Below are 72089 nucleotides of genomic sequence, written 5' to 3' on the forward strand. Positions count from 1 at the left end.
ATCTCTACAGTTCACAAACTAGAGGCCATGACAAATGGCTAGGATTCGAACCTGCGACCATAGCAGCTGCGTGGTTCCAGACTGAAACGCCTAGAACCGCTTGACCACTGAAAAAGGCCATGACCATCATGGTCAAGTTCAGTGGTGCTAACACCACACTGGTATCGCTTTACTACTCACCTAAGAACATAGTAACACGCAATATCGGCGCAGTTCTTAGCATATCACTGTGGGTAATCGCCAATGAAGATTTAAATGCAAAACACCCCGACTGGAATTCGCGAATACGTACCTTCAAATGCGAGAAAGTATGCAAACATGCACTAGGCCAAAACTATATTATACTAGGGCCAGATGTCCCTACATACATGCCCGCACATGCCCGACTCAGGTCTGATGATTGAAAACGATCTTGACTCAGACCACATGCCTGTAACACTTTATACAGAAAAAAAATTACTGCAGGACACTGAACCAAGCAGAATAATGAATTACAAGCACGAGAACTGAACTCTGTTCAAGGAAACGCTTGATAGTCGTAGTCTAGACACTCACGAAGTTAACAGCACACAACAAATGGATGAGGCAGTGGAGGTTCTCATTACTGTTGTCCAAGACGCAATGTCGGACGCCATTTCACACCAACACCTTAACAACACTCGACAGCCCTGCCCCAGGAGATCCTAGGCCTTATCTCAATGACTAACCACCTCAGCAGATACTGACAGTACACCAGGTGTACGTTCAATAAGCTGCATGTTAACAGACTCCAGGAACTAATACGGGAGAAAATACAAACATTTAGAAACGAACAGTGGGGGAAAAAACTCACAGGGCTAGATGTCACACATCCTGGTTCAAATGGTTCAAAGGGCTCTGAGCACTATGCGACTTAACTTCTGTGGTCATCAGTCACCTAGAACTTAGAACTAAGTAAACCTAACTAACCTAAGGACATCACACACATCCATGCCCGAGGCAGGATTCGAACCTGCGACCGGAGCGGTCGCTCGGCTCCAGACTGTAGCGCCTAGAACCGCACGGCCACTCCGGCCGGCCATACATCCTCACAAGTGGAATCTAGCCAGACATATTACCAGGGAGAAATACTACATACCTACTTTACAAGACCCAGACAGCACTGCATACTTGGCGAAGGAGAAGGCAGAGCTTATGGCCCCAACACTTGCAGTGTTTTTCAGGCTGATTCTGGTTCCATCAGATGCAGTATTTACACTTGAAACGGACCAGGAGATTACACGACTTGTAGCCAGGCCCACATGCAATGAGATCACACATACTAGCACAAACCAAATCACATGGGCTATCAAGCACTCCAATGCTAGGAAACCCCTGGTCCTGATGGCACTCAAAACCGTGTTCTCCAGGAGTTAATGGATAGAGCTTTAGGATACCTTACACACACATAATGAATGACATCTTATAACACCAACACGTCCCTGACTTTTAGAAGGTGGCTAAGGTCCTGATGTTTAGGAAGCCAGGGAAAGACCACACCCTCCCACAAAATTACCTACCCATCAGTCTGCTGTGCTCACTTAGAGCATGTAATACTAAAATGCTTCACTTCGTGAATGACACCCTAAGGCCAGAACAATTTGGCGTTAGGAATCACCACTCTACAACACAACAACTCCTCTGCATAGTTGAACACACAATACACAGCTATAACACGAACAAAAGCACAGGGGCTTGTCTCCTGGACATCAAAAAAGCTTTCGACCATCAGTGGCCCAATGGTCTCATATGCAAACTAAGCAATGCTGGTTTCCCTGGCAGGCTCGTACACTCATATCTCAGCAACAGATGTTTCACCACTGAATACAATTGAAATGACATGGGATTCAAGCTGGAGTATCCCTGGGAAACATACAGGGGCCCATCTTGTCTGCCTCTAGTATAATGATCCCCCAGCAACACAAAACATGCTGTTAGCCATCTATGTGGATGGCACAGCCATCCTTGCAACAAGACTGAAAACTGTCGAACATAAATTCGCAATTACAGACAACACTCAGAACGGTTGAGTAAACTTTGACAAATGTGAAGCAGTTCTGTTCACACACAGACTGAAACTATAGCGCAAACATCAGCATTGTAGACTGGTAATACTACATGCACGCCCAGTACGTTTCCAAGAGAAAGTTAGATTCCCTGGTGTCTTCCTGGACTGGGGTGGGCGGGACACACACACACACACACACACACACACACACAGAATACATAGCCAACAGAGTGGATGTGAGGTTCAAACAAATTTACCCAATGCTGAACAGGGAAAGTACACTAAATAGAAGAGTATCAACATCCATATACATGACACCCATCAGACCTCAGATGACGTATTCAGCTCTTGTCTGGGGATATGCCACTCCTACACACCGGCAGATCCTACAAAAGAAAGTGCTACCATGTCATTAGTAAAGCTCCACACTACACTCGCACCACAGATCTTCACAATGACTACCGCCTTGAAACCCTCAAGAAAAAATTTAAAAAACTCACCGCATGACTGTACAGGAACTCGAGACACTCGAACAATCCTCTCATCCTTACTCTGAGGAACTACGATCACAATCATAGATGGAAGCATAAGTGACCAAAGACACTGCTAGCTAGTGCTAACCACCTATGACGATCTAACACTTACAAGCGACAACATCAGTGAGCCCCTGCACATCAGCAATACTGACTGGACATGCCAGCTGCTATCACAGTCGACCAACAGGCAACAGCATGGATGCCAATAAACTCGCGCACTAATGCATAAACAAGTAGTAATGACAAACAATCCGGTAATGGCCTATCGGACACTAACAGATGATCAACTGAACTGTTACACGTATGCTGATGCTGGGTGAGATGACAACTCCAGTGCTCAGCTGCAACTGCCGAGTGACAACGCCTCACAACGTCAAGGGTATCTGCCTGCATGATACTCACAACTAACTTACCTAACCTTTGCATGATCTGTCGCAGGTAGCAAGCAGTCCGCTACTGCTACTGGTACTCGGCACGACTATCACAGAGGTTTTTTTCCTTTGGCTCTTGCCTTGGAATTTTTTCCGCTCTACCCTCCAAACCACTAACCTTCATTCAGTTTTCGACCAAATCTATATCCAGATGAGCGTGTATTAAAGATTAATCATAAACAGACGTACGAAAACATCGCAGTATCTACATCCAGTGAAGACCTCACTTAGTGAACACTAACCACTATGCATAAATGGCGGTAGACCTTTCGTGCTGCTCATCATGCCTGTGTGGGAGCGCGCGGCCTCATATCTTCTGGACTGGGTGTTGAGTAGCCCAAGTCTATCTGGAATGTAGGGTTTACCCAGAAGGGCATTTCCTACCACTGCTGTGGATTGTAAGTGGTGGTGGACATCTTGTTTGATGGTGTTAGTCTTGGAGAGAAGTAGGTGGTGGTGAAGCTTCTATGTTGACCTGTCTATTCGATCAAGGCAACGGGCCGCCTATAGTGGTTGTGATTGTCATTTGGTCGTCCTAGCTTTTGGACGAGTGGGTTGTCGGAAGTGCGGGTGGTGTTGTAAAACCGGCGCACAGCTTCTTGAAATCGCTCCTTTACTAGGGGCTCTTCTGCAGCTTCGTGAAGGAGACGGTGAGGAAAGTCGTTTGGTACATGGTAGACGCGTCGCAAAATCTTGTTTTGTAGTTGTTGGAGCTTCTGTATGTGCGAGGGAGCAGCGTTGCCCCAGACCTCACACGCGTAGTCCATGACTGGACAGATGCAGGTGCGGTATAGGTGCAGACCATTGTTGACTGGGAGCAAGGAGGTTCCATTGAGCATGGGCTATAATGCCCCGGCCCTCTGAGACGTCTTCTGGCGGACAGTGACGATGTGAGCCTTCCAGGTAAGCTGGCGATCGAGGAGGACTCCAAGGTAGGTGGCAGTAATTGTCCAGGTCATGGACTGGTTACAAAGAACCAGTGGTTGCGCATCAGGTGGGTGACGGCGGGTAAGTATCATCCCCTGCGTTTTGGTGGCCTTGAAGCCGATCCTCCAGTCGGCAGCCCAATGCTCGAGGTCTTGCAGTGCTGTTTGTAAACGTAGGAGGACAGCTTCAATGTTCCGATGTCGCGAGAAGAGTGCCGTGTCATCTGCATAGATGGCGCAACCTACTCTCGGGGAAACTGGCAGGTCAGAGGTGTAGACGTTGTACAGGATTGGGCCAAGAACACTCCCTTGTGGTACTCTGGCAAGGACTTGGCGAACAGAAGAAGTCGTAGTACCAACCCGGATGACAAAAGTAAGCACCTCGAGGTAGCTGGCAAGGAGGCGTACGAAGCACGATGGGATGCAAGGTGGAACAGCTTGTAGTGAAGGCCTTGGTGCCATACGGTGTCAAAAGCCATTGACACATCAAGCAGGACAAGGCCGCAAAACTCCCGGTTGTTGAAGGTCAGTGTTGCCTCCTCGACGACGCGGAGTAACTGCTGAGTAGTAGAGTGATGCTGACGAAATCCGAACTGCTCCCGTGGAATGATGTTGTCCTGATGAAGCAGCCGGCCGAATCTGGAGAGTAGGATTCTCTCAAACACGTTGCTCAACGTCGGGAGGAGGCTGATGGGGCGATAATTCGCTGGTAAGCTCCTGTTTCTGCCCGGCTTCGGGACCGCCACAACGACAGTCTTCTTCCAAGCTTCAGGAAACCTCATTTGCTCAAAGATGGCGTTGAAGAGAGCTACTACATACAAGATGGCTAGCCTGGGCAGCATGTGGAGGACTCTCCCATCAACATTGTAATGTCCTGGGGCCTTCTCCTGGGGCAACCATCTAATGTGTTCAGTGACCTCCCGTCCAGACGTCGATACAATGGTGACATCACCATGGCCTCCATCGAAGAAGGCAGCAAGTCTGGTCTCGACAGTTTGGACGTTCGCCAGTTTCACTGGTTCCACAAGTGGCCGGAAGTTTGCCTCGAAAGTCGTTGCCAGGGCCTCTGCTTTAGCTGCAGGCGTGAAAGCAGGTCCATCCGTGGTAGTGAGTGGCGGCAGTTGTGGGCGATGCCGAGTGAGGGAACAGACAGTCTCCCACGTATCAGCCCCAGGATCAACTGAGGCAAGCTTCTGCTCCCATTGGCATATACGATGGGCAGCAAGTGCAGCCTTGATGGTGCGGCGTAGGTGGTTGATTTGACGCTTCACCTGATGCTGCGGTGTTTCATGCCAAACGCTGTTTAGGCGATTTCATTCCCAGATGAGATCCTGGATGTCCACAGGGAGAGCTGGGGCTGCCACAGTGGAGGTCCTTGGAGGCAGCGTGGAGTTAACGACAGCTGTGGTAAGAGCCGTGTTCAGAGTGTCGAGAGCAGCATTGACGTCTGTGTCTAACGATGGTGGCTCTTCTGGGAGGTGATCCATAACAAGCTGCTGGAAACGTGGCCAGTTGGTCTTCCTGGTGTCAAGCTTGACTGCATGAGGAAGTGGATCGAAGTGGAGTTGGAAGAGCACTGGCAGGTGGTCGGAGTTCATGGTATGGAGTACTTCTGGTGTGACAAACCAGTTTACGCCTTTGACAAGACAAATGTCCGGGACATCTGGAGCGTTGCCATTTGGAGGATAGTGCGTTGGCTCGTCAGGTCCATAGAGGAAAGCTCGTGCCCTCTCGGCAGCGTGATAAAGACGCCTCCCACTGATGTTCCGCCGTGTCCGCGAATTCCAGATACGGCGCCTTGCGTTCATGTCTCCGGCGAGGAAGAGCTTGTCTCCAACGCGGAGAAGAGTGTCAGCGTCGTGAACGGTGAGGTGGCCTCGTGGCGATATATATATATATATATATATATATATATATATATATATATATAAAGGGGCGGGGGGGGGGGGGGGTAAGTGCAAACTACCGCATAATCGCAGGCAATACTTGATCTCTTAAACTTCTGTCTTTGTAGCCTCGAGTGGCGGCTGACAATGGAAAACCAGCTGAACATGTAAACAAGCTAAACATGTAAACACTACAGCGAAAAACGGTTTCCAAAATTCGGTACTCGTCTGCTGGAAATTGTGTCCTACGTAAACGTAGCAATCGTCAAGAAAATGATGAAAGTAATGTTTCCAGCCAGAGCAGGTGAGGAAGTTCTGTGATTGAACTACTTTGATAGCAATGGCATCTGAGTGCGGCGGTACGAGTGAGGCGGAGAAAGAAGTATTTGAAAAAATTGCAAATAATGACGCAGACGGCTTAAAAAGCCTTCTATTACAATACAAAATGAAACCTGACGTATTTGATGAAAATGGTATGACGCCACTTCAACATGCTGCATACAAAGGAAACAAGGAAATGGTGCAAATGTTATTGGATCAGGTAAGTGTCAACACAGTGCAGACGCGATTTTGAATCAGCTGTCAGTCTTAATCGAATATTTAGAGCAGAGCAGGTGGCAGAATTTTTGTTTCTGTTTTCGCAATCAAACTAATCGTTTAGGTGCTATCAATCAAAATTTAAAAATTTTAGATTTTTGTCATGTTTTCTTTATTAACAAATTTTCAGGGGGCCGACGTAAATTCTGGAAAACATGAGCATGGCTACACTGCGTTACACTTTGCGGCGTTGTCAGGGAACGCAGAGTTATGTCGCTTATTGCTCATGGCGGGGGCCAAGAGTCATGCAACCAATACAGTTGGAAGAACAGCTTCGCAAATGGCCGCATTTGTTGGTAACGGACTTTGATTGTTCAGACAACTGATCTCATTAGGTTAACATTGTATTATTTTTAGTAATAGACGCCATGCTATGCTTCGTCTGGTATCTTTATGTCGGTGTTTGCCGAACTTAACAGCAGTTATTTCTAGCGTGGCAGTTTTGTAGGTAATTTGTTCAAAGTTTGTTTAAGTAACCGTGGTGTAGTGCAAATATCATAATGTGTGACGAAACTTGAAACTGCTATAACTTTACAACAAATAGCAATGTCCCCCCGCCCCCCTTCTCGCCCTCCCTCCCTCCCTCGCCCCACACACACAAAAAAAAAAAAAAAGAAATCTCACTGCTTCCAATTTGTCATGCATAAAAGTCTGCATCTGTAGTTAAGAGGAATGACCAGTTGAACAGGAAAATAGTGGGCTACATATTGTCATTCAAGATTTTGCAGCCAAGTGTATTTTGTTACTGTACAGAAAAAAGGTAGTTTCATTTATATATCTCTAGGCTAAACGTCTGCATAAATAAACTTTAAGAAAAATATTGAACATTGTATGTTTGTTTTCATCTTTAAAATTCAAATTCATGGAATGCAGGAAGGAAGACGGTTTTGAAGAGAAGCTTTTATTACACCTGGCTTATTTGTGCAATAGCTACCATCATTTTTACTGACAGTCTTGTGTTGCCCTAATCAAAAGTTTTTACAGTATGATTCCTTGAATGGCTTTAATTACTCATTTAGGGATTGTGTTGAACAGCTGGGAAGAAGCCACTAATTTTGCTTTTTCAGTTTCTGCTTTACTTGCCAGTGCATGCATATTGTTTCTGTGTGTGCAGCATGCAATTGTAAATTCTTTGTTAATATATTTTACTGGGAATATTATCTCATATATTGTTGACAGATATTGTAATCTTCTGTTGAAGTGAAGTGCATGTTGCAGTGAAAGACCATCTTTTATTTCTAAACACCTTTATATTAATATTACCTCTTCTAAATAATAAAGTTTGATCATCTTCCTGATAACAGAAGCCGGTTTGAAGAGCTTATTACTCATTGAATCACTAGTAGAGGTGAGTCACTTGTACAGTGAGCTGGAATGTCTACAACTCAAGGGCAGTGCAGCTCTGAAGGCACTGACCTCATTTTTGGCAGGATGAAGTTGCACTGTCTGGCCATCCTGATTTGGATTCCCCACGGTTTACCTGGATCACTAAGGCAAATGCTGGGATGGTTCCTTAGACAAGACTACAGTTGACAACCTGCCCTAACCCCCATAGGATACCTGCCCTATCCTCGTCAAGTATCTTATGTATGATGTGTGTTGTATATTTTGTCCTATTGATTTGCACTTATTACCTTGGCAAATCATATATCATTGTGCGATGATCCTTGGATGAAAAATAAATAAAATATATGAAGCACTTACAGGGAATAGTTGCAAGTCCCAGTCCCAAGCATGGAGGAGATTTGGTGGGTTACTCGTTACATTTTGGCGTAGGGAAGCAAACTGTGTAATTTGACACAACTAGAGTTGCAATTGTTATTGGAATAAATCAGAGAAATTACTCCACTAACGAAGAATGTCCAAGGACCATCATCCACAGCTATCAGTATGACAGTTCTTCCAGTGATCAGCTGTGGTGAGGTTTATCACGTTTTTCAGATGTTCATGCTGCGAGATTCTCTTATCTGACTCATTTTGCTTTCGACTGCACTTGATTAGATTAGCAACTGTTAGCAACTGTTCAATGGAGAAAAGTCCTCTTCCCCGTTTAATGGCCAAGTCAATTCATTGTCTAAAAGATGCATGGTTTGTATTGTCACAGAAGATGGTTGTCTGTATAGTGTTATGATAGGCAATGAAACTTAACCCAACATATACTTCAGAATAAAAGTAGAGAGAGAGAAGAGCAAAGGAAAACAGGGAGATGTTACCATACACACCTGAGGGAAATTTATCAGCTGACCACCAAAGAATAATGGCAATTTTGTTTTACTCCATATGAAAACATTTGCCTTGATGAAACAGTATCAATGCCAGTGTTTTCTGTCACACTTCGAGGCAATGCCCTGAACTGCTGAAAACAAATGACAAGAAAGGCATTTGCTAGAAATTTGTTTACTGTGTGATTATATCAATCCACAATCTGCACTTGGCTCTGAGGGAAAATTTTGGAGCGTACAGCATATGATACACATCCTCCTAGAGATGCTTTCACTTATTTAAAAAGTTGAAAGAACACTTGGATGGAGATAATTTCACAGATCACATTGAGGTTCAAGAGACATCAAGAAAATTATTTAGAGACCAGGAAAAAAACTTGTAAGGCATTAGAGGGAGGGAATGAGAAGTGCAGTGGCACTGATAGTGATTATGTAAAGTAGCAACTAATTAATAGTGCAATTTAACTATAGCACATCAGATATATTTCATTTAGTTCATATCTTGTTGCTTGTTTCACCTCAGTAATGACATCAGTTCGTAAGGCTCCTTGGGAGACAATCTTTCTCTCAAAGGAGAGAGCTAGATGCTCTGTGGTTAACTTTCTCTGGTTGAAAACCACGAAATATTCTAGATATAATAAAGAAATAATAAATCACTGTACCAGCACGAACCAAATTAGCCACTGGAAATTTATGTCAAAGTATTCAGGACACTTGCATCACATTCTTTCATGCCAATAATGCACCCTCTTTCAACTCACTGATTAAACAGTACAATTCACACATACATCTGCGAGGCACCCTGCACATATGTTCAAGTCACCCTGCTCCATTGCCTACAGTATAATGTGACAATTATAGTCGCTGGCACATTTATCGGTAGGTGGTGTTGCGCCGCAATATTGATTTTGACCTTGAATCCACGAGCCAACATGGTTCAAGAGCTAATCATTTCTGCAGAACAGATTAATATACATGTCCTGTAAGTATAAACATCCTCTCTCTATTCATTCAGGGTGTTCTGTTTTTTTTTTTTTTTTTTTTTTTTTTTTTTTTTGAAAATGAGTGTACTGTGTTGTCTGACAGATGCATCTGGAAGGTTTGTTCCTGGTGCAGGCATGCAAAAGGTCAAAGTTGAGGTAGTGGATTCTATGAATACATAGTTTTACAAACAAAGAAATCATGAGGTCTTTATTATTTTAAAAATAATAATAATAATAATAATGTGACTGGACCCCAGTCATGAAAAATTCTTTTTTTTGTTAGGGAATAAGTAGAATCAAACAGACCATTCATTCTTGGTGAGAAGCCCTCATGACTCTCATTAGATGATCTATACTTGTGCTGTCTGTTGGGAGCATTTGTCATTTACATAATTATCTATCTGTCAGGCAGGAAGAGTGAAGTCAGGTAAGTATTGTCGGGAGGGGGAGAGAAGAAGTCGAGGTTCAAAAATGGTACTATCAGGCAGAGATAAGCAGTTACAGTAGCTTTCTCATATCTCTTTACATCTATATCCCTGATGATGATAAGGCTATTCTGGTTGATTGGGGCTGGGGAAGGGTTGCGATGTGTGATGCAGGAAATTGCTACACTGTAAAACGATGGTGAAAATGGGAGAAGCAGTTGAGAGCTCTGGTTGGAATGTGTAAGAATTTAAGAGCATAGTGCTGAGGATTAGATACTAGTGTAATTGGAAAAGTTAAAGATCTTTGAGAAAGGGTTTGGCATCCAGATTTAGAGATTTTTGTGGCATTGGCAAGGATGCTAAGGATTGGGAGGGATTTTGGAAAGAGATTCATATGAGACTGAAGCAAAGGAAACTTCTCCAGTCTGGCAGAAGTATAATGAGGAAGAAATGATAATGGTGAGATTGGCCAAAGAAAAAAAAAAGTGCTAGAAGAGAGGTATCTAAAATGAAAAGTTGTAATCTCAGATTGATGCTGTGTTTCTTGACTTCAAGAGTATCTTCAGCATAGTTTCACATCATCACCTACTAAACAAAAAACATGCATGCAGAATAGCTTAACAGATACAAGATTGGATTGAAGGCTACTTGACAAACAGCTTTATACATTGTTCTTAATTGAGAGCAACAGCAGCTAACTGACAATCAGATTCAGATTTGTGACTGGATTTGGGGCTTCCTTGAAGACAGAAATCAATAGACATACATGTAGACTTCCCCAGCATATACTGTTGATGAAATTTTCTTGGGCTTTGGTCTGCTTGGCTGTGTTGAAACTCTGTGATGTTTTGTTGACTGTCAGATCCTCTTCTTGGCATAGTGTCGAGATGGCACAGGCATCCCATATAGAGCTGTGGCCATATCTTCCCACTCTTTCCTCCCCTGGTGTGGGGTTTGACAACCTGTGGTAGGGGTTGTGGATCATTGGGATCGCTGTTTGACCGTCAGTGCATTCAGTCTTGCCCAGACTCATGAGACATCAATTGATGGGTGCGTTTTTGCATACATCTGCTAGAGCGGGTTTCCTTGCCAAACTTAGGTGGTAGCCCTCCTCCCTGATGATAAGATTGTAATGGAACCTTATTTCAGTTGATTCTTTGAGGATGCTCCCTCAAAAGCCTCTAGCTTGGCACACCATTTTCGTTTTCTCAAATTCTAACTTCGTTGTGTTCTGCCACACAGGTCTGCCCAATGAAAGTGTTCCAAGCAGCACTATATTTCCCCGATGCACTGGTGGTCACACTCGCAAGGGGTGATATATATAATGGATATTTGCAGTTTTATTTTGTTCTTTAGCGAACCAAGCATATTTTTGTTATTCGTGGTGGATGGAAGATGGGCTGGATGTTGTTTTTCTGAGAATTCTCACAATTTTGGTTGAGGGAGGCACAATACTGGTGACGAAGGCAAGTTCCTCTGCCTCTTCCTTGCAGATGATTCTATCATTCGTTTTCTTCAATACACATCTAATCTGTGCTTTACTGTACCCATTTTGTTGAAACACATCTACAAGGTGTTGTCCTCTCAGGGAGCTCACTGCTCTTTTGCATGTGTGTTCATGGCAAGTTATTGCAGCACCTCCAACCTTTCCTGTGATGTAGTCTGTCATCTCTTGACTACCTATCCTTCTCTTGCTCTCTTTCTCATGGTGACAGGTTTTCATGTCGACCCAGATATTTCCTTTCTTGGAATATTCTGTCATTCATTGGTTGAAGTAATTTTTGATGTCATCCTGGGTCTGACCTACATTTTTCAAATTTGTCAGTTGTGTCCAACCAGGGAAGAACACTTTAAATAGTGTCTACTACATGCAGTGTTAAAGTTTGTCTGCGCACAATATCTGCATAGGTTCTTATTTATACTTCAAAATCTACACGGTAGTCATTTGAGAGGATGAGGTTGTAATGTGCCCTTTCCATTGAGTACCCTGACGACACAGAAATCACACTGATGATGCCCGAGCTGCTAGCTCCCCATGCATATCAAGTAATAGAGGCCCTCTACCTGGGGCATCAGGACTCTCAGCAATGGCCATCATGCCAGATGGCCTTTGCTGTATCTGAGTGGTACTCATGGGGAGAACCCTTGATCAGAGTAAGTGGCCTCAGGATGGACATTTTGCACATGAAACATACTAAATTACACCAAGACAATGGTCATTCTTATATGGTTGTCACATCAAACAGAAATTGAAAGTTCATTTTGTTTAGTTACAATCCTACCTCTTTCCCTACCCTGGCTACCTCATGGGAAGAGAGACAAGACATCTAGGAGCTGAACAATTTATTCAATACTTAGTGTTATCCAAACTGATGGGGATACTTTTACAATGGCAAAGCCATTATTTTTTGCAGAGCATATTGAAGGTAATTTTGGAGAAATTAAATCATCAAGAAAAACGCGCAGTGGATCAGTATTAATTAAAGTTTCTTCAGCTGCACAGTTTGCAGCTCTTCAGGCATGTGAACGTGTGGTGACATATCAGTGATCATTGCTCCACTCAAGAATCTGAGTATGATGTAAGAAATCATCTTCCACAAAGACCTTATGCTCCAAACTGACAAGGAGCTGCCTGCTGATCTTGAGTGGTGAGGCAAATGTTTTGTGCAACGTGTCCAGAAAGGTTCCAAGAAAGAAAAGAAAATAGATCCAGGCACCTTTAACTTAGCATTTGAAGGGAGCATCCTCTTGGAAATAATTAGTCTTGGTATGCAGGTGTAATGTGAAACCTTATGTCCCACCGCCAATGAGATGCTTTTGATGCTTGTGAACAACTATCTTTGCATGTCAGTTGCATGCAGCATCATCCTCTACATTCACCAGTTTATCCAGTCCTGAAGAAAAATAAAATAAAAGAATATAAATCTGTTGACCACCTATCATATACTGAGTGAGGCATGTAAAAAATGTGAACTCCTGCATCCTATTGGTATGATGTCCAATTATGTGAAAGTCACAGCCGTCACTCCCTCTGCCTCAGTTTTTTTTTTTTTTTTTTTTTTTTATTTATGTAAGCCAGTTCTCCCACCGCCACTTTCGGTTCCTGCAGCACCACTTTCAGCAACAACTTCCCACACCTGGCTGGAGGAGCAGCATCCTCCTCCAGCGTACTACCAGTGACGGGGCTCTCTCTTGCGACCCCTCTCCCATGAAACTGACAGATCAGAGGTCCAATGCCAGCAAATGGTTGAAGGAACCACAACCACCACAGCCTATGGGTCAGTGAGCTGCCCGCTCTCCATATGTCCTGAAGCTCATCACAGATAGTCCCTCGCAAGAATTCTGACCACCAAAGGCTGTGGGTGGGGGAGGAGGAGGATAATGAAGACAAAGCCACTCCGGTGACTCTGGAGGTGCCAGATACCCTCCATGCTGTCATACTTGGAACCAGTGCTCATTGATGTTCTACTGCCGTTACTAACAGGTATTGATCCTGTGGCTGACCAGCCCTCCTGGCCCCTTCATGCCTAACATGGACATCCATAATGTGATCATTCAATGGAAATATAGTGGGTACTACTGTCACCTGGCAGAACTATGTTACTGCCACCTGGCGGAACTACACCACCATATTTCCTCCTCTTCGGCAATATATGTTGTTCTGCAAGAAACTCGCTTCAGGACAACCAGCCCCCAACAATCAATGGCTATTTTGCAATCTGTTGGAACTGTGCTGAACCTGAGAGGGCATCTGAATGGGTCTGTATATTTGTTTGCTCATATGTGGTCAGTGAATGGACTCCCCTTCATACCACATTGGAAGCAATAGCAATGTGAGTTCAGATGACCTCGGCAACCACCATTTGCAACATTTACATACCTCCAGACAGGCCACTAACTTGATTTGACTGCTGTAATCCATCAGCTTTCCCTCCCTTTTCCTCTGCTTGAGGATTTCACTGTACCCCACCCCTTGTGGGGCAGTACTACTTCATCTTGTAGGAACCCTCTACTTGACTATCTTCTTACCCCCATGATCTTTCTCTCCTCAGTGATGGTACACCTATACATTTTAGTGCCACCCACAGCACATTTTCAGCTATCAATCTTAATGATCTCATCTGCTGGTCTGGTGGTTTCACTGCATTGCCCACTACTTTCCGGTTGATCCTGTCACTTTCTTGATATTGCAAACTGGACCAACTACCACACTGGGTGCTTCAAAGAGCCAACTGACAGTTGTATGCCTCTCTCTGATGTTACCATTGCTCCCTCTTTCTCAGATTGCGTTAACAAGAATGTGCAAGACATGTCAGATGCTATTGCCCTTCCAGAGCTGCTATTTTCCTTTCTATAGGTCCCCTCCACTGCGGCCAGTGGTAAGGTGGACCTAAGACCCTGCAAAAGCTGCTCAGTATCATTGAAGAGCCCTGCAACATTCAAATGACATCCTTTACATACCGAACTTATCACTTTTAAGTGACTTTGTGCTAAGACTTGCTGTGTAACTAAACACAGTAAGAAAGAATGGCAGGAGTGCATGTTTCCTCCCTGGGAACATATACCTCTTCAACCCAGATGTGGGCCAAGCTTCCTAGTTGTCAGGGCTGTCAATGATCAATGACTGTTCCAGGTCTTGTCCTTCAGGATGCTCTTTGTACAAATGTGTGAGTTCCTGCTGAACACCTTGCGATCCAGTTTGCGACAACATTGGCATCATCTGCTTATCTGGCTACTTTTCTACTGCAGAAACGACAAATTGGAGACATCCCCATGTATGTTTCTGCCTCGTCTCATGATACAGCCCCAGGCCTTGATACAATTCATAATCAGATTATCCAACACATGAATGTTACTCAAAGGCTACATCCAACAGCTACTGGCTGATGAGCCTCACCAATGTGTCCTGCAAACTGTTTGAAAGATGGTTACCCACAGTTTATGCTGGGTTCTCAAGTCTTGAGGCCCCCCCTCCCCTCCCTCCAATCAAGGTTTCTGGGAGAGACGGGCCATTTTCTGTTCCAGTTAAGAACAGAAATCTGACAGGCGTTTTATAAATGCCAACAACTTTTTGCAGTCTCTCGTCTCTCCCCCTCCTTACATAAACCAAACACCTTTTACTTACCCTCCATAACTGGGGGCTTTCAAGCCTCCCTACCTATTTTTATTCATCCCAATGTTTGTGCTAAATGCGAGTTAATACCAAGAAAATAGGCTCTGTCCTGAGTGTCACTCTCTTCTCCATTGTCACCAGAGACTTAGCGACCTCTGTCGAGCCGCTGGTCCCACCTGAATTGTGTGTCGATAACTTTTGCACTTGGTACAGCTGCCAGTCACTAGCCTCAGCTGAACACCAGCTCCAAGGTGCCATCCGATGGACCCTTTCCCAAGATTTCTAATTATCTCCTGCAAAAACCATGGGTCATATGTTTCTGTCATCGTGCCACAGTCCATCCTGACCCAGAACTCTACTTGGGTAACTAGAGCTTGAAAGTTGTATAAAACATTCTCGGATTTCATGCCGCATCAGTTCAGGGTAAATCCTCGAACTCCATAGTCTTCTTAAAAACTTCTGCTGTGGTGGCTTTATATAGCCCAGACAGCTTCTGATTGGTCGGTAATTACATCATGCAGTCGCAGATGGTGTCAGCTTCTGCTTTCATGGTGCTGCCATGCCCGCTGTAGTGTAAACATTGTAACGAATATCTCTGGCTCTTCCTACAGAGAGCTCACCTCCATGCACAGCTAAGATCATATCTGCTGTCACGGTTGAAGATTTCACACAAATTCTTATTTCTATAGCCTCTTTAATTAGAGAATCCCAATATTTAGGAGCCTGGTATCAAAGCTTTTGTTTTGTTAAACACTACTTTATGTTTGTGAGGCTGTACTCAGCAAGTGCAGATTTCTCCAGTTCTCGATTTTTAATATATCATTGATGTTCTGCGCAGTGGTTGGAAACTGTGCAGACTGACTGACCAATGTAATTGCTACCACAGTCACAAGGATGCTGTAAATCCCAGGGATCCTGAGGCCAAGACTGTCCTTAGCAGTGTGTAGCATCTTCTTTATCTTCTTAGGAGGTCAGAAAATAGATATGATACCTTGTCTTCCCAGGACTCTGGCTGTTTTGCTAGATGGAGCACCGCAGAGTAGAAGGTGTGCAACCAGTGGCTCATCATGTGAATGTTTAACAGTTTCACATTTCCTTTTCTTGGAGAATGCTGACTTCATATCATCTGAACTGTAGCTGTTCTTTTGGAACACGTACTTCAGATGATTAATTTCAGAATCCAAGTGGTCCTTGCCAAAAACAGGTTTTGCTCTGGATACCAGTGTTTTTAAAGCTGTTCTCTTCTGGACTGGGTGGTGAAAACTTTGGGTGTTGAGATATAAATCAGTCTGTGTTGGCTTGCAGTATGCTCTTGTAACTTGGATGTTGTTGGAGAGTCTCATTGCTGTCTCTTTTTGATAGAAAGCTGACTTGGTTGCATTAAATGTGTCAGCTGAAGACTAGCTTAACACTCTCTGCTTCCTTGCCCACACTTTGTCCGGTGCAGATTGTGCTGCTCTTCTCCGTATTTACTGGACCCTGGTCTCATCCCAGCTGGACTATGGTTGCCACATTTATGGCTCAGCAGCACCTTTGGCTTTGAAATTGTTAGACCTGATCCACCATGTTGGATTTCAACAGGCCACTCGATCCTTCCAGAATAGTCCCATAGGCAGTCTCCTCGCTGAAGCGAGGATACCACCCCTCAAGTGAGATTACCATTTGGAAGGCATCTCACAGCCTTCTACCAGAATATCTGCCTATCATCCCTAGAAGTGTACCCCGTGTTTTCTTGTGCATGCCTTCTTGGTTGGTGCCCAAGCCCCAATTTAGGACCAATTTATTTCAGTGTCGTAAAGTCTCTGTCGCCCCATGGCCGTTCGGTGTCTGTCACATCCAGTTCTTCAGGAGTTTCAGGGTGCTACCATCTTGTGCACTGACTCCTCTAAAACTGTGGAAAGACGGGATATGCCTTTCAACACCCTCCTGTTCAGGTAAACACTTTGTTGTCAGGAACATGTAGTGTTTTTATGTTGGTGCTGATAGCTGTTAACAGAGCCCTTAACTTTGTTAAATGAGCCTTTCTTGACTGCATAGTGACTCAGTGAACAGTCTTTAGGCCAGTGACAAATGTTACTCTTGTCATTCTGTGGTCTCCACAGTTCATGACTTTCTCACTGAACTTAGTCATTCTGACTGCTCAGCTGTCTTTCTCTCTGTCTCAGGTCATTTTGGTATCCCAGGGAATGAACTGGCTGACCATTTGGCTAGAAGAGTGTTTACTCAAACACCCCCCCCCCCCCCCCAATTCAATTTGCTCATCCAAGTCGCAGATTTGTGGTTGCAAATAAGACCTCTGCTCACTCATGATCAAATAATTACTGCCTGGCTCTGCCCACTCTAACAAATTCGGTACTATTGAGGAGACTACTACTGCATGGTATTCTTCCTTCCATTCCTCCTGGGAGGAATCCATCATCCTATGTCAGCTCTGCATGGGTCACACCATGCTAACCCATAGCTCTGTTTTACGTAATGAGCTACTCACATATAGTTGTGGAGCCTTTCAGATAGCAGTCTCATAGCCTGGTGTTTCGCCCCTTCTTCTGGCCCTCCACAATAGGCATGGCCTTCTGAATTCTTGTGTCTCAAATACTGGCAGACGATTCCTGGATGGTGTAATTAGTTCTCCATGAAAGTGGCTTTTATTTTCAGATACAAGGTTTTAAGCAACCTTTGGAGCAGGGGCAGGATGATTGGGGTTGTGGCATCTCCCACTGCATTCAGAGTCAGGGGGCCTCTGACCCAACCTCCTTGACCAACTCCCTCTTTCATTCCCCTCTTATTCTGTTTTATTTGCATTTAGATGCGGTTTGTCAACTTTTCTGCTGCACCTTGTTATCTGTTTTAATGGTTGCACTCTCATGTGAATAGTGGGGACTCTTCAACACCTTGACTTTGCTGGAGCAAGAGTGTGATGTTTGGGGGTAGCCGAACTCTGTTTACATGCTGAAGCACAGGGACAACCACCTGCTGCCTTACCTATTTCTGTCCTCTTGTGTTTATTATTGACAGTCCAACTGAAATCCATTAAATTTAAAAATCCTTCTTGATTTTATTGTTCTCAGTGTATTGACTTGAAGAAATTCTCTGCTGTGGAACTGTCTTCGCCCTTCATTGGGCAAGTGAGGGTCAGATGTGGTGAGGGGTGTTTTTCACCATTGGATAAACTCTGCTCTTACCTATATACCTGCCTGATCCATATGCTTCTCCGTAAATACTTTCTCACGTCTGGTATTAGTATTGCCTTCTGTGCCTCAGTCTTACTGCACCTATGGACTTCCATCATGAGAACACGTACTTTGTGGAAGTCACTAATACCAGATGAAGTACCCCTGGTTTAGTAGAAATGAAGTACTAACAAAATTTCAGAAAGGTTTTTCAACAGAAAGTGCTATACATTCTTTCACTGATCAAATACTAAATGCTGTGAATAAACGAACTTCACCCATTGGGATATTTTGTGCTCTCTTGAAGGCTTTTGACTGTTTGAATCATGAAATTCGTCTAGATAAGCTAAAGTATTGCGGTAAGAATGGGACAGTGCATAAATGGTTTAGTTTATACTTAAATGGAAGAATGCAGAAGCCAAAATTAACAGTAAAGGTAGTCTGCAAAAATCAGCAGAGTCCTCTAATTGGGGAGGTATCAAGAATGGTGTCCCAAAGGATTCTGTCTTGGCTCCCTTGTGGTACATACAATTCTGTACAGTAAATGGCACAACACCATTAATACGAGGGCTATCCACAAAGTACATTACGTTTTGGAATTAAAAATAAAGTATTGGAATTTTTTTTTATTATATACAGATGAAAGCCACACTTAAATACTAATTTTCTACATAGTTGCCATTTAAATTAAGGCACTTATCATAGCGATGGACGAGCTTGGAAATTCCTTCGTCGTAAAATTCGGCCACCTGCGCCTTCAACCACGTGGTTACCTCTTTTGGGACAGAAAAGGTGTGATTTTTGTGGATTTCCTGGAAAGAGGCACTACAGTAAACTCTCAAAGGTACTGCCAAACTCTGCACAACCTCAGAAGAGCAATACAAAACAAGCGCAGGGGAAAGTTGGGCTCAAAGATCTTGCTGATTCTCGACAACGCCCGGGCCCACACGGCAAATGCCACTCGTGAAGTTCTCGAATCTTTTAAGTAGGAGTTGTTTCCTCATCTGCCGTACAGTCCCGACCTGGCACCGAGTGACTTCCACTTATTCTCAGCAGTGAAGAAGTGGTTGGCTATGCAGCGTTTTATGACGACGCACAGCTTCAAGAAGAGGTAACCACGTGGTTGAAGGCACAGGCGGCCGAATTTTACGACGAAGGAATTTCCAAGCTCGTCCATCGCTACATAAGTGCCTTAATTTAAATGGCAACTATGTAGCAAAGTAGTATTTAAGTGTGGCTTTCATCTGTATGTAATAAAAAAATTCCAATACTTTATTTATTTTTAATTCGAAAACGTAATGTACTTTGTGGATAGCCCTCATACATATAGACTTTGAATAGAAGTCTGTTGCTAAGGCAGAATATTCAAAATTTCTGGGTGTGTGCATTGATGAGAGATTGAATTGGAAGAAACACATTGATGATCTGCTGAAATAGTTAGGTTCAGCAACTTATACTGTTAGGGTTATTACAAATTGTGGTGATAAACATAACAGTAAATTAACTTATTGTGACTATTTTCATTCACTGCTTTCATAGGGCATCATCGGTTGGGGTAATTCATCATTAGGAGAAAAAGTATTCATTGCACAAAAGTGTGTAATCAGAATAATAGCTGGAGCCCACTCAAGATTACCTCGCAGACATTTATTTAATGAAGTCAGGACATTCACAGTACCTTCGCAATACATATATTCACTTACGAAATTTGCTATTAATAACTCATCCCAACTCAAAAATAATAGCAAAGTGCATAGCTACAACACTAGAAGAAAGGATGACCTTCACTATTCTGGGTTAAATCTGACTTCACAGAAAGGGATGAATTATGCTGCCACTAAAACCTTTGGTGATTTGCCAAATAGTATTAAAAAGTCTGGCAGATAGCCAACTAACATTTAAAATCAAATTAAAAGGAATTTTTGAATGACAACTCCTACTCAGTAAATGAATCTTTAGATAAGAAGATAAAAAATTTGATTTTATTGTGTAAAGGAAACTTATGTTAAACTGGCATATTCCGCATCATTACAAAATGGCACATTCATTAATGGAACAAGTATTAATGTAATGTGATGTAATGTAATCTCTGCCCTGTTCCCACTCAAAAAAAGGTGTCACCCACATAATGGAAGAAGTGTTAAGGTTTAAGCTGTGCAGTTTTTAGTGTCGTCTCCACAAAGTGATCCATATACACTGACGGAAAAAAAAAAAAAAAAAAAAAAAAATTGCAATGCCAAAACATAATTAATTTGGAGTAATGAAATTTTGGGAATACGCATCTGTAGGTAACATATATAAGTGATTAACATTGCAGTATCATGAGTTAATGTAACTGTAAGATAAGCTATTGCAAGTGTGGAATGCTGGTACATTAATAACTGGTGTAACGACCAGAATGTTGAATGCAAGCATGCAAACATGCATACTTTGTATTTGCGCAGGTGCTGGGTGTCAGTTCGTGGGATGAAATTCCATGCCTATTGCATGTGGTCGGTCTATACAGGGACGGTTAATGCTGGTCGTGAATGATGCTGGAGTTGTCTTCCAATGATATCCCTTATGTGCTTGATTGGAGATGCATCTGATGATCAAGCAGGCCAAGGCAACATGTTGACACTGTGTAGAGCATGTTGGGCAACAACAGTAGTATGTGGATGAGTGTTATCCTGTTGAAAACACCACCTGGAATGCTGTGTGTGAATGAATGGCAGCACAACAGATCGAACCACCAGACTGATGTACAAATTTGCAATTAGGGTGCGATAACTGCAGAGTGCTCCTGCTGTCATACAAAATCACACCCCAGACCATCACTCCAGTTGTAGCTGTAGTGTGTCTAGCACACAGACAGGTTTGTTGCAGGCCTTTTGCTGGCCTCCAAACCAACACACGGTCATCACTGGCACTGAAGCAGAACTAGCTTTCATCAGAAAACACAACAGAACTCCACCTCCCCCCCCCCCCCCACCCGCCCAGTGAGCTCTCGCTTACACCACTGAAGTCGCAAATGCCAGTGGTTTTGGGGCAGTGGAGTGCACTCTACAGGGAAGTTGGCTTGAATCTATCCTTGAAGTAACCAATTTCTAATGTCTCCCCCCCGCCCCTCCCCGCTGTGTTGCCAACTGCTTAGCTGCTGTAGATGCAATACGATGCGCCAGAGCTGTATGCCAAGCACGATGGTATTACCTCTTGTGTGTGCCATGTGACTGTCTGGAGCCCAGTCTTCTTGCAGCTGTACATTCCCGTGACCACCGTTGCCAACAGTTGTGCTCAATGGCTACATTCCTGCCAAGTATTTCTGTAATATTGTAGAAGGAACTTCCAGCTTCCCGTAGCACTATTACATACTCTTGTTCAAACTCAGTTAAGTGTGACAATGGCATCTTTGTTGTCTGAAAGACATTCTTGAGTAACATCTATACACCATGTCCAATCTCAAAGACAAGTAATGCTCACGACTGTCATAGCATGTATTTAAAGCAAATATGATTTGCGTCTTCATAGTGCCACTTTTGTGGGACAGATGTGAAATTTGAATAGGCATCATCTTTCCAATGTAAGCAAACACCTACTATGTTTGGTTTATGTCACACAACTTCTTCGTGTTGCGATTTCTTTTTCTGGCAGTGTAGAAACTGGCAATTGCAGGGGAAAGTGGTGAACGCATGGCTGGCTCTTCATAGAACTACCCACCACATTTGAAGCAGGTTGTGGTGAGTATGTGTTCAAGCAGCTTCCCTGTTCAACATGACCTCCTAAGGGTACCAAGGTGTCTCGAAATGGTACATGTGTGAAAAGAGAGATTACTTTGAAGCTCACCAGCAAATCATCCTTCTGCAGCTAAATTTCATTCAGTACAATCATAAATTTTGACAAAGTTCTTCAAGTGAAAACTGCAGTGTCCTACTATGGGTTTTAGAAGTGAGGCTGGATACTTGGCCACCCCAAATGCAGGTTCATTAACGCTGTTGATTATAGAACACAGTGGAACATCTTCTTTACGAATTTTAAGCACTCCATAAAAGTGTGGAGGTTTTCTTTCCTTAGAGCTGAGTTATGAAGTGAATCTATTGTTTTTCTGTTCATCTTCGGTGTTGGAACCTTCTTCAGCTTCCTATATGCCAGATCCCGTAGAAGAGTGGTTTTTTTTTTTTCTGGTGGTAATTATAGATTCACTGATGATCTTGTATGCTTCCCACCTAATTTACTCCACCTTTCCACTGGAATCCCACGGGTTGCTTGTTTAACACCAGCAATAATGTTCTCTTTTGGTATTGTGTTTGGAGCAAGATTGAAGTTCAGCCCTATGGAGAGGGTTGAGGTTGTGGCGGTATATAGTTAAATAACTATATCATCAGGTTGACAATTGTTCTCTTATCATTGACACCCTGGGTCTTCATCTGAACTCCCACCAACATCTCAAATTTTCCAATTGTCTGGTGTCAGCACACTATCTTTGTATTTTGCTGTTGACAAGTGAGCTATACTCTGTATTATGATACAATACTCGGTATATAGTAGCATCACTTGGTAACATGGCTGCAACACATCAGGAAAACACCATGCTGCATCTTGCAACGCTGCAAGAAATATACTAGATGCATACATGGGGGGCGTAAAGATAAATCAGCAGTAGCAGAACACAACCTCAATGAGGGACATAAGTTAGACTTTGAGAAAACAAGAATTCTGTGCCGAGCTAGTGGCTTTTGGGAGAATATCGTTGAAGAATCAATTGAGATAATGACAATTTTGTCAGCAGAGTCTACCAGCTGTTTGGCATGGAACACCCCCCCCCCCCCCTTCATTTCCAGTTTTGTCAATGTCGGTGAAACAAAGAAGATAATGTGAATGTTCGTCATCTTTAGTTATTTATTTTATGGTGGACAAAAAAACAAAGGACTGGAGAGTTTAGGTAAAGGGGTAGATTTTGGAAAATTCACCCAGAACTGCAGGTGACTTAATGGACAGGACGAGAAGGAAAGACTGATTGTTGGTGACTGCACCGGATGACATTCGAAAACCTTGAGAGCTTAAAGGTGGAAGAGAAGGTAAATGCAAGACAGGATCACTGCTAAAACATCATGCACGACTTAATAGGAGTGAAATACTAAATGCATTGTATGCAACAGAGGTGGAAGGGGGGACATTGAAAAATAGACAGGGCAGAAGATGAAAGATGCAGAAAACTAAAACAGGGTGGAAAAAGGAGTAGCTGTTGTGATGAAACGCTGTGACTCAGAAGTTAACATAAATTAAGGCCAGCTGAGTGACGAGAACCAAGAACATGTTGTAGTGCTAGTTTCCACCTGCAGAGTTCTGAAAAACTGGTGTCTGGCGAAAAATCCAGATGGCACATGTGGTGAAATGCACTGAGTTCATGATTGTCACATTGTAGAGTATACTCTTGCAACAGTATATTGTGTGTTGCCAGTAAACACCTTCTGCCTGTCTCCATTCATCCTAACTAATAATTTGGTGATATTCATGCTCATGTAAAGGCTGGCCAGTGTTCACGTATCAGCTGGTATATGATGTGTTGTTTCACAGGTGGCTCCCCCTTTGATAGTATATGTTTTGCCAGTTCTACTTCACCTTTCAGGGGGAGACATACTAACAGATCAGGGGTATGGCTATGGGAACCAGGATGACTCCTTCCTATGCCAACCTTCTCATGGAACGCTTGGAGGGGGATCCATAATCCTTCAGCACCTAGTTTGGTTTAGATACATTGATGACATCTTTGCCATATGGACTCATCGTGAGGCCTATCTGTTAAAATTCCTGGAATCTCTAAGTACCTTCTCCCAATTAAATTTTACATAGTCCTGTTCCGAATCCCATGCCACTTTCCTTGATGTTGATCTCATCCTCACCAAAGGCCTACTACACACTGTCCACATTAAAACTACTAACAAACAACAGTCCTTAAATTTTGACAGTTGCCATCCTTCCCATACAAACTTGGCATTTGAGGCAGACGTATTTGTTCAGCTGCAGACTCTTTACAGCAATACACCACCATTCTCACCTCATCCTTCACTGAACATAATTATCCCACCAAGCTAGTTCAAAAGCAGATTCCCCAGGCCATCATATCCTATCCTGGTACTGCTGATCCTTCCAAAAAACAACTTCGGAGCACACCAAGTGTCACTCAATTTTAGCTTGGCTTTGAATGTATTAATCTGCTACTTCAACACAGCCATGACTTCCTAAAATCATTCCCTGAAATGAGATCCATCCTGTCTTGAGATTTTGCCCACCACACCTATCATAGCTTTTCGTTGCCCTCCTAATCTCCACAATATTCTTGTCAGACCTTATGTTCCTTCTGCACCCATCTCCCTCTCCTGTGGCTCCTATCATTGTGACCATCCCCATTGCAAAACTTGCCCTATGCACCCTCCTACCACTGCCTATACCAGCTCTGTATCTGGCAAAACATATACAATCAAAACAAGAGCCAGCTGTGAAATGACATGTCGTATACCATCTGTTACGTAAACACCATGTGGCCTTTTACAAGTGCATGACTACCACAGGATTATCAGTTAGGATGAATGGGTGTAGGCACAGGGTGTATACTGGCAACACACAATATCTTGTTGCAGAGCATTCTCTACAAGATGGCAATCGTGACATTGGTGCCTGTTTTACCATACATGCCGTCTTGATGCTTTCCCCAGACGCCAGTTTCTCAGAACTCCACAGGAGGGAACTAGCACTAACACTTGTTCTTGGTTCTTGCCACCCACCTGACCTTAATTTATTTTAATTTCTGAGTCTCAGCATTTCTTCACAGCAACTACTCCTTTCTTTACTCCATTTTAGTTTTCTTCATCTTTCATTTTCTGACCTGTCTATTTTTTGCCGTATGCTTCCCACCTCTTTTATGTACAATGCACATAGCTTTTCACTCTTATTAACTCGTGCATGATGCTTACCAGCATCTGTTTTACCTTTGAGATACATACATACAAACAGATAAAGAGTATGCTCATGGGAACCAGTGTGGCTCCTTCCTATGCAAACCTTTTTATGGGTTGCTTCGAAGCGTCTTTTCTGGGATCCATTACCCTTCGGCCACTGATTTGGTTTAGATACATTAAAGACATCTTTACCATGGGGACTCATGATGAGGCTGACCCGTTGAAATTTTTGTACACTCTTAATACATTCTCTAAATTTAATTCCACATGATTCTGTTCAAATCTCCTGTCACTTTCCTTGATGTTAACTTCATCCTCGCTGAGGGTCAGCTACACACTTCTATTCACATTAAAGCTACAAAGAAACAACACTACATACGAGGGCTGAATGAAAAGTAATGCCTCCACCTTCGTTAATTGCGTTTGGGTGGAAGTATTTTAATAAATCAAACACAGAAATAATCCTTAGAATGTGAGCTTTAATTACCAATATTCACTTTTCCACATAATCACCAGCCAATTGGCTGCATTTCTGCCAACGATGAACAAGTTTTCTGAAGCTGTCACTGAAGAAGTCGACACTGTTTCCACAACCACAGTCTCACAGTTCTCTCATCATCTTAATCAGAAACATAATGATGTCCCCGCAGATCGTCTTTCATTATCGGGAACAGATAGAAGTCAGATGCTGTTAAATCTGGACTTTATGGAGGATGCCCTATGGTGGTGAGTTTGTCTCTGAAGTACTGCTTTGGTGGCATGTGAAGTGTGTGGTTCGACATCGTCATACTGCAGGAAAACATTTCCCTTTTCCTTTCGGACCCTTGTTAGCCGTCATTTCAGAGTTCGCCGAGTTGTGATGTAACACTCTGAATTTATTGTTGTTCCACGACCAAGGTAATCAACATGGTAAACACCATCTGTGTTCCAGAACACTGTGGTCATGATTTTTCCAGCTGAGGGCTGCATCTTGAATTTCTTTTTCGGGGGCAAGTCTTTGTGTCGATATTCCATAGACTTAACATTTCGTCTCTGGGTCATAATGGTGTACCTACATTTCGTCTCTTGTCACAGTTGAATGGAGAAAGTAGTCACCTTCATTCTCGTAACGCGAGAGGAGTTCTTGGCAAATTTAAAGTCTGTGCGCTTTCATTTCAGGAGCCAACATCTGGGGTACCCATTGTGCACAGATCTTCCGATAGCCAAGCAAAGCAGTAATGTGACCCACATGTTCTTGTGAAATGCCGATTGTGCTTGCAGTTTCTCTCTGAGTGACACAACGATTGTCCTGAATCAATCTGTCAACTTTTGCTTGTGAAACTCGGTGGTTGCTATCATAGGACGTCCAATACTTTGTTTGTCACGCAGGTCAGGTGTTCCCGTCTCAACATCTCTAAACTTACTCGCCCAAAGACGCACAGTACTCACATCAACACAATCACCATAAACTGCTTTCATTCTCTGATGAATCTCTTTTTGGGCTGACACCTTCTGGTGTCAAGAATTCAATGACTCCACATTGCTTAAATCGCATTGACCGATCGTCTGCACAGGGTCCCATACTTTATAATGTAACAATACGACTGTCCAATGCTAAGGCTGTAGAGAAGAGGCTACGGAACAAGCCAGTACCTGCAGCATACCATTGCTGCCAACTGTTGAAGAGGTACGAAGGTGGAGGCATTACTTTTCAGTCAACCCCCGTACATCTTGATATTTGCCATCCTTCTGATGTCAAACATTCCTTCTCAAATGGCAAATGTAATTTTCAGAGACAAATTCCTGACAGTAAAACACCACCATTCTCACAAGGCTTCACTGTATGTAATTACCCCAACCAATGTAGTGCGAAAGCATATTTCTTGGGCTACCACATCCTATCCTTGTACAGTTGATCCCTGGAAAAAATGTCTTAGGACTACCCCCTTTTGTCACTCAGTACTATCTTGACCATGAATGTATTAATTAATCATCTACTTAGACAAGGCTATAACTTTCCAAAGTCATGCCCAGAAAAGAGGTCCACTTTGTGTCACATTTAGCCAACCACACCAAGAATAACTTAAGAACTTTTTGTTCCCCTCCACCCCATTCCAATCCCTGCAATACCCCAGTCAGATACTATGCTTCTTCTGCACCCCTATTGGCTGCTACTCCTGTGACCATCCCCACTGTAAGACATGCTTGATGCGTTCTCCTACCACCACCTTTACCTGTACTGTAACTAGCAAAACTGTAACCACCAAAGGAAGAAGATTCTCATAGCAAAAGGATGTTTTCTGAGAAAGTTCTTAATTTCCTATGAAAAGAAAATTTGAAGCATACACTCTGACATGGTTATTTCTCACTACCTCCCCTACTTCTTGAGAAGGTTATTGATGCATTTCATTTGCTGCGTCCAGCACAGAATACACGCTTAATCTTGCATTTCATTCAATTCAGTGATGATTCAGGCAACCTACTCAGTGTACAAATATGGAACTGGCATCATTGTGTTATGGAATAGTTGCACTACATTTTGATTTTAGTTTTATGTGCGACAGAAAATTATTGAAATGATTACAGACACTTTACAAAAATGCATTTCTTGACAATGGTACCAAATTTTCGGCACATCGAAAACTTTTTTTTTTTAATTGAATTAAGGCGAATACATTATGCAAATGAAAACTTAAGAATGCACCCCATTTTCATTTACTCTAAACCGGAACTCGTATCAGATTTTTCTAGCATGAGATAATTTTGGTTGGTTAAATGTGATGCTTAATTGTCTGCATCAAGTATTTAAGCAGTCTCTGTGTGATTTCATTATGAGAAACAGATCTCTTGGTTTGTAATCAACCAGTTATTAACTTCTCTTACCCACCTACATATTTATAACAAAATATAATATTTATGCTGTGAGAAAACATGATTATGATGTTTTTCTCTTTTAAGTATGTCTTCAGGCTATATGTATCCTTTCATCTTCCCCCACCCCCTACCCCCACCCCCACACACACACACCAAACAAAATAAATTCTGCCATTTTTACTAAAAAAATGCTCGGTAAAATTTAAACTCAGCAGAACTTACTCAATTACAGAGGACACTTCAAAACATGGAGGATGTTCTTCGCTTTTGAGAGACTTCTGTTGTTTTATTCATATGAAACTGGAGAATGTTCTTAGAACATCCTCTACAATAGGACATCAATGACCTCGAAGTCTATTTCATCATACAGGGTGTTTCAAAAATGACCGGTATATTTGAAACGGCAATAAAAACTAAACGAGCAGCAATAGAAATACACCGTTTGTTGCAATATGCTTGGGACAACAGCACATTTTCTGGCGGACAAACTTTCGAAATTACAGTAGTTACAATTTTCAACAACAGATGGCGCTGCAAGTGATGTGAAAGATATAGAAGACAACGCAGTCTGTGGGTGCGCCATTCTGTACGTCGTCTTTCTGCTGTAAGCGTGTGCTGTTCACAACGTGCAAGTGTGCTGTAGACAACATGGTTTATTCCTTAGAACAGAGAATTCCACCGCCTAGAACACAGTGTTGTTGCAACAAGACGAAGTTTTCAACGGAGGTTTAATGTAACCAAAGGTCCGAAAAGCGATACAATAAAGGATCTGTTTGAAAAATTTCAACGGACTGGGAACGTGACGGATGAACGTGCTGGAAAGGTAGGGCGACCGTGTACGGCAACCACAGAGGGCAACACGCAGCTAGTGCAGCAGGTGATCCAACAGCGGCCTCGGGTTTCCGTTTGCCGTGTTGCAGCTGCGGTCCAAATGACGCCAACGTCCACGTAATGTCTCATGCGCCAGAGTTTACACCTCTATCCATACAAAATTCAAACGCGGCAACCCCTCAGCGCCGCTACCATTGCTGCACGAGAGACATTCGCTAACGATATAGTGCACAGGATTGATGACGGCGATATGCATGTGGGCAGCATTTGGTTTACTGACGAAGCTTATTTTTACCTGGACGGCTTCGTCAATAAACAGAACTGGCGCATATGGGGAACCGAAAAGCCCCATATTGCAGTCCCATCGTCCCTGCATCCTCAAAAAGTACTGGTCTGGGCCGCCATTTCTTCCAAAGGAATCATTGGCCCATTTTTCAGATCCGAAACGATTACTGCATCACGCTATCTGGACATTCTTCGTGAATTTGTGGCGGTACAAATTGCCTTAGACGACACTGCGAACACCTCGTGGTTTATGCAAGATGGTGCCCGGCCACATCGCACGGCCGACGTCTTTAATTTCCTGAATGAATATTTCGATGGTCGTGTGATTGCTTTGGGCTATCCGAAACATACAGGAGGCGGCGTGGATTGGCCTCCCTATTCGCCAGACATGAACCCCTGTGACTTCTTTCTGTGGGGACACTTGAAAGACCAGGTGTACCGCCAGAATCCAGAAACAATTGAACAGCTGAAGCAGTACATCTCATCTGCATGTGAAGCCATTCCGCCAGACACGTTGTCAAAGGTTTCGGGTAATTTCATTCAGAGACTACGCCATATTATTGCTACGCATGGTGGATATGTGGAAAATATCGTACTATAGAGTTTCCCAGACCGCAGCGCCATCTGTTGTTGAAAATTGTAACTACTGTAATTTCGAAAGTTTGTCTGCCTGAAAATGTACTGTTGTCCCAAGCATATTGCAACAAACGGTGTATTTCTATCGCTGTTCGTTTAGTTTTTATTGCCGTTTCAAATATACCGGTCATTTTTGAAACACCCTGTAGGTGCCATCTGGATTCTCCCTCCTGACACCAGTTTTTCAGAACTCCACAGATGGGAACTGGAATCACATGTGTGTGGTTCTTGCCACGCTATTGGCTCAAATTTGTGTTAATTTCTGTGGTCTCCACATTTCTTTCAGCAACTATTCTTTCTTCTTCTATGTCTTTTATTTTTCTGACCTGTCTATTTTTCCCTGCTACCTCACATGTCTACCAAATACAATGCACTTAGCTTTCCATTCTTATTGACCCTTGCACAACATTTTCTCTGTAATCTCTGTCTTCTTTATTTTTGTAAGTTCTCAGGTTTTCAAATCTTGTCCAGTGTAGGCATCAAGAGTCAGTCTTTCCTTCTTATCCCATCCAGTAAGTCTCCTCTGATCCAGGGTTCTGGGTGACTTTCCCACAATTCTTCCCATTTCCTGAACCTCGTCAGATCTTTTAAGTCATCTCTCTTCCTTTCTCTTTAATCCTTTTGCCAGAAGGAAAGAGCCATTGGCCCCGAAAGCTTGTGCGTTGCCATACCTTTTATTTGTTTTTTCTCCTCCACTGCTTGGGGAGTAGGCTTTTTTTTCTGCCCATATTATGTTTTCAAACAGTGATTATTTTTGTTGATAATTACCTTTTTTGGTGTGATTAATTTCACTTCTTTTGTTTACAGGAAACCATGCATGTGTGGCAGTCATTAATAATTTTGTACCTAAAGCTGATGTTGATTATTATACAGTTCCTCAAGGTTTAGAGACTGAGCCTAAACTGACACCTGTGCTTGCTGCACCATTGCATAAATTTGTAATGCAGGTAATAATGTTAATGTAAACCAGTAAACATAGTTATAAATGTATTGTTCTCTTCCAAAATTTTTGTTGTGTGTGTGTGTGTGTGTGTGTGTGTGTGTGTGTGTGTGAGAGAGAGAGAGAGAGAGAGAGAGAGAGAGAGAGAAGGGGAGGGGGGGTAGGATTATAAGCAATATCTGTTTACGAAGTGTTTAGTCCTTCCTGTGCCAGGCAAGACCTGAGTTTTTATCCTCGTGTAAAGATAAGCTAATTACTAATTATATTATTTTAGTGAACTTTACATAGATGACAAGTGTATTAGTTGCATTAAATGTTTCGTGGAGCACTTCTGATGTTATTCTGTAAGCCAACTGATATCATTTAGCACAACAAATCTAGCATGAAAGACTTTGTGGTCATATTTTAATTAGTATATATATTTAAACCTTTTGTCAACATTTTCATCTTTGGGTACTACTTACAAAAGCATGTTTATAAATGCAGGCTCTAGTTTTAATTTTTAAGTGCAGTTTTTAAGCAGTAACTTACAGAATGTGTGTGTTTTGGAGCCCAGCGTAACTGAGAAGGGCTATCTCATTACCGCCTAGTACAGGTTTACAGGAGATACAATGACTTTTAATCATTGTAGGTTAAACAATTTAATCAATCCTAGTTTGTTTATATGTTGACCAAATTTCTGTGAACAAGTTTTGCTGCTTACTCGACAATCTATTAATTTATTCTTGCTAAATCATTGCTATTTATTGTGAACAAGAAGTGCTCATTTTGCCGTAGATTGGTTAACTATATAGTTTAGGGTTAGGGCAGCTATATTTTTTTCCTGTACTAGTTTGAGTATCGGGAAAGTAAATGAGGCTCTTCAGTGACGGTGTAAGATATGCAGTAGGGATAGGAAGATAGTGAATTGCAAAGGGAAGACTACTGACTACAGGCTGAATTAGATAAGACAAGAAAAGAGTCTTGCCAAGTCAAGAAAGGAGAAGGGTAATGAGAAGTGGGAACAAACATGGACTTTAGCTTTATGCTAAATGTGGAAAAATGTTTTCTCAGTTGCTTCTGTCCTAATTTCACCCACCCTGCACCCACATCTTCTTTTTTGCACTCTCCATCAATTTTGCTAAACTCCTGCATGGCATTGTTGTAAGTTGCGCACAACTTCCCCTCCTTGCATCCAGAATGAACTCACTAGTACCCTATTCTTATCACAAACGCCTTCAACATTTCTCTCTCACCTGTCAGCCTCCTTCCCTCCATTCCTGCCATGTGCAACGTGCTTGTGTGTGTGTGTGTGTGTGTGTGTGTGTGTGTGTGTGTGTGTGTAAGAAGTCCTCACTAAATGAAGCGTAGTCTTGTTATTGTTAAATTAATTTCAGAAATAGTGGTATCAACTTCGTTTTCTCAAGTAAAAGTACGATAATTCCTGCTAGTGTCTTAGAGCTCGGAAGACAAATTCAGCATTTCACTCTCCAAAATCTGTTAAATAGTTTCAAGAAGGTGTTGATGTTTGTTTTATTGCTGTTTCCCATTATGTCTATTTCTTAATCAAATTCATCATAAGTAATATAACTCCTATTCATACTAACAGATGTGATTGTAAGGTGTTCTGGTCCAGAAAAGTATCCATAATTCAGGATCACGTATTTTTAATAGTTTGCCAGCAACCATATAAAGTTTACTTTCTGGTAAAGTACAGTGTGAGAGGAACCTAAAGAATTCAGTAGCATGCAGCTCTGTCTGTTGAAGAATTTTTTAGTAGAACCAGTTGGTGAACCCAGTGTTAAGTATATCTCATAACGTTCTATAGTGTGGATTGATAGATACTAAAATTATCAAACCATTGATGTGCTTATTCACTACTACGCTAGAAATAAATGATAACATTTTGGAAATATGGTCAATACTGTGTATACATCAGCCACTTAAAAGGAATTAACCAATACACAGGAACAGAAAAAACAATTTTGGTGTTATTTTATGCCAAATTCAACATTATTTCTAGCAATTGTGGTGTTAGTTTTTGCTTGTTTTGGTATTAGTTTCTGAAGGCTTGTTTTTGAATTACCACATGTTCCTTACACCTTATTTCATCTTCTCTTTCTTTTTATCCCAGTGTTATGTGGAAGATGAAAATATATCCATTAATTATATTACAGTTGAACCTTCTTATAATGATATCAATTATGACGACAACTCGGCTGTAACATTGTGATTTCTGTGGTACATCTGTGTTCCTCGTAAGGAATGTACTTCTCATATTTGCTTAATACAACAAACGTATATGTGTGTGCCTCCTATATAATGTCATTTTCAGCCTGATTTAGCGACAAGATTTTCCAAGAATCAATGTGCTGTGGAAGGAAATCGGTTGTAATATGGGAACCTGGCATATTCTTCTCCCGTAGTACAGACTCCTCACTTCATTGCTTCCCTAGCGCATTCATACTGCAATAGTGGTGACAGTCACAGAACTTGTCAACAGTACATGTGATGTCAATTTCCATTGTGTTTCAAAAGAGTGTGGCCAGTAAAGGAAAAGTTGTAACTGTGGCAGAAAAAGTGAAAGCGATTCATGAAATTGAGAATGGAGCTCAAAAAGTTGATGTGTGTTGTCAGTTTGGCTTCGAAAACTCCACAGTCCAAATGATTTTGAAGAACAAGGATAAAATTGTTACTGCATTTGAACAAAATTGATATAAAATTGATTACAAAAAGCTGAATAGAGGGATGTGGATGAAGCACTGTTGTAGTGGTTTAAGCAACAGAGAAACATCAATATACCCATTAGTGAACCCCTTCGTATGGTGAAAGCTGAAGAATTTGCCAACAAATTAAAAGATGAGGAATTTGTGCACATCAGTGACTGGATTGACAGGTTCAAGCAATGTCATGACTTTACTTTTGGGAAACCGAGCAGTGAATCCAGCAGTGGCTCACTACCATCCGGCCTGCAGTTCATGAAGGATATGCGGACTGTGACATCTTTAATGTAGGCGAGATTGGTATTTTCTTTGAATTGACACCTGACAAAAAACTGAAATTCAAGGGTGAAAAATGTGTTGGTGGCAAGTTATCTAAAGAACGAATAACAGTTCTGGTGTGTGCTAATTCAGATGGAACTGAGAAGACAAAAATTGCTTGTGATAGGTAAATCAAAAAATCCTAGGTGTTTTAAGCATGTAAAAAATCTGCCAGTGCACTACAATGCTAAAAACAGTCCTGGATGACCTCTGAACTCTTTGAAGCAGAGATGAGGTATTGGGATTGGGAACTTAGAAGTCAGAAAAGGAATATACTGGTTCTTGGTGACAACTGTCCAGCTCATCCTGCACTCTCTGGTCTGGAGTATATTAAGCTTGTTTTTCTTCCTGCAAATATGACAAGCTTTTTGTCACCCATGGACGAAGGAGTAATTAGGCGTCTGAAATGCCACTATCATAAGCTCATGTTACTGAAAATGATTTAGTGCATTGAGAAAAATCAGGATTATTCTATTACACTGATGGATGCGATCAGATACATTACCAAAGGTTGGAGGTGAGTCACAACCCAAACCATCAAGAACTGTTTTCGTCGTGTGTGAATCACAGCTGAAGGAATAAATGCTGCAAAAACTGAAGACATTTGATGACACTGATGATCTGCCGCCATCTGCATTGCTGCTAAAAATCAACTGTGATATTCTCAATCAGTGTGACTTGAAATGTGTGCAACATTATAGATGATGACCTTGTTACAACCGAAGTGGAAACTGAAGATGATATTGCAAATGAAGTGAAGAATAGTGCCACCCTGACCGTGTAGTGAGTTAAGGAGATGAAGAAGAAGAGGAATAAGAAAGAAGTAAAGTGCCTATCCCTGCTGCGAGTGACACTTTTAAAGCCATTAGAATTGTGAAGATATTCTATGAAGCTAGGAGAGGAAGTAGTGAAACTTAAGAGTGAATATTGTGTGTAAAATAGAGCAAAGCTAAATAAATTTGTTCTTTTCCATTTGCCACCACAATAGACTGAAAATACAAATCTCAGTTAAAACACTCATTTATAACTTCAAATTTCAAAGTCCTTTGAATGTTGTTATAGCCAGGATTTATAGAATTAAAAGAAAAAAATAATTTATGTTATTTATATTTATTGACATCATTAGGCTCATTTGTTTACATGATTAAAAACAAGTTACTTATATTAAATTTATTATCTGTTAATTTAAAAACATAATAATAGTTTTATAACCATATACTGTTAAGATGTGACTCTTCAGTTCCTCCCGGCGTATTTGTTGCTCAAACAGTCCACGGGTATACTGCCAGTTCAGTGTCCAACGGGCACAATATTTTGGCGATCAGACATTTCACCATCATCAGATGCGCTGACGAACTGAGCTCCTGAGGGTGGGTGGCTGATTTAAATCCCCTCCTCCCCATGGGCTGCTCACTTCGGCTGCCTGCCCTCAGGAGCTCAGTTCGTCAGCGCACCTGATGATGCCGACATGTCTGATCACCGAAATATTGTGCCCGTTGGGACACTATGGATTGTCTGAGTGGATATACTGTTAAGTTTTTTTTGAAAGAAATTGTCATGACTTCGAAGTTCTGTTCTGAGGTATTATCTTGCCAGCCTGTCAACACTTTGCTTTAGTTTGGAGACAGCTGCCTGGAACCTAAATTTAAACAAGAAAGACAAAATGCCTAAAGCACAGCACCAGACATTTGACTGTGTCCGCATATCTTGCTGGCAGGGAAAGTTGCTTCTTCACTAAATTATGAAGGGATTTGTTTTCTTCTAGAATATCATACATGGCTGAGACTTACCATTATAGGTACACATAACAGACTCTTTGCCACTTCAGTGTTAATAGAGTTTACCGTCATCCCATGGTTGAAACAAGAACTTACAGCTGTGAACACAGAGTGGATGTATGGCCATGAGAAATGTAAGGCTCGTTTGAAGATGTGACCCAATGCATTTCAGTTTCCTTCACCTCTGCTTGAGGTGTTCAGCCTTTTATATTTCTCAAAATCTTTCTGGTTTGAACATCAAAAATTAATTTTCCGACAATAATTTTCAATTTTAACTTGGATTTATTAGTGATGTAAGATTTATTGATCTTTTGCACATCAGATAATACCAGAAATGATGCACTTTGGAGAAACTTTAATGCAGTGTATCAATTGAACACAAAAATCAGTGTCTCTCCTGCTTGGTCAGTCAGTCAGCACAGGACACAGTGCCATGCTCATTTGTTTCTGGTGGTAAAAAAAGAACACGGAAATTTTTATTTCCATATTTATTCAGTATTATTTTTGCTACATTCTGAGTGAATTTTGTGATGACAGTGCAATCTGTTGCACAGACTGGGACCTAGGTGGGGTTGGAAAGTGACCAGACACCATGTTGACTTATGTGTTTGCTCAGCTAAAGTGCTATATTTGGTGTTCTTCATATTCATATTTTTGTGCTATGAAAATGTGTACTTGTATGAACTGCATTGGAAATCTCACAAAAGTGAACCATTTTTGTGCAGTAATTTTTGCAGAAGTGTCTGGAAATGTTACATTGGTAACTAAAACTGTTACTGGAATAGATATAATTGGAAGTAGAGTAGTTTCATGTAACATTACCTCTAATCATTGTCTTTTATGTGGAAAATAACTGTCATTGTAAAATAATGCAGAATTTTCAGCATTGAGAAAAAGTCTAAATCTAGTTTTAGCAATCAGTAACTATCAGTTACCAGCATTAGAAAACTATTGTCTTCAGACTTATGACAGTTTTACACGGGAGCAAGAAAAATGCCAGATTTTGTGATCCTTCATAAAAATTGCCAATTTTGTATTATGCCACTAAAAATTGCAGCTTTCAGCTCTTTTTCACTTTCTCACTTGCGCGAAATTTTCCTGGCCCTAGTAATACAAAATAGATACAGCAAAGTAATTCAAACATTTTATTACCAGCAGTAATAATATCTTTATGTTAATAACTATAGTTGATTCATTACAGCACATTCCTAAATATTAAATTGTCTGGTGTAAACGGCTCTCTGATATGTGGAAACCTTTTTTTTTTTTTTTTTTTTTTTTTTTTTTTAATGCTTGGAAAGGTTGTCTCCAATCCGTATGAACATAAAGGGCAAGATTTCAGTACATCAATGCCAGTAGGAGGATACTCTTCCAAACTTTTATCAAATGCCCCATGAAAACAGTTGTAATAAAAAAAGAAATAAATAAAAAAACTGAATATAGCTCCACATTCTTTGCTCTGGTCTTGCTATCTTAACAGAAATCGAGATTCTAATATTAGTGAATAAATAAAATAAAATAAATAAAAAAACTGAATATAGCTCCACATTCTTTGCTCTGGTCTTGCTATCTTAACAGAAATCGAGATTCTAATATTAGTGAATAGCTGTTTATTTGTAATAAAAATGTGCAGTTTCAGAGCAGCCACCTAGGGAAGATGTGTTCTCTCCAGTCATTTGCTTGCTGATGCCAGATTACTGAAGTGTGATTTGATACCACATGGATTAATATCAATGTGGATGCTGTATGATTTCTCTGTTAACATTTTCCAAGTTGGTGTGCAAAATTCAGAAATATCATATATATTAATATTTTGAAACCATCTATATGGTTATGTATGTAAAGATCCCATGTATCACACACTGCAGCTACCATTCACCTTGGTGGGCTCTCATTTGCAAGTAATTGACAAAAAAGAAATTTCTGAGTTGTGTGTGTCAAGTCAATATCGTTAAAAATGTTGCATCAAATAGTTTTGTTGCATGGTGTAATGGATATCCTGCTAATATGCTGGAGGTTGAGAGTTCGAATCTCGCCAGGTGAATAAATTTATTTTTAAATCTTTATCAAAATGACTTTGATCCTCATTTTTATTCAATTAATCGATTTAAATGTAATTTTTTATTTCTATTGTTTGGTCATATCATTTTAATCATAATACAGACGTCTTCATTTGCTCTCATTTTTTATCATATCATTCTTTTTCCACTTGAAATCATTGTCCATTAGTTTTTAATTAGTTTTATGTATTAATTTCTATTTAATTTCTTTTGTTTTATCACCCTGTTTTTTTCCACATTATTGTGTTCATTATGTCTATTTCTCTCTCTTTTTTTTTTTTTTTAAAAAAAAAAAGATTCGTTATAGGCCTGCTTGTAAACCATTCTTTCATTTAAATCTTCATCTGCATTATTTTGTCCTTAGTGCAAGAAGTATTTAGGTTATGGTTATGCTTATCTATTACGGATATTTTAGAACCTGTGACTGTTAATTGAGTGTAAACATGTAAAGTACAACCATTCACATTTTTAATAGGTATTTATTATTCTATGAACCAGTTTTCGAACCTTTTCAGTTTCATCTTCAGATGGTTTTCTGGAAGTTACATCACTATTTCTAGCATAATGCTTGTTGCTGGCTCTGTGACAAGAAGATGGAACACTCTTTAATGTATCACCATGACTATTGTTTATCTGTTGATATGGATGGAAAATGTAGTTTTTTACTTACTGCAACAATATGGACGGCTTATTTTGTTAGTGTCCATCTGTGTGTGTGTGTGTGTGAGAGAGAGAGAGAGAGAGAGAGAGAGAGAGAGAGAGAGAGGAGAGGTGGGGGGGGGGGGGGGTGGCTGCAAGAGGTGCAGACACATCAAGAACTTGCGTGGTGGTAGCCTCATGAACATGCATTGGTTGCACTGATAATGCCTGAGCTGAAAACTCCCCATGTATGCCAATGAATATGTGCCCATCGTGACTGGGGCATGGGGACTCCAAGACTTATTGGCTGAGGCTGGTTGACACCCATGGGAAGAGCCCCCATTTGGAGGGGGTGATACCATGGCAGTTCAGCCACAAATGAAGCATATGAAGTTATCTCCTGCTGGTAGCCATATGGCCCCAGCAGTCTCTATGAAAGGACAGTCTTCGTTCAGTGCAGAGAGGTGCAACCCCAAACTGTTCCCTTCCCTCGCTATGCCATGGCAGGAACGTAGGGCTAAGCGGCAAGCACAGCAATACTCCCTGGTTTGTACAATGATTGATGGTGATTCCTTCTTGGCCATAAAGCCATTGTTCTTTGTGGAGAACTTAGAAGACAAATTTGGAGAAGTGGCAGCCATCTCTAAAATGAAAGGAGGGTCAATTTTGATCAGACACAAACACAAATGCAAACTGGGTAACATACTGGTGTCTGTTACTCCCCATAACAGCCTAAATTTAGTTCAGGAAATAATTTTCCACAGAGACCTGCTCATACCATCTGATAATGCTGCGTAATACTAAAATGTAGACTTTCACGACCGGAAATATCATGTCCATTGTAATTATCCGGGCTGTTAAGCCGTGGTCGGTTGATGAAATCTGTGGTGATTCCCAACGTTTCGTCTCCGACTGCGGGAGACATCTTCAACTGTCAGTCAGTAGCGAGCCAGTGTGTGTGTTGGACCTTCCATCAAGCTACGGACCCCCTTGAAGATGTCTCCCGCAGTCGGAGACGAAACGTTAGGAATTACCACAGATTTCATCAACCAACCACGGCATAACAGCCCGGATAATTACAATGGACAATGCTGCGTAAGTAATTTGGAAAGAGCGTACAATATCCCAGTGTGCGTGCAAGAGCGGTGTGAGCGAATGAGCTACATGCCACCTTGGAGCAATGGGGTGTACAGTTTGTCTATTGTGTACGTAGGAGGCCAAAGGACAGTAGGGTTGCTAGTGGTGCCTTCATCGTGGCCTTTGAGGGTGATTCATTGCCTGAAAAGTTCAGTGTGATGGTATACCGATGTAGTGTGGAACTGTATGTGCCCCCTCCACACACAGCCCCTATCCCCTACCCACTCCCCTTCAAGAGATTGTGGACAATCGTTGCATGCAAACATTCCCTGTACACCTCCCCCCCGCCCCCTCTCACCTGTGTCAGCTGTGGAAAGCAGCATACTCCCTGCTCACCAGATTGCACTGTTGTCCAAAGAGAAAAGAAAGTACAATACTTGGACAAACTCAGTTACCAAGAGGTTAAGGGGAAGTAAAAGCAGTTGCACCCAATTTGTCAGTCAGTGTCATATGTTGCAGCTACGATGACATCGCCTCCTATGGTGATGGTACTCCTGTCCATTACACCTCCTCCAGTGGACTCTCAGGGCCACTCAGCCATGCCTGCCCCCATGATGGTTGGGGGCTCTCCTCTTGCTGTTCAGGATCAATGGCTTCCCACCCACCAGGGACGGTCCCCACCTCCCAGCTGGAGACTAATTACCTTCCTCTGGTTTCTGTCACCAGGAAGGGGTCCCTTGGGACACATTTTTTCCAAGGTTTTTGCTGATCTACAACCAGACTCCAGCCAGTGGCTGAAGGAGATGCAGGCTGCTGGTCGCAGGGCTTTGCGATCATCGTCTTTACCTGAAACTGATTCAGAGAAACCCTCGCAATCATCGAAGTCCTTTGAGGAGAGGAGAAGAAAGACAAGAAAAAGTCCTCCAAAAGGACATTCCAATAGCCCCCGCACCACCAGATCCCGCCTGTTCCACTACAGTGGCTGAGGCGGAGTTTCCAGCACCCCCCCCGAGGTCCTCGTTCACACTGCACAACGGAACTTGAAACCTATATATGATGATGCCATAACCTCTCAACCAGTGGTAGCAGATGACCCTAAGGCATAAACTGCCCCCATAGTCCCTTCATGGCCTTACTGTACATCAACATCATCATTCTCCAGTGGAATTGTAGTGGTTTTTTCCACCACCTTGCTAAGCTATGACATCCTTTAAGCACTTCACCTGCCTTCTAAATTGCCCTTCAGGAGACTTGGTTTTCAGGAATGCAGACCCCAGCCCTTCATGGGTATTGGGGATATTATAAGAATCATGCTGCCTATGACAGAGTGTCAGGCGGAGTTTGCACATATATTCTAGACACACTATATAGTGAACTCATGTCTCTTAATATACTTTTAGAGGATGTGGTTGTTTGTGTAAGAGCATTTCAGGTTATTACCATCTGCAGGGTTTACCTCCCTCCCGATGGTGAAGTAACATACTGTTTGCATTGGTGTCTCAGCTCCCCCCACCTTTCCTAATCTTGGGTGATTGCAGTGCCCATAACCCTTTGTCGTGTGGAACCATGGTCACTGACCGCAGTAAAGACCTTGAAAATTTACTGGCACAACTTGACCTTTGCCTCTTTGGTACTGGTACTGCCACAAACTTCAGTGTGATGGACAGGACTTTCTTGACCAAATTGACCTTTCCATTTGCAAACCTTGTCTTCTCCCATCCATGTGCTGGAGAGTCCACAATGACCTGTGTGGTAGTGATCACTTCCTGATCTTCCTGTTCCTCCCTCAACATCACTCCCCTGGATGCCTGCCCAGATTGCTGACTGGGTTATGTTCAGCTTTGCTGTTGCCCTTGACTCTCCACCATAGAGAGATATCAATGAGGTAGTCCAGAACGTAACTACAGCCATTCTATCGGCAATCCCCTATTCCTCAGGCTCACCCCGACGGAAGTCAGTACCTTAGCAGTTCTCGCAAATCACAGAGGCCATTCAGCATCGTGGGCAGGCTCACAATGCCATAATGGACACCAATTGATGGAGAACCTCATTGCCTTCAATCAGCTCCGTGCGTGGGTCCGCCGCCATATAAAAAGACAGAAGTGAGAATGCTGGGAATGTGTGTTTCAGCCATCGGACCACTTACCTTTCCTTCACAGGTTTGGGCTAAGGTCGGAAGTCTCTGTGGATACGAAACACTTGCAGGTGTACCTCGTATTATCTTTAATGGCACTGTCTAAACTGACCCACACACTGTCGCCAAACATTTTACTCTGCACTGTGCTCAAGCTTCAGCATCTGAGCATTATCAACCTACCTTTTGTGTCTTAAAACAGTGGTTGGAGTGAAAGCAATTATCTTTTACTGCACACCACATGGAGCCATATAATGCTCCATTCAGTGAGTGAGACTTTGTTAATGTCCTAGCCCACTGCCCTGATACAGCCCCAGGCCCAAACCACATCCACAACCAAATGATCAAGCACCTAACGGGGGATTGTCAGCACCATATCCTTGCCATCTTTAACTGCATCTTGAGTGAGGGCAAGTTCCCGTCGCAGTGGTGAGAAAGAATCATTGTTCCAGTATGGAAACTGGGTAAGCACTCTCTAGAGATGGTTAGTTATCACCCAATAAGTCTCACCAAAGTTCTTTGTAAGTTGCTGGACGCAAGGCAAGCTAGCTGCTGTGTTGGCCCACTGAGTCTCGGAATCTTCTGGCCCTGTCTCAGAGTGGTTTTCACCAAGGCTGTTTCACTACTGATAATCTGATTTACCTGGAGTCTGCCATCAAACAGCTTTTGCCCAACATCAACACCTTATAGCTGTCTTCTTTGACCTGCAAAAGGCTTATGACAGCACATCTGTGCTACCTTACATGTGTGGGTTCTCTGGACTCCACCCCCGATTTTCATCCAGAACATCAGATGCCAACAACAGCTTGCCAATTATGCTACCCACATTTGCAGCTCCCCTAAGCATCTGAAATACCTTCACTTCTTTCCAAACACGGCAATCCATCTCCCGCAATGGCAGCTCCGATCAGGGTTTATCATTGTAATCTGGGTCATGTCTATCCTCTGAACTTCAGTTGTTTTCTCTTCCACCTCTCCTCTGGATCCACTCTCATATACGTCCATGGTGCATCTACATCTACATGGATACTCTGCAAATCACATGTAGGTGTCTGGCAGAGGGTTCATCGAATCACCTTCACAATTGTCTTATTCCAATCTCGTATAGCACGCGGAGAGAACCAACACCTATATTTTTCTGTACGAGCTCTGATTTCCCTTATTTTATCATGGTGATTGTTTCTCCGCTTGTAGGTCAGCGTCAACAAAATATTTTCGCATTTGGAGAAGAAAGTTGGTGATTGAAATTTCACGAGAAGATCGCTCCGCAAGGAAAAACGCCTTTGTTTTAGTGATGTCCATCCCAAATCCTGTATCATTTTAGTGACACACTCTCCCACATTTTGCGATAATGCAAAACGTGCTGCCTTTCTTTGAACTTTTTCAATGTACTCTGTCAGTCCTATCTGGTAAGGATCCCACACCGCTCAACAGTATTCTGAAAGAGGATGGACAAGTGTAGTTCAGGCAGTCTCCTCAGTAGATCTGTTTCATTTTCTAAGTGTCCTGCCAATAAAACGCTGTCTTTGGTTAGCCTTCCCCACAGCATTTTCTGTGTATTCCTCCCAATTTAAGTTGTTCGTAATTGTAATTCCTAGGTATTTAGTTGAATTTACGTCCTTCGGATTTGACTGATTTATCGTGTAACCAAAGTTTAACGGATTCCTTTTAGCACTCATGTGGTTGACCTCACACTTTTTATTATTTAGGGTCGATTGCCAATTTTCACACCATACAGATATCTTTTCTAAATTGTTTTGCAGTTTGTTTTGATCTGCTGATGACTTTACTAGTTGATAAACAACAGCATCATCTGCAAACAACGTAAGACGGCTGCTCAGATTGTCTCCCAAATTGTTTATATAGATAACAAACAGCAAAGGGCCTCTAACAGTATCTTTGGGAACACTAGAAATCACTTATGTCTTACTCAAAGACTTTCTATCAATTACTACAAATTGCGAACTCTCTGACAGGAAATCACAAATCCAGCCACATAACTGAGATGATATTCCATAAGCAAGCAATTTCACTACAGGCCAGAACTTCATCTTGACCTGTCACAAATCCTAAAGAACTCTACAGAGCAGATTTTAGTGCTTGTTTATTCTGCTCGTTTATATCTTGCATGCATCTCAATATCCATAGCGCCACTGTCGGGGTAATTTTCTCTTATGCGGGGATCTGCTTGTTCCTTCTTAGTTAGTCCAGATTGCCTTGTTTGTGTTTTTTGAGATCTCGTGAAGTTTTTTACACAGTATTATGTGGACAGAGACTATGCTTGTTGTGTGCCTCAAGGGGAATTGGCCACTGCCGTAAATAGCAGGAAACTGTGTTAGCCATAGTCAGCAGGCATCTATCTACCACTCAAACCTCTGATGACACTGGGGCACCACAGACAAGTCCTGCAAAACCTGTGGTGACATTGAAATCCCCTGGTGAACTGGTTGTCGCTGCGACTTCTGTAAAGCAACATCGGATTGATCTGTCTTCACCCGAGAGTGAGTGCTAGTAGTGATGGGACTGCGTGTCTCTGGGCAGAAGGTGAAAGTGTGAGCTGGCTGCTTGGCTGACCACTTATGTCTTAGCAATAGGTATGAGGTGCTACCTGGTGTTGATAACACTTCTGAGCCAGCACGGTACACCTTTCCTGTTGGACCAGTGGTTGATTTTCCTATCCAGTCTGAACAAGTGCAAAGGGTGGATATGCTAGTCATTGGGAGCTCCAATGGTAGGCAATCAATGGAACTCCTCAAGGAAATAGCAGGTAGTTTGGGAAAGAATGCCAGTGAGCATTCACTATGTTTGTCAGAGATGTTGAAGAGGTTCTGGTGACGGCTATCAAACCCACTGGGTGCGACCAGCTGCAAATAGTGGCACATGTTTGCACAGCTGATGCCTGCTGCTTGGGTTGTAAGGCCACCCTCAGTTCCTACAGGCAGATGACTGATTTGTTGAAGAGAGCTTGCATCTTGCGCATGGTGCTGGCTAAGCTCACTATCTTTAGCATCGTACCTAGGACCATTCACGGTCCTCTAGTGTGCTGCAGAGTGGAAGGGCTAAACCAGAGTCTGACAACTTGGAAACATTATTCTATACAAATTTCTCAACCTCCACTATCAGGTTGTAGGGCTTCTCTTAACAGGTCAAATGTGCATGACACGGAGGAAGGAATTACTAGGATAGGAGAGTACTTGTGGCATGCACATGGGCTTCCCTTAGGTTAGAGGAACCCCCTCCCTTGATATCAGAGATCAGTTGCCTGCCGAAATCTAAGATACATTAGCCATGTTATTTTCAGAAAATGCTCATCCCTGCGGGTTGGAACTAGAAAAGGTTAATATGTACTAGTAATCTGCAGGGACGTCCATGGTAAGGTTCCAGAATTAGTATTACTTATTGAAGGTAATAATGGCCAGATAATATTAGGAACAGAAAGATGGTTGAAATCAGAGGTGAGTAGCAAAATTCAGATTGGAATACATATCGCATGGATAGGTTAGTTGCCAATGATGGTAACGTATTTATTACAGTAAAAAAATTACATAAATCAAGCTAGGTTATGATGAATTACGAATGTGAATTAATCTGGGTGGTATTAAGCATCAAAGGCCAAGCTAAAATGATAATTGAATGCTTTTATGGACCACTTGCATCAGTAGCTGTAGTAGTAGAATGCTTAAGAGGGAAAGTGCAGAATTTCATGAATCAGTTTCCTGATCATGCTGTAATAGGGGGTGACTCCAACTTGCTATGTATAGATTGGGAGAGGCATGCTATCAAAACTGGTTCAAGAGCTAGGGATTCGTGTGACATTATTCTGAATGTTTTGGCCAAAAATTACTTCAAGCAGATCATTAGAGAACCAACTCTTGAAGGTAACGTTTTAGACCTCCTAGCAACAGACAGACCTGAGCTTCTCCATTCAGTTAACAGGAGGGTATCAGTGATTGTAAGTCTGTGATAGTGGCTATGTCTATGTCTATGGCTATTGTAAGGAATGTTAAGTTAGGAAAATATTTTTACTTAGCTGAGTGACAGGGTAAAAACTGCAGAGTATCTCAGTAGTCAACATCAAATATACAGTGTTGACGATGAAGATATGGAGCACAAATAGGAAAAATTCAAAAGCATCGTTCAGTATGCCTTAGACGATTGTTCCGAGCAAGTTCTTAAGGGATGGGAAAGACGGAAAGACCCACCATGGTTTAGGAGCTTTATTAGAAAACTGCTTGTAGTGTAACAGGTTTTTTTTATCAAATACCTGGTCCACTATTGATATTTGTACCACCTAAGGATGATTGTGATAGTGGATATTTGTTAAATAGTGTTTAAGAAAGGAGCAGATTCTGTGAGCTCCTGCCTCCACCTATGAAAAATGGGGACTCCAAACAAATGAATCACTGTTACGCTGAAGAGAACTTTGATGTATGGCTTACGGTGATGACACGTTATGTACCAATAGGCATTAATGCTTGAGGTTTGATTAAACTACTTTGAATTCTCGTTATTGGGATCTGTCATAGTGAGACTTGAAGATTTTAAATACAGAGAAGTGCAAATGAGAGTTCAAAGATTATTTAGTGGCTCGAATTAGTCGGTATGATCTAACATTTCGGTATCACCCAGAAAAGATTGAAGTTCAGAAGAAAAGCAAGTTTGTACATGATGGTGGGGCCAACAGAACTATTTATAAAGGTTACCATTCCTCAGCAAGATTTGTAACGGGTAATTTGCAGATCCAACATGGTGGAAACACACCACAAGCAGTTAGCAGGGAAATAAAATTCATAATCAGAAAAACTGGATATTATTGATGCATGACAACGTATTGCCAGTATTTAAGGATGTGAATATCTGCAAATTGGTATAAAATAAGCTCTGATAAAAGGTAATTGGCAGATCCAACATGGTGGAAACAAACCACGAGCAGACAGCAGGGAAATAAAATTCGTAACCAGGAAAACTGGATATTATTGATGCATGACAATGTATTGCCAGTATGTAAGGATGTGAATATCTGCAAATTGGTATAAAATAAACACTGATAAAATTTTTTTCAAAAATATGGATTAGTTAAGAGCTCAAGGTGATTTTATCTCACAGGTACTAATGAGTAATGTCATTAATAAAGAGGTAAAAACACTCTGGCAGATTAAAACTTTGTGCTGGACCGAGACTCGAACTCGAGACCTTTGCCTTTTGCAGGCAAGTGCTCTACCTGCAGGAGAGCTTCTGTGAAGTTTGGAAGGTTGGAGATGAGGTACTGGCGGAATTAAACCTGTGAGGACGAGTCGTGAGTCATGCTTGGGTAGCTCATGTGGTAGGGCATTTGCCCATGAAAGGCAAAGGTCTCTAGTTCGAGTCTCGCTCCAGCACACAGTTTTAATCTGCTAGGAAGTTTCATACCAGTGCACACACAAGTGAAGGAACCTCTTTGAATGACCACCGACAAACTGTGGCCAAGGAACAGCTGGACAACCCAGATGCTGAGTAGGCTGCCCAACAGAACTTTCTTCATTTGAATGATTGCTTTACAGCCTGTGCCATGTGGATATTTCGTACCAACACGGCTTTTCTGAATTGTACAGGTGAGACCTCTCCACGCAATATATCCTATGTTCCTGCAACCTTCCTGGCCTCTACTTCCATTAGTCATTGTACTTCCATCGCCTTCCGTGTTCCCATTCCAGCACTATACTGTTCCATCAACACACTCACGAACAAAAAGAGTCATGATATTATATAATGTTTAAATATGACACGACACTTACAATGAATGAAGCAGGTTTCATTAAATGTAATTAAACATGAGAAGGATTAATAGTCACTAGTGACGTGGATAAATGACGTACCTGGTGAGAAAATGAAAATATTGATGCATATGAAAATATTGATGCATATGAATAAGCAATTACGCACAACACCTTTAGCTTGAGTGCGTGGATACGTAGTGTAACAAGGCGTTTTATCAAGTACCTTGGTCCACTATTGATATTTGTACCAGCTAAAGATGATTGTGATAGCAGATATTTGTTGAGCAGTGTATAAGAAAGGAGTAAGTACTGTACACCCCGGCCTGTGTTTGTATAGAGGCATGTATGCCGTAAAAAGGACGGCAGTGGAGTGATGCGCAGCGTTCAATTGCTGCACGAGGCTGTATGTATGCTTTGGCACTCAGAGTTGGCTGTGTCATGGATGTCTCAGAGTAAAAGGGCTGCCAACAATGTCAAAAAATGGGGACCCAAAAATATGAATCACTTTTATGTTAAGGAGAATTTTGATGTATGGCCTAAGGGTCAGACAAGTATCAGTAGGTGTTAATGTTTGATGTTTGGTTAAACTACTTTGTGTTCTAATTATTGGGATCTCTCATTGTGAGACTTGAAGACTTTAAATACAGAGAAGTGCAAATGAGAATTTGAAGCTTATATAGTTGCTTGAAGTAGTCTTTGTGAACTAACATTTCAGTATCACTCAGCAAGGATCGAAGTCCAGAAGAAAAGCATGTTCGTACACGGGGGTGAAAATGTACCAAGCACATATGGCAGCTAATGTATGCCACCAAGAAAAACCACAACTTTTTCACTGTATGCTATGTAAACAAAGAGGGCTTCACCAGAGGTTCATGAGAAGGCAAAACCTAGCTGACAAACAAAAGCTGAACAAAATGAAACTGAGCATAAAGAGAGCAATGGCAGAAGCATTTAATTACTGAAAGTAAAATTTTAGTCAACCAATCGGACTAAAAACCCTAAGAGATGTTGGTATTACATAAAATCAGGAAGCAGTTTGTGCTTGGATACCACAGGATCCCAGCCTTTGCGGTATAGTTTCCCTTCCATGCTGCATGTCTTGTCCTCTTGCTATTCCGTTTTTCCTCCCTTAAGGAACATGTCTGGGCTGTTTTTGGAAATGTAGTCTGCGTTTTCAGTAATCAATATCAGAAAACTCTACACTGGTTTTTTCCCTTTCTTTTTTTGTTTCTTCATTCATCTTCTCCTATCCTTCCTCTGCTTCAACATTTGAGGTTCCTCTTTTTCTTCTTCCTCCCTGTGCGCTCCTGAAGTTTGGCCCATGCGTCTGACGTGTAACAGGTGACTGGTAACGCATAATTCCCAGCCCGGGTCGACGGGTAGGGTTCAAGTGTACCTCCTGGTACAGGACAGGCCCAGGGAGAGGTGACTGCCTGTGCTTCTACCTTCCCAAATTACCAATTTGTTCCTCTGTCAGGTGTTCAGGAGGTGTGACCCAAGGTGTGAACAATCACCTAAGGCAGGTGCACCTCCTTCTGAAGGGGCGGGCAGTTGGAAGGAGCATGCCATCAGAGACACTGGCAATCATGGGGATTTTCTCACAATGAGCCAAACATCTTCACAGTCAACGGCTACGAAACTTGTATGGAATGAGGCTCGTGATTCAAAGAGGACTGTCAGTCCTTCGCTACAGTAAATCCGTTTATTATTCAGGAAGGTGTTGAGGCAATTGCTGGCCCCATGAGATCCTTCTCTCGTTTATTCAATGGCACCTTGCTTTTGGAGACTACTTCTGATTCTCAAGCACAAGAACTGTTTGCAGATTCGCTCCTTCATGGCTATCCTGTTCATGTTGAGAGCCATCAAACGCTAAATTCTTCCCATGGTCCTATTTACACTATGCTGCTTGATGGTCTGACCGAGGCAGAAATCCAAATATACCTCTCTAATCAGGACGTCACTGCATGGGGTGATGATGAAAGTAGATGCCTCCTTAGTGCACACATGCACTCTCTATCTCGCTTTTGATAGAGTGGTTGCTCCACCAAAGATCAGAGCAAGTTATGAAGTTATTACAATCAGACCGTATATTCCGAACCTGATGTGTTGTTATCGGTGTCATCGTTACAACCACACTCGAGATCCTGTCGACACCCAGCCAAATGTGTAACCTGTGGCAGGGGTGCTCACAAGGGTTGTTGTCCACCTCCTTCCCCACTGCATCAATTGCAATGGCAACCATGCAGCCTTCTCCCGCAATTGTCCCATGTATCTCGATGACTGGGCTGTCCAGGAGATGCGGGTGAAGGAAAAAGTGCCTTACCTGGTAACTCGCAAGTTGTTGCCTAGTTGTAAATCCTGCGTTCTATCATCTGGCACCTACTGTTCTTGCTACCTCTTGCTCCATGAAGAACATCACCATGCAGACATGCAACCTCAAATTTAGCACCGCGGTTGTGAAATTGTCCAGCGTCATGGTAGCGTCCCTGTCACCTCCTCCAGCTGTGCAACATAACACCAAACTTCTGCTTCGCTGGGTGAAGTCACCAGCTACACTCTCGGCAGGCTGGAAAGGACAGAAGGAATACTCCCATGAAGACTTGTTATGAACCTGTAGCCAACCAACATCTAAGTCTTTCTCTGCCAAATAGAAAAGCTCGAAGAAGTCCAACAAAGGCAATCGGTCTTCTCCTTTGCTGACTTGAAGATCCTCTTCGATGGTGTCGCCATGTAGTGCCCTAACCTAGCCAACCTCTGTGTCACCGGTGTGCACCACCAACCATTTTTCTGCCCTTGACTCCGCAGGCCTACAGAAGGAGAATGCTGATGCCTCTGTAGATCTCATGTAGCAGGATCCTCCTGCCTCTGTGCCCTGTAGCAGCGAGTCTTCAAAGCCTGGCACTCGGCAGCCGCTGAGGTGACACCCCTTCATTTTTTCCTCATCGTGACTCTCCTCCAGTGGAACATTTGCGACCTTCGATCCAACAAAGATGATTTACGGCTGCTCTTAGAATCACAGCTCCCACTTGTTCTCTGCCTTCAGGAAACAAAATTGTGTCTTCATGTTCGCTTTGAGCTCTTGCATTTCTTCCCAGTCCATTCTGAACCCCAGGCTGGCATTCTATCTCATGGGGCAGTCTTGCTGCTCATACAGGATAACGTTCATAGACAGCCCATCTCCCTGACTATCCCCCTTCAAGCTGTTGCAGTTTGTCTTTTCCTTCCTCACTTGACATTTTCCCTTTGTACTGTTTACCTCCCTCTGTCATTCAGTGTCACCAGGGCAGAATTCCTTCAGTTTATTGGGCAGGTACCTCACCCCTTTCTGCTGCTCGGTGACTTTAATGCACACCATTCCCTTCGTGATTCTCACAGAAACTGTCAGAGAGGTGCCCTCTTGCTGACCTCCTTAATCAACTTAACCTTTTCTGTCTTACACAGGAGCACCCACATTCCTTTCAGATTCAACACACATCTATTCCCATTTGGACCTATCCTTCTGCACTGCCCAGCTTGCCCATCGTCCCGAGCGGTCTGTTCTCTCTGACACATACCGAGCGACCATTTCCCATGTGTTATCCATTTGCTGACTCCTACCTCACCTACATGCACACCCATATGGCAGCTTACTATGGCCTACTGGAGGCTTTACTACTCCCTGACAACTTTCGACAAGCAATATTTCCCCAGTTCTGATGAATAGGTGGAGATATTACAAATGTTATCTTTACCGCCGCAGAACACTCCATTCCTCGCACTTCCTCTTTACCTCATCGTATCTTGGTCTGTTGGTGGACTGAGGCGTGCCGTGACGCAGTTTGCGTGTGGAGACGTGCTCTCCACGTTTTTAACCATCATCCTACAATGACAAACTACATTCATCATAAACAGTTGTGCGCACAGTGTTTTCACATTCTTCAGGATAGCAAAAAAGCTAGCTGGTTTCCATTCACTAGTTCTTTTAACAGTTCCACTCCCTCTTCCGTCATGTGGGCCAACCTCTGACAGCTCTCTGGGACCAAGATCCATTCCCCTATTTATGGCCTGACAGTAGCAGGCAATGTCATCGTGGACCTTATTGCTATCTCTAACACCCTTGAGCTGCCATTTTGCAGCAACTTTGAGTTTCTCCCACTGTCACCCTGCCTTCCTCCATCGGAAACACATAGAGGAGGCTTGGGTGATACCCTTCTCTTCTCAGAATCGTGAGTGCTACAATACCCCTTTACTACGAGGGAGCTAGATTATGCTCTCACTTCATCCTGATCCTCCACCCAGGGCCAGACGCTGTTCACATTCAGATGTTGCAGCACCTTTCTTTTGCAGGCAAGTACTTTTTGCTTAATACATACAACTACATAAGGGCAGAGGGTATGTTTCGCAGGTACTGGTGTGAAGCAACTGTCATACCCATACCTAGGCCAGTTAAGGACAAATACCTTCCTTCTAACTATTGCCCCATTTCTCTCACCAGCTGTATGTGCAAGGTGATAGAATGTATGATTCATGCACAGCTGGTATGGTGGCTAGAGTCTCGCAATTTACTAACTACTGCACAGTGTGGGTTTCAAGCGCACCGTTCTGCAGTTGACCGTCTTGTCACTTTGTCCACCCATGTTGTGAATGGTTTTCTTCAGAAATTCCAGACTGTGGCCATGTTTTTCAATTTGAAGAAAGCCTATGACACCTGCTGGAGGACTGGTATCCTCCATACTCTCTACACGTGGGTCTTCCGTGGCTGCCTGCCCGTTTCCTTGAGGAATTTTTAAAAGATCGAGTTTTTATGGTACGTGTGGGTTATGCCTTGTCAGACACCTGTATCCAGGAAAACAGTGTGCCTCAGGGTTCTGTCCTGGGCATCGCCCTCTTATGATGGTCTGTCTCCTGCCAGGCATCTCTGGCTCCCTTACCGTTGACGATTTTGTAATCTATTACAGTTCTTCATGGATCTGTCACATTGAGCAGTGTCTTCAGCGATGTCTCGATTGTCTTTGTTCATGGAGCATTGACAATAGCTTTCATTTTCCCACTGACTTAACTGTTTGTACAAAATTCCAGCAGTGCAATTGGTTTCGTCCACCGTCTGTACATTTAGGGCATCTGTTTGTTGAAACTACAAAATTCCTGGGCTCACGCTTGATAGGAAACTTCTGATGTCCTTCCACTCATCTTACCTGGCAGCCCGCTGTTCGCGGTCCCTCAATGTCCTGTTTGTCCTCAGTTGTACTTCCTGGGGAGCAGATCGAACCACCCTCCTGCTTGCAACTTTCCCGGTTGATATAAACCCTTCACCACCTTGACTTCATGCAGTGGCCTGTGTTCACATTGGCCTTCCTTCACTTCCTAAGAACACTACTCCATGCTCACTCTATCGCCGTCAGTTTGACAGCCTTCACATGGAACTTCACGAAAGCACCTTTGTGCACACTAATGGTGCTCGGACTGACCGTGGTGTTGGTTGTGCCTTCATCAGCGGCACCAACGTTTTTCAATATCGGCCTCCAAAATACTGCTCAGTATTTACAGCAGAGCGCTTCGCCCTTGATCAGGCCACACAGGACATCCAGCGACACGGGCTTTTGAATTGTGCCATCTGTTCTGACTCTCTCTGTGTCCTTAAAAGCATCTGTGTGCTGTACACTATCCGTCCCTTAGTGCAATGGGTCCAGGAAAGCTGTCACTTCGTCACAATGGAGCCGTGGTGTGTTTATGTGGGTTCCTGGTCACACCAGTTTGACAGGAAATGAGGCCATTGATGCTGCTGCCAAGGCTGCAGTCCTTGTTCCACTAGTTCTTACATTCCCTCTGATGAGCTCTGAGTCGCCGTCTGTCAGGAGGTGGTCACTTTGGCATCAGCACTGGTCCTCCCTTGATGGAAACAAGCTCCGGGTTATTAATCCTCTCCCGGCAGCTTGGACGACCTCCTCTTGGCCCTTTTGCGGTGAGATCATTTTAGATAGGATGCTTATCAGGCACTGTCTTTTTGGCCATTGCCATTTGTTAAGTGGTGCTCCCCCATCACTTTGTACTCATTGTGCTTAACCTGTGATGGTCCACCATTTCCTGACAGAATACCCCCCTTCTTTTAATAACTTACATTTTCATTCTGTTTGCTGTCTGAGTTATCGGCCATCTTAGCAAATGATGCGTGGGCTGTCGACCACATTTTACATTTTTTCCATCATCAACAATATGGCGAAGACCATTTAATTTTTAGCTATTGACCTCTGTTTCTCTTTTATGGACCTTTCTCCACGTCCCTGTTTTTAGCTATCTTCTCTTCCATTGATTGGGATTAACATGTAGTCATTTTTAACTCTTCTCTTTGTCCTTTTGTTCTACAGCTCTAATGTGGGCATGTATGACCCTAGTTGTTTTTGCACCCTGAAACAAAACAAAACGAAGTCATGTGTTCAGACACTTAGTGACCATAATGGCACCAAAACGGAAAATAACAGAGAAGGCTTAAATACAGGAAACAGTTTCACTGCAGAAGATCGTAGTAAGGTTCCTCCTTTCAATCACAGTATGAACTGGCAGATATTGAGATAATTGACTGAAAAAAGTAAAATTGCTTTGTAGTTGAAAGTCATCAGAATCAGTTGAGATACCTACAAGATGGTATAGAGATTAGAATGAAAATCTCCACTATAAAAATCAATATGGATTTCATGGAGATCTTGCCAAACTCAGCTCCCTCTGTTCCCCTACAAGATCCACAGTGCTGTAGACATTGGCACTCAGATTGATGCTATGTTCCAGAACTTCAGGAAGGCATTTGACACCATCCTGCATTGCTGGTTAGTGAAGAAAACAATAGTTTACTGATTATCAGACCAGCTTTGTGACTGAATTCAAGACTACCTTGCAGGTAGCATGCAATACAGCACTCTTAACAGAACAGAATTGGAGGGTGTAAAGGTAATTTCGGGTTTCAGGGGTACTGCAAAAAGTGCAGAACTGCCAGCTATTACGGATTGGCCGTGATTATTACAGATTCATCGCCTTGATTATGGAGTTATGGGAAAGATACTGTTTACATTTCACTAATCATATGCTCCTAAAATGTTTTATAGATTTTAATGATTTCCTTCCCAATACTGCTTTCAGACCAAATGACAGAGAAGGTTCAAGCTGTAAGCTGTTGTGGTTTTTCTAACCAGGTGACATCACAAGATATGCACTTCACCAATTTATCCATACGTACATGGTGTACATAAAGTCTGGGAACACTTTTAATTATTTATTGCACAAGAGCCAAACATTTTACAGATATCATAGATGTGTCATTTTGAAGAGAAACCCTGAAAGTTGTCTCCCCCCCCCCCCCCCCCAATGTATACCACCACAGCATAGTTTGGTAATTTGCCAATAGTCAGCACTAGTCGCAAACATGGCGAGTTCAGGTGCGGAGTGAACTTTCTGTGTGTTGGAGTTGGAAATAGCCTCCCCGATCACCAGATCTCACTCCGTGTGACTTTTTTTCAGTGGGGACACATTAAAGATCTGGTGAATGTATCACTTCTACCACGTGATGTAGCAGAGCTCCGGGAGAGAATATGGGAAGTGACTGGCACAGTTGACGATACCATGCTGGGACGGGTATGACAAGAATTAGATTATCATATTGACATCTGCTGGGTCACTCGTGGTTCGCATATCGAATGTTTGTTAAAAAAAAAAAAACCTTTCAGAGTTTCTCTTCAAAATGCAATATGTATGACATCTGTACAATGTTTAGTTCTTGTGCTATAAATAATTGAAAGTGTTCCCGGACTTTATGTACACTCTGTATAATACATAGCATACTGATGCAATTTAAAAATGTCCTCTTTAAAAAAAAAAATTGTGCCAGGAATAAGTCATTACAGAAAGTGATATTTTCGATAATTTTGTGACTTTATCTGTGTTCGGTGGTTTTATTCATCTTTTTAGAATTTAAAAACACTGTAAGGTAATGTTAGCTGCTGTGGGTTTTTTTAGTTGTTTTGTCAAAAATGCAAGTACTTAGACTGATTGATTGATTCATTGATCAATTTGTTTGCTTTGGCAATCGTTAAGTTTTCGTAAAGACACTCCTAGCACAAATGTTGATGTGAAATTGAACAGTGTCAGGAATGTAGCATTTAAGGGCCTAAATCAGGCTTCTAATTTTTAATATTTCGCGGTGGAGAGCCCCAGGACCCACCTCCACATTTGCCACATAACTGACAGCCTCTTCACAAGATTGACATCAATGAAAGTCCTATATAACTGTTTATAATGTGTATAAATGATTTAATAGACTGCAACTGAAGCTCTTTAAGGCTGTTCACAGGTTATATTATTGTCTATAAGAAGGTATCAGTGCCAGAAAATGGTAATAATTTGCAGAAGGACTTACAGTATTGATGAATGGTGCGGGGTCTGGCAATTGACCTTGAATGTAAATAAATGTAACATATTATACATACATAGAAAAAGAAATCCATTACTGCACAACTACACTACTTACGACAAATTTCTGAAAGTGATAGCCATTATAAACTACGTGGGAGTATCTATATGGTTGGCTTACGAAGTGCATGTTTGACCAATTCTTGAGTATTGTTCATCAATCTGGGATCCTTACCAGGTAGGACTGATAGAGAGGAGATAGAGAAGAGCCAGTGAAGAATAGCATGTTTCATCATGGGTTGTTTAGACATGTGAGAGCATTAGAGATGCTCAACAAATTCCAGTGGCAGAAACTACAAGAGAGGTGTTGTGCTTTACGCAGAGGTTTACTTCTGAAATTTTGAGAGTGCTTTCCAAGAAAAGTCAGACATTGTATTACTTTCTCCCACATGTTTTGCAAAATGACCACAACAAGAAAATTCGAGAACTTGGAGCTAATACAGAGTATTGTTGACAATTGTTCTTTGCACACATCATTCACAAATGGAATAGGGAAGGGAGGAACAGTTAGTGCTACCAGAGGTACTTTCTGCCACACACTATCAGATGGCTTGTGGAGTATTGATGTAGACGTAAATGAGAGTGCAAAATCCTTTTTTCTTGTAGTGAAGCATCGTTCATTGTGAAGTGAAACAAAATAACTCATAAGATTTGTTTACACTTGAAATGGTGTAGTTAGTTTGAGACAGTAAAACTCCTAAAGTTGTAATTACATTTAGTGACAGAGGCTGTGCCTAGTGCAATCTATTTTCCATTAAGTCCACCACACAAAAGTAGAAATGCTTTATGTTGAAGCCAATCCCAAGTGAGGGTACAGCTGCTTGTCAGTGGACTTGGTGTATGCAGAAGTGTGTAGTTGATAAAAAAAAATAGCATGGGATTTGCAGAAATGATGTCAATTTTATATTAGAGATGGCCTTCTTGCAATTCACAAGATTAGGTAGTTCAGTCTTACTGCATGTATCTTCTGTAAATATGAAACAGATCTAAAGTTGCTTATTTTGGGAAACAGGAAAGTGTCCATAAAGAAGAATCTGTTTTCCAGAATAGCCTCCAGAGGTAAATTTAGAATGTTAATATAGAGACATGTGACATTAGTAGTAGAAAGTGTTTTTTGTGCTGAGGGATGTGGACGGGAGGAGGGGGGCGGGGTGATACAGGTAACCTACATTTTCAAGTGGTCAAGGGGGTAGAAAGTATATTAATTAAAGCATGGGACTAAGAAACACTTTGCTCATATGAGGCCTGTAAAATATGCAATGTCCAGGATTAAGACTTTTGTATCTTCCAAATAAACTTCAGAGACAGGATACAAGTTCATACAACTCAGACCATTATTAGTGCATGGATTTGGAATCTCCTTTGTTAGTACATTGTTACTTCACAACTCCTTCCCTTGCTTAAAGCCTTACCTGTGCCAGCTTTTGGAGTGACTTTTCCTCTCCCAAAGAACATATGCTTAACTTTTTGTTCTTTTTTTTCCTAATTCTTAAAATAAATATTCAGTCTGTATTTAGTATTATGTAAGCTCTGCTCTAGTTGTTCCTGCTTTAGATGCTGGTAAGTACAGTATTCTTTCTCAAACATTATAATATTCATTTATGACTTTAATTGTAACATAATTCTTTGAAAACTTTCTTTTTTCAGTATTTAATTCTATCACAGAAATCATTTCTTCCTTTGCTGTACACATTACTTCATCATCCTTCAGTCTGTTATCCTAAAGTGTTTTCAAAATTTCCGTCTTTTGCAGGTAAATGTTAATCCAGTCAGGGTTGCTCTGAATCTGCAGAAGGCACCCTTATTAGCTGAGAATCTGGAGAAAGTTCAGAAAATCTTGGAACTCATGAGTGAAAGAGAAATGAAAAGAGGATTTGAAGCAAATGAGGTTATGTCATTCAAATTCCATTACTTGTCATGTGTAGTTGCTGAGATTGGCCGATGTAGAAAAAGGCAATTAGCAGCACAACAGGAGAGAAAGAAAGATGAAACTAAAGATAGTGATAATACAGAAGAAAAGCGGTCAGATCCTGTGGAACTCTTTGCTCGGAAAATGCTGAAATGTGGGCGTGGTGACAATGGGTCTCCAGAGTTTCAGGAAAGTTTTCTGAGAGAATGTGTTCGTGAATTCCCATATCGTGAATGTACAGTTTTCCGCCAGATGGTTACAAGTTTAGCTCAACAGGACTCCCCTTCTGCTCTGAGCATTATTTCTGCTGCCATCAATGGGCAGAGGGGCTTCTTAGACAGTGGCACCCATTGCTGCTCAACATGTGGTGAAGAAGGAGCGACAAAGAAGTGCTCTAAATGTAAAGCAGTTCAGTATTGTGACAGAGAATGTCAACGTCTCCATTGGTTTATGCATAAGAAAGCATGTACAAGGTTATCTCAAGTTTCCATAAAGGCTAAAACATCAGCTAGTCCTCCAACTTCAGAATTGAGGGGTCTTCAAGTGAAGTAATGGAAGTTGAATAGCTTACTGTAATGGTTTACAAAATCTCTCTTTTTTTCTAATTACGGGAACCATTTCATTTTTTCTGTATTTCTATGTATGTAACATGTGATTAACTGTCATTGTACATTGGATAATGTGGCCATTGCAAGTAAAGTATGTTCCTTTCCTTTCCCTCTCTAAAGAGAGAAAAAGAAAAGAAATTTATGTTCACAGTGCAGTTCATAACTAATGTGTGATAAATTCCATAGACAACATGGTCAAAACTGTTGCTATGTATCTATAACTATTTGTCCTGATCTTTCTTGTCTGTTGATTAACACACACATAATGAATTATGTGCTATGTGATGTTACCTAATGGTTACCTTGGAATAATTATAAAAAGCTTCTAAAGCTTTTAAATAAATTAGAGACTTGTCTTGATAAGTTGGAGCAATGCAGAAAATTATGTGAAATGTTTCAGCAATAAAGAATTAAAAATAAACTCAATCTCACACATAAGCAAGAAGGTATTTGGATGTACCACTCTAAAAATAAAGTAGATTCCTGATCAAACGAGCATTATTATAAAACACATAAGTTCTTAATAAAACATGTTTCAGCATGAGATTTTTACATGCGATGGAGAAAGTAACATTACTGTAACATGGACCTGGTAAATAGTAATTCATTACTAAAAAAGATATACATTAGAATTCCAAGTGGAACAGCATTTAATTTCTAACTGGTAGATAATGCTAATTTGCCAGATAATTTTCTGTAAAAGTCTGTGATGTGAGGAAAGAAGTATTCACAAATGCTATCTTAAACAATATGTGATCAAAGTTAATATCTCATTAGTATAGTTGCTATCTACATCCTCTAAAGAAATGAAAGTGATATCATAATGAGTAAATAACAAGACTCACAGCTGAGCTGTATTCAATTTCCAGAGGTTCCTACACTACGGATTACAAAAGCCAAAGAAAAATTTGAAATTGGGCACCAGAGTGTTAGATATGGAGTTAGCCAGAGAACAGAAAAAACCCAGTTGTAGAATAAGAGGAAGAGAAAGGTCAAAATACGTGAATGAATGCACGGATAGTTGAAAAATAGTTGGGTATGAGCACCAGAGGTAATGGTGATGGAAATAATTGACAGAAATGGTCCTTAACAATTAGACAGTAGGTTTAATTGTGAGTGTATACTGTGTGTGATTGTGTTGAACATTTCAAGGTTCTTATTTTTCTGTGACCAGTTTTTCATTCATTAAATTCATGATTGAAATAAATTCTACTGAATATGAAGTTATGTTCATTTGTCACTGAATCAAATTCTTGTATATTCAGAGAATAACTAAAGTCAACACACAAGAGGTCATCAAATTCAGTATGCCACAGTCTTGAGCTTAAAGTGTTACAATTTGTCTCTAAGTTATTCTTCACTCCAGGAAGGTTAACAGTTATAGGTATCACTTAATCTAGCACTTAAACAGAGGGCTTGGCATGTGAATTTTGATAAATATGTGCTCAAGCAGTTTCATTTGCTCCAATGCTCACAATGCAGCAGAATTAGAGAAAGAAGTAGAATTTTGTGTGCTTTCTTTACAGCAAGTGAAAATACTTCAAGGTATGGTAGTAACAGCAAATTGATGTGTTTCAGGCATGCTTTAAGTTTTTGAAAGAATTCAGGCGCATTGACCAAAGGTAGACCTGCAAAGGATTATTCATTGCAACATTGCACCTATTCAGAAATTTAATTAGTAGCATCAAATCCTCCTTTTAGTCGCCATATGTAGCCTATTTTGATTTTATTGCTCTTTGCAAAATCTAAGAAATCATCTGTGTTCATTGTGTGTAGTTCCCCTGAGTTACTGTCTATGCCCACAAAACATTGTAGAATCATTTTGCCAAGATAGTATGTTATGGAATCAAGCAAGTGCTTTGAAAGTATTCAGCACTGCACACAATTTGGAGGAAGAGGATACGTTGAACAGAGGAGTTTTTTTGCGATTGAAGGATTTTCATTCATTTTGCAAACCATTCATGGGTAAACACTATATTCTAAGTGAATTAAATGATGTCAGTTGAATGTTAAGGATCACAAACCTGAATACACCCCAGAAATTTGTGGAAGTAATACATAAACTGTACTTTAGAGTGAATAACTTAAGAGAATTATGCACGGGTATCAGTAAAAGTGAACGAATATGAGGTCTGTTCAAAAAATTCCAGAACTTTGTGCATAAAATTTTTCTACGCTTACCTATTACTTATTGTGCCTAGTCTCCTTCGAAATACTCTCCTCTACAATGGCTACACCACTCCCAATGCTGTTTCCACTTCCTGAAGCAGTCTTGGTAGGCCTCTTGCTGGATCACGCGCCATATGCGAATTTTTTTGTTTATCGCCTTTGTTGCAAATTTTCGTCCTTTCAGTGAAGTTTTCAACTTTCTAAATAAAAAAGGTCTGCAGGGGCCAGGTCTGGAAAGTATGGAGTGCGAGCAGGAGGAGGAGGAGGAGGCAGCACAGTGATTTCACTTTTTGTGCAATACTCATGTACCAACAGGGATGAACGTGTGGGTGCATTATTGTGATGCAAGAGCCACGAATTGTTTCATCACATTTCAGGCCGTTACCTGCTCAAATTTTCTCGCAGGCATCACAACATGTCCTGATAGTACGGTCAATTAAATAAGTTTGTCCCTGTGGCGTGAATTCACGATGAACTAATCCTTCAAAGTCAAAGAAAACCTGAAGCTCAGCATCATAACCATTGGACTTTCTGGTCTTGAATCATGGGCCATGGGAAGAACTTGAGGGCAAGATGATGCATTTCAAAATGCTGTATCAGGATTCCATGATATGATCCAACTGAAATATTACATTCTTCTGGGATCTCTTGGAGAGCCTGTCTTTGATTGGCATGCACAATTTCATTGACGCTCTTGAGATGAGCATCGTAGGTAGACGTCGAAGAGCGTAATGAACGAGTGTCATCTTTAACTTACATCCGGCCATTTTTAAACCATGTGAACCATTCGTTACACCGTGTGTGGCTTGAGCAGTTATTGCCACAGGCTTCCTGCAGCATTTGGTGTGTCTGTAAAGGTTTTCTTGAGTTTCATGCAAAATTTAATGCCAACACGTTGCAGCTCTAACTCTGTCATCTCAAAATTCACAAACTGTGTGACACAAAGTTCTACTCAATACAGCACTGAACAATAAGTAACAGACATAAAACAATGAAGCTTCCAGCAGTTACACATTAAACACAGGTATGTGCAGGGTTGCCAACCACGTTTCGCTCCAACACACCACTGGCGTGAAATTACGAATGTTCCGGAATTTTTTGAGCAGACTTCATATATTATAATGGGGACTCGAGGAAGAAGACAAATTACCACATTCCTTTCTTTTAAAAGCTAATCTAAAAACAAACAGCAAGTTGCGAACTAATTAAACAGGATGTAAGGTTACAGATATAGTTACTCCTCGAGTATCGATACCTAGACCTTAACCACAGCAGCACTGCCACTGGGGGAACCCCCAGGGATCAAGCAGCTCAGTTTGGCACCAGCCATTATGGGTGACACGAAAGGCAAGGAGTACTGGGGATTCTTGGCTAGATGTCAGACCTGGTAGGACGATACATGGCTATGTGCCATGAGAAGTTCGATAGAATCGTTAAATGTTTGTGGACAGGATTGAGAACTCATCATTATTAGAACTGAGTTGTTAGCAAAGATACATAGAAGCAATGGTTAACCCAGAAAGGTAATAACAAGCAGAAATAAAGAGTGAATGTCAGTACATGTGTGTAGAAACATTAGGAAGGTGTACCATGCCTTGTACTAGAGAAAATAAACTTTTCAGTTCAGTGAAGGGCAGTGTCTCCTTTCAAATCCTTTTCGTGTCTATTAGAACTATCTGAGGGAAGATTTATAATTGCAAGTGTGGTGATTTTGATAAGGCATGTACTGGCAGGCACACAGTCCCAATTTTAGTCTTCAGGTGCTTGTTACATGGGAGTAAGATGCCCACTCTAAGATATGCATCATCATTAGTCCGATCACCGTGGTTATATCAGCACAGCTGGTTTTAGAGAGTAACTTGGCCATGTTTGGTGCTAATAATGGAGTAGGTGTCTTACAAGAGTGAGGCAATCATGACAATGAGTAAATATATAGAGATGTGATTTCTGCTAAGTCATGGTGTGCAGTGTGGTCAATTTTCTGATGTATACAAGTAATTTTTAATGTTTATAGCTGCTGCCAAATAAAAACAATGATCTTCTTTCCTTTTAAACTGAACTATATACCACTTTAATTTTTGCTGCCGTATCATCAGTTGCATGTAGTAATATTATTATGTTGATAATAGTCTTGTTAGCTCCATGAACAAGCAACAGAATAAAACCAATTTTGTCATACTATAAGCATCTTGCCTATTCTTTTTTGTTTTATATTTTACAAGCACCATCAGTGGAAAGGTTTGCGACTGCTGCTCTAGATGAGTGCTCGCTTTGCTGGTTTTATAGCTGATGTTGTTGTTCTGGGTTTTTGAATTATCACTAGCACAGCACTGAGAACATACACACATTTTCTTCATGTTTTACTTTCAAAAGTAAAAGTCCCACAAATGTCTGATCTTCTGTACCAAATGTACACAGTTATATAACTCGGGTGTAATTTGTGTGTTTGCCAGTGTGCTTAAGGCCAATCAGTGTGTGCACTACTGTTGTAGCCAGCAGACAACTTGCATATAAAGCTTTTCAGGCTTTCGGAATATATAAGATAATTGAGAAAGTCGATATGGTTTTTGTTTATGGTAAATGTCGGCAAACTGTTACAATGTGTGGTTGTGTGCTGAAAGGTAACCTGATCATGCCAAGCCCTCACAGTCTGTGAGTTTGAGAAACTGGAAATCTGAAGAATGAAATAAGCCAATGAAGTACAACAGAAAGCGATGAGAGAAATGCAACCAACATTTTAGCAGTGGTGACACACAATCAACACATCACTTACAGGCAGCTCGAATATGTGAGTGGGATTAGCAAAGACATGTTCTGTGATCACCGAATTAAAATCCATTTTATCCTTTCCACATTTCACTCCCTCCATCCAGGTAATGACTTTCAAAATCTGTCACAGATCTCTGAATGAAGTTTACATAAACCAGTCTTTGGAAAGTTGTTGTTAATGTTGTTGTCTTCAGTCCAGAGAATGGTTTGATGCAGCTCTCCATGCTACTGTGTCCTGTGCAAGCCTCTTCATCTCCAAATAACTACTGCAACTTAAATTCTTCAAAATCTGCTTAGTGTATTATCTCTTGGTCTCCCTCTATGATTTTTACCTTCCATGCTTCCTTCCAATACTAAATTGGTGATCCCTTGATACCTCAGAAAATGTCCTATCAACTGATCCCTTCTTCTTGTCAAGTTGTGCCACAAATTTCACTTCTCCCCAATTCTATTCAGTAGCTACTCATTAGTTACGTGATCTACCCTTCTAAACTTCAGCCTTCTTCTGTAGCATCACATTTCAAAAGCTTCTATTCTCATCTTGTCCAAACTATTTATCGTCCATGTTTCACTTCCATACATGGCTACACTCCATACAAATACTTTCAGAAAAGACTGTTATAACGTCAAGTTGAACACATATATTTCAAAACGACACAACACATATAAGTCACTGAGTAAGTTGACAAAGTGAGACATGTGAACAAGGTAACATTCGAATGAACACTGAGTCCATGTCTAGTGGCCGCTGCCTGGCTGGCCGCTTAGGTGGCGCAGCTTTTGCATGGCTGGCAGACAGCGCCGCATGTAGAGGACGCGCGTAATTGCGCGATGGCACTTTGAATGATCGGCGAGTCACAACACTTTTCCCCCCTTTGAAATTGTTGCACTGGTCTTGATGGAGGTGGCCTGGAGACTGCTAACATCCATAGGTGTTGTTTGACTGGCCGTAAAGTCTCAAGGAGGAGGCTTCCCGTATGGACGGAAGTGTCCCCGATGATAACGGGTCGAGATGACAGGAGACGTAGGGGTCGAATCTGCTGGGGCCCCATGCACCAATCTGCCCGCTGGGGCAAGTCTGCTTGATATAAAAGGAGACATGGGCAATGTGTGAGCTTCCGTTGGAGGAGGGGGGAGTATTGGCTCCGACAGAGGATGGTCATCCGGTTCCTGCATGGGCACGCCTCCTGGTGGCGTCCGTTCTTGTGCTGACACCGAGATGATGGTGAGAGGGCTATGTTGTGAGTATTGAGAGATGCCAAGATCCCGAGTGTCAGGTAGAGCTGAAGGTGGTATAGCGGCGTTCGGAACAGGCGTTGCCGTCACATGAGGCCGAAGCTGGTCCAAATGACGAGCTGCAACACCCGTGTCCGTCTGGATTTCATACAGGTGTCGGCCACGGTGTCGTAAGATGTGGCCCGGACTCCATTTTGGTCGCCTGCCATATCCCCGTACCCAGACGAGGTTGTCGGTGGTAAACCGGCCGAGTGAAGGCACCCGCGGCCATGAGGTGGAAGGCCGCAGAAGATGAAGTAGTGTGCGGGGCTGTCGGCCATGTAAGAGCTCAGCCGGGCTGTGGTCGCACATGGGGGTGAAACGGTAAGACGCCAGAAACTGGAGAAGTGCATCATCAGCAGCAGAAGAAGTCAGAAGTTTCCGCATCTGAGCCTTAAATGTGCGGATCAGTCGTTCAGTCTCACCGTTTTGATTGTGGATGGAACGGCGGGGCCATGACGTGCATAACGCCGTGACAAGCACAAAAATCCGCAAATTCGGAAGAGGCAAATTGCGGACCATTATCAGTAATAAGAGTAGAGGGAAGGCCTTCCAAAGAAAAAATGCGGGCAAGAGCTTTTGTGGTTGCCGTGGTGGTAGGCGACATGCAATGGACAATGAAAGGAAAGTTAGAGTAGGCGTCAATTACGAGGAGCCAATAAGTACCTAAAAAGGGTCCCGCGAGGTCAGCATGAATGCGCTCCCAGGGCATCTCAGGCGAAGGCCACAGTGACAAAGATGACTTTGGGGCGGCGGCCTGTGATGCACAAGGGCCGCAGACAGCGACCATGTGTGCTATTTCAGAGTCGATGCCGGGCCAGTACACATGACGGTGCGCCAGAGATTTTGTGCGAGACTTGCCCCAGTGCCCTTGATGAAGGAGGCCAAGACCGAAGCACGCAAAGATGCAGGTACCACAACACGCGGTGAAGCATTGTCAGTGGAAAGGAGGATAACACCATCCCTAGTCGTGAGGTGGTAGCGCAAAGCGTAGTAGTTCCGCAACGTATCAGAAGTCCTAGTGGACAGGCGATCTGGCCAACCCTTCTGAATACAGCATAAAACCCGGGAGAGGGTAGGGTCAGAACCCGTAGCAGCAGCCAGCCGGTCCCCGGTGATGGGGAATCCGTCCACAACCCGCTGCTCGGCAACATCCAGGTGGAAACACAAAAGTTCATCCCTATCGAATGCCAGATCAGGACCCATGAGAAGGCGAGACATAGCATCAGGATTCGCACGTTGAGCCGTCGGCCAGAAATGAATCTCATAATTGAAACGAGACAAGTAAAGAGCCCAACGCTGGAAGCGGTGTGCAGCCTTGTCGGGAAGTAAGGTTGATGGATGAAACAAGTGGTTTGTGATCCGTAACAAGATGAAATTTGGATACATAGAGAAAAACACCAAACTTATGAAGAGCATAAATAATGGCCAAAGCTTCTTTTTCAATCTGAGAATACTTTTGTTGGGCATCCGTAAGCGTTTTGGAGGCATAAGCAATGGGTTGTCCAGAACCGTCAGAAAAACGGTGCGCAAGGACTACACCGACCCCGTATTGAGAGGCGTCTGTGGCAAGAACAAGATGTTGGCCAGGTCGATAAGTAGCCAGGCACGGGGCCTGTTTCAGCATAGTCTTCAATTTCTGGAAAGCTGCATCGCATGACGCGGACCAGTGAAAAGGCACGTTTTTATGCAACAGGCGATGCAACGGCTGAGCCACCGAAGCAGCAGACGGTAAAAACTTGTGATAGTATGCTATTTTCCCCAAGAAAGCCTGCAGTTCTTTAACGGATGTAGGGCGAGGAAGGGCATCGATAGCAGCGACAGTTTGCTGAAGCGGACAAATACCATCCCGAGAGAGTTGGAAGCCCAAGTACGTGATAGATGCCTGAAAAAACTGCGATTTCTGAAGATTACTTTGCGGAGATTCTGAAGATGTTAGTCAGTGGTGGAGCCAGTGACAACAATATCGTCCATGTAATTGATACACCCAGGGACAGGGAGCAATAATTGTTCCAAAAATCGCTGAAAGAGAGCAGGGGCGCTGGCAACCCCAAATGGCAAACATTGGTATTGATAGAGGCTGAAAGGCGTGTTACGTACCAGAAACTGGCGGGAAGCAGCGTCAAGAGGAAGTTGATGATAAGCTTCCGAAAGTTCAATTTTAGAAAAATGCTGGCCTCCAGCAAGTTTAGTAAACAATTCTTCAGGTCGGGGCATAGGGTAAGTGTCAATGAGGCATTGAGCATTTACAGTGGTTTTGAAATCGCCACAGAGACGAATATCACCATTTGGCTTAACAACGACAATGACAGGAGAGGACCACTCACTGGAACTGACAGGAAGCAAGACCCCTGAAGCAGTGAGATGATCCAGCTCCCATTTGACCCGATCACGAAGGGCCACAGGAATGGACCGTGCCCGAAAAAACTTAGGCCGAGCAGTGGGTTTGAGTGCGATACGAGCTTCAAAGTCATTTGCACGGCCTAACCCAGGAGAAAAAAGGGACAAAAATGTCGTCGACAAGGAATCCAATTGAGCATAAGGAATAGCATCAGAGACGATACTGACAGAGTCATCTATGGAGAACCCAAAAACGCGAAAGGCATCGAAACCAAAAACATTTTCTGCATTGCTCTGGTCGACCACAAATATGGGAACAGTGCGAACGACGGATTTCTAAGATACCTCAGCATTAAACTGTCCCAAGAGAGAAAGTTTCTGTTTATTGTACGTCCTTAATTGCCGAGTGACAGGTGATAGGAGTGGAGAACCCAACTGAAGATATGTCTGAGAATTAATTATAGTGGCAGCAGAACCGGTATCCACCTGCATGCGAACATCCGGACCAAGGATTTGGACAGTGAGGAATAACTTCCCTGAAAGGGAAGAAGTGCAATTGATAGACAACACAGAAGCAGAATCATCGTCACGGTCATGAACATCATGTATGCGGTCGGATTTGGAAACGGCAGACACATGACCCTTCTTTTTGCAATTGTGACACACGACCCAATGTTGGGGAGAGTCCTCCCATGAATGTTTCGTAAAACACTGCGGACATGAAGGAAGGTGCCGTGGATTTTGCTGCAGTTTCTTAGAGGGTTGTTTACGGTTAGGCCGAGGCTGCGCGTGGGAGCATACTGCGGCCAAATCGGCCGGCGGGAACACGCCGCACGCATCGTCAACAGCGCACAGCGGTTGTATTTCCCCGACCTCACCCCACGCCTCTATTTGCGCCCCAGCAGTGCGTGAAATTTCAAAAGACTGTGCGCTGGATAGGACTTCATCTAGAGTCAGATTTGCCAACTGAAGGGCACATTGCCGAACTTCTTTGTCGGGTGCCGACCAGATAATGGCATCCCGTACCATGGAATCGGCGTAGGATTCTTTGTGAACGTCAGTAACAAATTGACACTTTCGACTGAGGCCGTGAAGTTCAGCAGCCCAAGCACGATAGGATTGATGCCGTTGTTTTTGACAACGATAGAAGGCAACACGAGAGGCTACCACATGCGTTTGCTTTTGAAAATAGACAGAAGTGATCACATTTCGGCAAAGGACAAAGACGAAGGATCTTTTAAAGGAGCCAATTGCGACAACAACCGATACATTTGAGGTGAAATCCATGAAAGGAACAGAGACTTACATGTTTGTTCGTCCGTGACATGAAATGCCAAGAAGTGCTGTCGAAGACATTTTTTGTAATCAGACCAGTCTTCTGCTGTCTCGCCGTAAGGAGGAAAAGGAGGTATAGACAATGACGAGAAATGCACCGCATTTGATGCCGCGACGAAATTGCGAATTGCCGATGTGAGAAGCGTTTGCTGTTCAATGAGACCTTGCAAAAGTTGCTCTAAAGTAGCCATGGAAACCTGTGGGTCAACGATGAAAAGGAAAAATCCACTACCTCGTCACCAATTGTTATAACGTTAAGTTGAACACATGTTTCAAAATGACACAACACATACAAGTCACTGAGTAAGTTGACAAAGCGAGACATGTGAACAAGGTAACATTCGAATGAACACTAAGTCCAAGTCTAGCGGCCGCTGCCTGACTGGCCGCCTAGGTGGCGCAGCTGCTGCATGGCTGGCAGACAGCGCCGCATGTAGAGGACGCGTGTAATTGCGATGTAGAGGACGCGCGTAATTGCGCGGCGGCACTTTGAATGATCGGCGAGTCACGACAAAGACTTCCTGACACTTAAAACTATATTTGATGTTAACAAATTTCTCTTCTTCAGAAACGCTTTCCTTGCCATTGCCAGTCTAAATTTTATACGCTATCTACTTCGATCATCTAAAGATGTGAAACAAATACTAACAGAGATAGAGGGGCTGGCCAGTACTTACCTCAGCTCAGTACAGCCGACAGATACACAAAAAACAGAACCGAAAATTTACGTTCCTAGCTTTCGGAACAAATGTTCCTTCATCAGGGAGGAGAGAGGGGGAAGAAAGGGAAGAAGGGAAAGTGGATTCAGTTACTCACAACCCAGGTTATGAAGCAACAGGGAAAGGAAGACAGGGAGGATAGCAAGGATGGAGGCATGGTTGTCAGAGGGAAGCCAAAGATATTCTGCTGTAAGTACTGTGCCAGCTTCAAACCAAAGAGGATGCATACAGAAGTAAAGAGGTATATAGTATAAAGATAAACACAACTATGTAGGATGAAAAGATGTGTGAAAGGCTAAAGAGGAAAGGGAAAGAGGAGAAGACTGAAGAGTAAATGGGAGTGAGGTTGTTTAACGTAGGTTCAGTCCAGGGGGATTGCGGGATGAAAGGATGTGTTGGAGTGCAAGTTCCCATCTCCGCAGTTCAGAGGGACTGGTATTGGGTGGGAGGAGCCAAGTGGCACATACGGTGTAGCAGGTTCCTAAGTCCCTAGAATTATGCTGGAGGGCATGCTCCGCAACTGGGTATTTTACACCTGCCACCTTCAGAATTTCATTTTTATGGAATCTAAACGGGTCTTCTCTGAGGTCAGCTTCTGCCAGTTTTTCCATTCGTTTGTAAAGAATTCGAGTTAGTATTTTGCAGCCGTGACTTATTAAACTGATACTTCAATAATTTTCATATGTGTAAACACCTGCTTTCTTCGGAATTGGAAATATTATATTCTTCTTGAAGTCTGAAGGTATTTCGCCTGTCTCGTACATCTTGCTCACCAGATGGAAGTATTTCATCATGGCTGGCTTTCGCACGGCTATCAGTAGTTCTAACGGAATGTTATCTACTCTCAGGGCCTTGTTTCAACTTACATCTTGCAGTGTTCCGTCAATTTCTTCACGGAGTATCATACCTCTCATTCCATCTTCATCTATGTCCTCTTCGATTTCCATATTACTCTCAAGTACATTGCCCTTGTATAGACCCTCTACATACTCCTTCCACCTTTCTGCTTTCCCTTCTTTGCTTAGGATTGGTTTTCCATCTCAGCTCTTGATATTCATGCAGGTGGTTCTCTTTTCTCCAAAGTAGCTTTAACTTTCCTGTAGGCAGTATCTACCCTACCCTTATTGATATATGCTTCTACATCCTCACATCTGCCCTCTAGACAACCCTACTTAGCCATTTTGCACTTCCTGTCAGTCACATTTTTGAGATGTTTGTATTCCTTTTCACCTGCTTCATTTACTGTGTTTTTATATTTTCTTCTTTCATCAACTAAATTCAGTATCTCCTCCGTTACCTAAGGATTTCCTTTTACCTACTTGATCCTCTGCTGCCTTCACTATTTCATCTCTCAAAGCTTCCCATTCTTCTTCTAGTGTATGTATTTCCCCCATTCTTGTCAACTGTTCCCTAAGGCTCTCTCTGAAACTCTCTGCATCCTCTGGTTCTTTCAGTTTACCCAGGTCCCTTCTCCTTAAATTTCTACCTCTTTGCAGTTTCTTCAGTTTTAATCTACAGTTCATTACCAATAAATTGTGGTCAGAGTCCACATCTGCTCCTGGAAATGTCTTACAATTTAAAACCTGGTTCCTAAATCTCTGTCTTATCATTATATAGTCTATCTGAAACCTTCCTGTGTCCCCATGTGTCTTCCATATATACAGCCTTCTTTCATGATTCTTAAAACAAGTGTTAGCTAAGATTAAGTTATGCTCTGTAATTCTGCCAGGCGGCTTCCTCTTCCATTCCTTACTTCCAGTCTGTATTCATCTACTACCTTTCCTTCTCTTCCTTTTCGTACTATCAAATTCCAGTTCCAAATTTTCGTCTCCCTTCACTATCTGAATAATTTCTTTTATCGCATCATACATATCTTCAATTTCTTCATCTGCAGAGCTAGTTGGTATATAAACTTGTATTACTGTGGTAGCCACGTGCTTTGTGTCTATCTTTGCTACAATAATGCACCGCTATGTTGTTTGTAGTAGCTTATTCACATTCCTATTTTTTTTATCCATTATTAAACGTAACCCAGTATTCAACTGACCAAACTTCAGTAATTCCCACTATATCTAACTTTAACCTTTCCATTTCCCTTTTTAAATTTTCTAACCTACCTGTCTGATTAAGGGATCTGAAATTCCATGCTCCGATCTGTAGAACGCCAGTTTTGTTTATCCTGATAACGACGTCTTCCTGAGTAGTCGTGCCTGGAGGTCTGAATGGCGGATTATTTTACCTCCAGAATATTTTACCCAACAGGACGCCATCATCATTTAACCATACAGTAAAGCTGCATGCCCTTGGGAAAAATTATGACTGTAGTTTCCTCTTGCTTTCAGCCATTCGTAGTCCAGCACAGCAAGGTCGTTTTGGTTGATGCTACAAAGCCACATCAGTCCAATCATCCAGACTGGCTCCCCAGCAACAACTGAAAAGGTTGGTGCCACTCTTCAGGAACCACACATTTGTCTGGCTGTCAACAGAGACCCCTCCGTTGTGGTTGCACCCTACAATACAGCTATCTGTATCACTGAGGTATTCAAACCTCCCCAACAACGGCAAGGTCCATGGTTAATGTGAGGGCAGTACTACGTAGTCAGTTTAAAATCCATGGCGGCTGACAAAAGTGGATAAATGACAGATCAGGGCTCTAAATGTCTGGTCTGGGGTTTCAAGAATAACGTAATTGGACCCAGTTTTATTGATGGGACTATGTAGCCACAAATGTTCAGAGTTTTACAAATATGCTTCCACAGTTGTTAGAAGACATCTGTTAGTCATACTGTGATACTAGTAAGACAAATGCCCCACCCATGACATACAGATAATCACAGACCATTTAATGGAACATTTGACAATCATTGGATACGTAGTTTTGGAAACATTAAATGGCCTGGATGCTCAACAGACTTAACACCACCAGAAAATTAAAGCCAGAGTTCTACTTACAAACACTGACTCTCCAAAACAGGAGGTTGTGCTGTATAAATGCAGATGAAATTCAGCATCCAGTATTACCTGTCCAGAACTACTTTATAGCATATATTAGTGAACTTGGCCAACACACAAATGATACCCGAGTTATGCATTTGCTTATGTTTGGTGCAGCAGAGCTGACACTCCTGATGATTCGACAGGAGTTGCACCTCATATATTGCTACTGTTTGATAAGCTCCATACATGTTATGTTGTCAAAGTCCTCTTGAAAAAATTACCTCCAAATTTCACCACATTCTTCACTATGGCTTGGTAAAAATGCACTGTGAT

The 72089-nt window shown here is 42.2% G+C and overlaps 1 protein-coding gene across 1 annotated transcript; it reads left to right on the plus strand.

Moving 5' to 3' along the window:
- Positions 1–5962: 5962 nt before the first annotated feature.
- On the plus strand, positions 5963–58638 carry LOC126090293 (ankyrin repeat and MYND domain-containing protein 2). The gene is made up of 4 exons (XM_049906976.1): positions 5963–6346; positions 6533–6698; positions 30663–30802; positions 57449–58638. Exons 1-4 carry the CDS (start codon positions 6146–6148, stop codon positions 58154–58156), a joined length of 1215 nt encoding a protein of 404 aa, XP_049762933.1. The 5' UTR covers positions 5963–6145; the 3' UTR covers positions 58157–58638.
- The last annotated feature ends 13451 nt before the right edge of the window (positions 58639–72089 follow it).

The sequence above is a fragment of the Schistocerca cancellata genome, chromosome 1 (assembly GCF_023864275.1).
Source record: "Schistocerca cancellata isolate TAMUIC-IGC-003103 chromosome 1, iqSchCanc2.1, whole genome shotgun sequence".
Lineage (NCBI taxonomy): Eukaryota > Metazoa > Arthropoda > Insecta > Orthoptera > Acrididae > Schistocerca > Schistocerca cancellata.

Excerpts from the sequence above, each read along its gene's own strand:
- LOC126090293 (XM_049906976.1), top strand. The coding sequence starts at position 6,146 with ATGGCATCTGAGTGCGGCGGTACGAGTGAGGCGGAGAAAGAAGTATTT. Across the intron at positions 6,347-6,532 it reads TGCAAATGTTATTGGATCAG|GGGGCCGACGTAAATTCTGG; the intron begins GTAAGTGTCAAC and ends ACAAATTTTCAG. Across the intron at positions 6,699-30,662 it reads GCAAATGGCCGCATTTGTTG|GAAACCATGCATGTGTGGCA; the intron begins GTAACGGACTTT and ends TTTTGTTTACAG.